This window comes from Tachypleus tridentatus, chromosome 8 (assembly GCF_004210375.1).
Source record: "Tachypleus tridentatus isolate NWPU-2018 chromosome 8, ASM421037v1, whole genome shotgun sequence".
Lineage (NCBI taxonomy): Eukaryota > Metazoa > Arthropoda > Merostomata > Xiphosura > Limulidae > Tachypleus > Tachypleus tridentatus.
The window spans coordinates 86242947-86315035 of NC_134832.1; the positions used below are offsets into that span (position 1 = coordinate 86242947).

Genomic DNA, 72089 nt, shown 5'->3' on the forward strand with positions numbered 1-72089 from the left:
CACACTTTTGTCTAGTATTTTTGGACACCTCCTTATTTGTTTATTTCCTATGGCTTATGGCTTTGCGCTTTTATCTAGCACAATATTATGTTTCAAACAATAAGAAAGTAAAAGATGATACTAAATGTACAGTTTAAACATTAGCGGTCAGGAAGTGCGTGGTTATACATTATGAAGCGTTCGTTCGACCGAAATTGAATGCTAATATAGCAATCCGCACAAACGATGATTATCAAAAATAAAAATAAGTTTACTATAATCACAACTGTTGAATTATTTTTCTTTATAATTAGTTTATTTTAGCATACGATTTTAATGATGATTGGGTTATGCACTGTTTCAGCCTTTTATAAGTTTCAGACACGTTGAAAATTGTTTTAATACATTTTAATCGTGTTCTAGTAACTTTATCTTTTATCCTGTGGGTGGCCCGGCATGGCCAAGTGGTTAAGGCACTCGTAATCCGAGGGGCGCGGGTTCGAATCCCCGGAACACCAAACATGCTTGCCCTTTCAGCCATGGGGGTGTTATAACGTTACGATTAATCCCACTATTCGTTGATAAAAGAGTAGCCCTAGAGTTGGCGGTGGTTGGTGATGACTAGCTGCCTTCTCTCTAGACTTACACTGCTGAATTAGGGACGGTTAGTGCAGGTAGCCCTCGAGTAGCTTTGCGCGAAATTCAAAACAAACCACACCAATCCTCTAGTGGGGTTCCCGCTAGTACAGCGGTAACTCTGCGGATTTACAACGCTAAAATCAGGGGTTCGTTTTCCCTTGGTGGAGTCAACAGGTATCCCAATGTGGCTTTGCTATAAGAAAACACACACACATTTCTCTGGTGGGTCAGCGGGAAACTTACGAACTTACAACTCCAAAGTTACTCTCGGTGGCCAGAGTTGCTTTGTAATAAGAAGAAAAAAGTAGAAAAATCGGAGGATTTTCAATAACAAGTACAATGAAAATTGAAATAATTACCTTCATATACATGATGGACGTGAAACGTGTCATCGTGGAAATGTCACTCACGTTGTTCTTTTTGTAAGATCTCTGCTAGTCTACTTTACTGCGTAAATGTTACCATAGTAACACTTCCTATCATGAGCTACAATTTTTTTTTCTGTTTCACAAGTACGGGAGGATAGATTTTCGTGAGGAGAAGAATATCTGCGCATCTCAATCTGTAAAGAGGATCAGAATAGTTGTGATTGGTTGTTGTGATCGCGTGGGTTAGTCACGAGCATAAACGAAAATTAAAAGCACATAAAACCGTGCACATAGCTCAGGTGATTCTTATAAGAGCACAGTATATTTCAGCGTAAAGACGGTAGTCATTTTTATTTCGTTTTTCTATGATAATTAATAATACGTTGTATGCAATTACTCGATTACTGATAAAAGGTTAAGTAACAGCTCTGTCGGGTGGAAAGTGGCTTGTTACTATTTGTAACTCGTTAGTGCAATATTGATTTACGTAAGTATAAATATCGTTTTAAATTTAATATAACCTTATGCTTAAAAATATCATAATTTGATGTATGCATCCTGCTGTATTAGTTACTTATTGGTGAGACTCTCAGAAGCTATTATTATTAATAATAACTGTTGCTATAAAAATAAGAATTGGAAATTGATATTTTCACTCTCAAATCACATGTAAAGAAAAAACAAAATCACTCTGTGTTATTATCTTCACTCATCGCTAAGAACTGATTCCACAGTAAGTTAACAAGCGTAATCAACAACCCTGTTATGATACAAGTGAATAGCAGATACCAATATTAAACAACCTACGTTAGAGGAACATAAAAATCGCCATCACCGAAAACAATAAAAGAAAGCAAGATTGTACGTCCATACCCATACACAAAATGAACAGGGTATACACACGAAAATGCCAACATAATACGGTACTTTTAAAATAAACAATTTAACAACATGACTACCATATAACGTCCAAAACAAATATAGTATTTGACTTTTTATTTAATGTACTAATATTGCATCATTTTCGTGGAATTGACTTGTTAAATGTTCGTGAAAACAGTATTTTACTTTGCTGATTCTTATGGTAATAACTATTAATATAGTCACTATTTATTTAATATAATATTTAGTCTTAAGTAAGTTTACTTTGAAACCACGACCACTTGAATGTATACTTCTTACCCTATGAAGAAAAGTGAAGCAAATCTAAAACTCATGACTCACTTTCTAATGTTAAATACATCATGAAAATGTTAGGTATACATGTGTAATGTTTCAGTTTGGTTTGAATTTCGCTCAAAACTACACGAGGGCTATCTGCGCTAGCCGTCCCTAATTTAGCAATGTATGACTAGAAGGATGGCAACTAATCATCACCACCCAACGCCAACTCTTGAATTACTCTTTTAATCAATGGATAGTTGGATTAATCTTCACATTATAGCGCCCCCACGGCTGAAAGAGCGAACATGTCTAGTGTGACGGGGACTCGAACCCGCAACACTCGGATAACAAGTCGAGTGCCTTAACCACCTAGCCATGCCGGGCCATACGTATAATGTACATGGGCGCCCTACATTTCACAAAATTTTCGAGTATTATGATATAAACTTAATATCGTAGTTAAACTAAATACTTATACTAATGTTTATTAAAACTGTTAATTTGTGTTTGCATTCAGCACACATTGTATATTCTTTTAGTCAGTTCACTTACAAAAGTAAAAATGTATTTTCTACATCATGTGTCCCCCAACAGAAAAATATTTCTGTGGGAGCCTATTTAGGTGCAATCATATAGATACTGAGAACATGACGATTAATTCATCAGACTATACACACAGAGAAACACTACAACAACTAATTCCCACCTTGCTTGTGTGAAGATAATAAGCCGCTATGTCTTCGTAATCTTTTTCCCTCATCTCTTGTTTGTTTGTTTGTTTGTTTGGGAATTTCGCACAAAGCTACTCGAGGGCTATCTGTGCTAGCCGTCCCTAATTTAGCAGTGTAAGACTAGAGGGAAGGCAGCTAGTCATCACCACCCACCGCCAACTCTTGGGCTACTCTTTACCAACGAATAGTGGGATTGACCGTAACATTATACACCCCCACGGCTGGGAGGGCGAGCATGTTTAGCGCGACGCGGGCGCGAACCCGCGACCCTCGGATTACGAGTCACACGCCTTACGCGCTAGGCCATGCCGGGCCCGCCCTCATCTCATAACTGAACCATGAATTACAGTCAAGATTAACAAAACAGCTCATTTCGCAGAAATGAATGTGCTGTTGGACTATAGCTCGATGACAAAAGGTGTAATAAGGTTTGAAGTGCAATATAGCAAGACAATAGACAGGCCAATGTTCAGAACAACAGAGTAGTAAAATTATGTGTAATTTGAATGTCAATTAAGAATATGATACAAAACCCAAAAGTCTATGATTCAGTGTTCATGGTCGTTAAAACCGAATCTAGCCTCGAATTTTTATGTTTTCCCCCCTCCTCTCGGAACTACAGGGGTACCATGTTTGAAACTGTGTTCTTTTCCTTCCTATCAGACTATCAGATCATCCTTTAAGTAATGTCCGATTTTAGATTCAGAAAAAGAGAAAGAATTTCAAACGCTTTTAATGTTATTTAATCAATAATGTATGTTCCATTATTATTAATTACTTCCTGTCAACGATTCACAAGCTTCTGTATGCCACTCCTATAAAATTCTTGGGGTTTGGAGGTAAAGAATGTAGAGAGGGTAGTTTTGGCATCTTCATGTGTTCCAAGCTATTTTCCATCAAGATAGTTCTGTAAACGTCGGAATAGATGATAATCAGATGGGGTAAGGTTTGGAGAATAAGGAGAATGTGGAAGTTTTTCCCAGTCTAGCTCTTCAATCTTTGCAGATGTGATCCTTCCTGTATGGGGCCGTGCATTATCCTGGTGTAACACAACACCTTTATGAATGATCAAAGCAGGCATCTTTTCTTTCACTGCAACATTCAAGCGTTCTAACGGTTTGCAATAAAGTCTGATGTAATTGTTACATTGAGTGGCAGCAACTCAGAGTGGATCAAACCATCAATATCCCACCAAGTGCTTAAGACTTTTTTAGGGTGGAGGTCCATTTTGGGCTATACTTTGGCCAGTTTACCTGCACTGAACCATTGTCTGCAGAGCTCAACATTTTTATAAAATATCTATTTTTCATCTCCAGTCACTAGCCTGTCGAAAAAAAAGGTGAGTTACGTCCACGAGAGTGGAGAGAAGTGCAAATGTCCACTCTTACTCTGAGGTTGGCTTCTGTCAAATCATGGGGGGCCCATTTTTCAAGTTTTGACACATTTTCAAGCCGTTGCAGATGACGATAAACTGTTGCATGGGTTGAATTAAGCTTCTATGCTAATTCTTCAACTGTTACAGCACAATCTTTACCAAGTGCAGCCAGCAACAAGTCATCATTAAACTCAACAGGACGACCTGAGCGTGGCGCATCACTTAACCTGTAGTCACTTGATCTGAAATTCTGAAACCATATTCGACATTTTCTTTCATTGAGAGACTCCGTATCATAAACTCTTTGAATGTTTTGTGTAGTTTCTGCTGCACTACTGCCTTTTTTTAACTCTTAAAGCATTATATGTCTTATGTGCTCCTCAGACACATCCATCTCCATAAGGGTTTATTTGATTAATGATCTGAAAAAGTGTAGTTGGATTAGTTTCTTTTATTTGTCTGAATATTTTTATACACGTCCTACTACATATTTTATTCATTAAAGCCTTCTACAAAGAAAGAAATTATGATGCATTTTCTGTTTTAAATTTTCGGACATTACTTATGGGATGACCTGATAGTATTAGTAGATCAAAACTCAAGATGTACGTGCTCGGATACCACAGGTGGATGATATAACGGTTTTTGTGGGGTACAGATCCCCTTTGTGGTAAACATAGAATCAATTAGAGATAATGAAGGAGCTTGATCAGTATACTACGACCTTTATGAATTATGAGGGTTGTCTCTGCAGAGGTGAGGTGATATTTTATGCTAGGCTCACTGACCATTTAGACTTCCGGTCACTGACCCCACTCTTTTTGTCTGCAGCTTCGACGCTTGCTTGACTCTCTCAAGTCCTTATTTTAATATAAAAAAATAATGTGAAACTTTAAGGTTAAATCATACACTTATAACAAAGTAGGTATTTAAAACATGTTAATGTTAAAAGTAAGGTGTTATGGAAAGTTAGTGAAATAATAACCAAGCTCCACGATTTCTTTAAAGGAGTGCGTTTCGAAGAAATCTCTTTCTTTTGTAACGGAATGAAGAAACGCTTCCGAGGAAAATTCCACGACTAATCTAAACGTCGAAACACTGGTATGATTTTACTGTAGGAATTTGAAAACTACAGAGACAAAATTGCACATCATTTCTGGTCATTAAAAATTGTCAAAAATAAATAAATACCAAGAAATTATTCTAAAGGAACAAGAAAATGTCGAAACTTCGTGACTTCTCAAATGGTGGAGGCGGCAAGGACTTCATAGAGTTGTTTTGTCAGTTGTGGAATACTTTTGATTATTTTGTTGTAAGTCAACTTTAACTGTATATCTTTCCAAGAGGTCATCAGTCCATTCAGTGACAACTAACGGAACTTTACATCTTGCTTCATGTAGCGCATCAGACAAGAATGTCTCATTATTATTATTATATTTTCTGCTAGCTGCGTACCACGTTTTTAGTAAAACATGTTCGTTGCATGAGCTTATGCCTCACCACAGAAACGTCGAGAAACGTCATATTTATAGTTAATAAGAAACAAATCACCTATATAAAAGAGTTTGTTCATTGACAAGCTAAGGCCTGAAATTAATATTAAATAAATTGCAAAAAATGCTTCTACTTAACTTGAATTCAGGGATACAAATACAAGAAAAAAATTCATAATAAGAGATAAGAGGTGGAGGAATATACACTAAAGATTTCTTAGAGGTCGTTCATGAAAATGAATAAATAACAGCCGATCATTAAGTAACTTAAAGTTGCATACAGTATTTATTTTGCATGTTCTCAAATATGAACTATGCTAATTTTTGCCAATGTTCCCTCATGCGACTGACCCTGAAAGAGGATATCTCCTTCCTAAAATGGAGTTGTATTTAACGAGAATGACCACTTTAACAGCCCACTGCCTAGCATATTTTTGCCTGTTTCTGATGTTACAAGATGTTGAGCAGTGGTAAGTTGTTTCATTCACTTCTTTGAGAGTTGCTTACTAGATAGGAAAGGCTGAAACAACACGCCAGAGGAAGACCAGATGTGTTCGGTTGGATTCATGTAAGAAGATCAAATAAATACTTCATGTGGATGTAGCCTTGATCTGAAGGAATTACTTTACCATTCAGTTGTTGTATACGCGGACAGTATAATTCCCAAGGATGGTACAACACTTCACCTTATCTATATAGCCGCGCTGATATCTAGGAGATTCGATGCCTGGTTGCTAACTGTTGCCGTGGTAATGATCATGTTACTGCTTATTAAGTCAACACAACGTCACTTTTTGATAGTTACAAGGCTCATTGGCGATTGCAATTTTGGTTCTGTTAACAGAATATGTTGCTGGTATTTACTTTATCGATAGTTTTCAGTCGAAGTTACTAATGTTGAGTTGGCTTCCAAAATTTAATTTTCTCAGCAAAGAACAGAGGTTTATTTTTTTCTCAAAAAGAAAGGTAAGTCAATAGCGTAAAACAATATTACAGTTTAAATAATTATGGTTATTATATATTTTACCATAAAGTTTCTCATCCCATTTACCAGATTTAGAAATACCAGAACATCAGAAATACTTGATTTTTTTTTCCGGGCACTTTTACTACCTAACTTAGCCTAATCTAAAATGTCCCTAGAACGGGAAATAAAAAAAAACTGTATATTTTCTAATCTGGTACATGTGTGTGTGTAGTTGTCCATAAATGTTATCCTTAAATAAAAATTGATAAATGAAATAATCAGAAATTTTAATTCATACATAAAATTTGAAATATTTATATTAATAAAAAATGAATTCTAAATACTTTTGTTGGAAAAAACTGTTTCGTTTGTAACTGGTGCAGAGCTACATGAGGGCTATCTGTGTTACTTATCTCTAGTGTAGCAATGAAAGACTAGACGAAAAGCAGTTAGCCATCACTACTCACTGCCGATATTTGGGCATCTCTTTTACCAATGAATTTTAACGACCCAACGGCTGAAAAGGCAAGTATATTTGGCGATGAGGATTCGAACCCACAACTCGCAAAATGAGAGGTGAGCCCTAACTACCAGGTTGTGTCAGGCTCATATTACTTCTCCATCCACTAAAAAAAAGTGTCAGTAGATTTATGGTTCCTATAAAACCGAGGTGCGTAATGTAAGTATACAAACATTAGAAGGATGGGACAGAGATTCAAATGCGCGACCCTCTGATTGTTAATCAAGTGCCATAACCATTTGGCAATACGGGGCGAAAAAACGTTATAAATATATATATATTTGTAGTAAAATGAATTATTTTCTGATTCATATGATTTTCATCTCAATGAAACAATGTAAAATGTAAATACATTTTAATCTGTTACCTGTCCTCATCTTTAGAATGAAGTTATGTCACAGAAATTCACACACGATCATGGAAACATATTTGAAAGAAGAGTCCTATCAGAGGGACTAGCGGATTTGTAAAACAATAACAACACCTCAGCAAAGAAAAAGATCAAAGCACAAAACATAGTACCATGATGAATTTGGGTTCACCTAGTACGATGATCCTACTACTCATTGACCTGAATGTCTGATTTACCGGAACAAGTTATCAAATGAAGCTATGGTTTCAAGCAAACTGAAACGACACTTCTCCAGAAAGCATCCTATTTACCTACAAAAGGACATCAGTTACTTTAAACAGTTGCAAGACATGCAAAACTCTTTCATGGACACATCAGTAAAGATATCGGATCGTGCACATGATGTCAGCTGAAATGTCGCCAGATTAATTGCCAAAGCCAAAAAAACTCAAAGAATTTCCGAAACTCTTAATTTTTCGGCATGCCAGGAAATTCTGCACTGAAATAGGCACAGAAGCGAAAAAGAAAACGATCTAATTTCAAATAACATGATCAGTGGGCACACAGAACACATGTCACAAAACATAGAAGTAACAATAATCCAGTAAACTCAAGGATAAAGAAACTTTTATTTGCATATTGATGATTCTACAGACATTGACAGTTGTGCACAGCTATTTGCAGTTGTTCGACTTGCTAAGAAAGACAGATTGAAAGAACGTTATTTATTCTGCAAAGAACTTCCACGGCGAACAACAAGGGAAAAAAATTTGGAGTGGTCAATGAATATTCCAAAATAAATGTAATTCCATGGCAGAACTGTCATATGCACCGATGGTGCAACTGTAATAATAAGGAATGTTAAAGACTTTGTGAAAACTCAAAGGTCTAAATTATTTGCTACTTTCTGCATGGGTCGGGTGGGATCTCATATCAAATAGCTTGCCAACTGAGTTGAAATCTGTACCAAACGAGACTGAAAATATTTAACCTTATCAAACCCAAACACTTTAGTCACGCCATTTTTCTATTTTATGTGAAGAAATGGTCTCCCAAACGTAAATTCCTTCTCCTCCTTTTTGAAATTTGCAGGCTCTCAAGAAGCAAAGTTCTGTCGAGATTTTATAACCTGAACGAAAAATCTAAACAATTTATGAAAATGAGTCCTAGCATGCTAATCTATTGCAAGATAGATACTGGTAAATCTGGCCAACTTGACTGATGTATTTGATTACTGGAATGAGCTGAATTGGAAGATGCAAGGATGAAATGAAAACATACTGACGTGCACAGACAAACTAAACTAGTTCAAATTAAAACATCAACTTTGGAGAGAAGAGGAAGAAATGGTTCACTCCATATTCGTAATGGCGAGAAACTCACTTGAAGTAAAAATGTATCTCAAGACGGCTGGTATAAGTATTAAAACGTTTATTAAAATTTAGTAGAAAACAACTTTGTTAACCTGAAGATGGCCTAAGAAAGTTGAAACATTATCCTCTACTTTAATTTAATAAAAGTTTTAATACCCATACCAGTAATCTTGAGATACACGTTCACTCCAAATGTTCAAGCGAGCTTGCAGCTCAAACCCAGACGATAGTATAATCTCATTTGTGGAACAACGTTTGAGCTTACTTCAGGACAAGCTCAGATGTTATTTCAGTTCGACTAAGACAAGAACAGTTCAAAATCCATTTGCAGCGCCTTCAGAAGAATCAACAATGAAAAAGAAGAATTTCTGGATGTCAGGAATGATTGCAACCTTGAGCTCGAATTCATAGAAATTCCATGGGATCAGTTTTGGCTAAAAGTGAGAAATGATTATCCATTAATCTCAAATAGAACAATAATTGTTCTGTTCTCATTTTCAACCAGCCGCTCTCGTGAACTTAGTTTCTTTTCCCCGTGACTTATCAAGAATCAGAAGGGATCATGCTTAAAAAGTGTAAATCAGGAGCTATATATATAGCTATATGTATAGCTCCTGCTAGCATTTAACTACACATTAAATATTTATTTTTCATTTAAACAAGCTCACATTTCACATCAAAAATCTAGTAAACAAAAGTGAATCACATATTTCTCATTAAAATTGTAGTGTATTTATGTTTCGGTTTGAAATAAATGTTATTTTTGCAATATTACTGCTGGTTATTTTAAAAAACATTTGATGTGCCACAAAAAGTTGGGACATTAAAACTGTGCCGCGAGCTGATAAAAAGAAAGTTGGAAATCACTGCATTAAGTTACGATTTAAGTTGAAACTGCAGCATAGCGGATCATAGAACAACTTCGAGTTTGTTCGTGTTTTTTTAAGTACAAATTTTAGCTCGTAGCTCTGTCATCTCTTGACCGATTCGAGGTTTAATTACAGTTTTACACTCTGTAGATTAAACCCTTTCGATTGATGTATTTGATCGCATCCAAAGTCGCATAGGATGACTTATTCTAATCCTGCCTAAAATAATTTCAATTTATAGACAGGGTTGTAGAAATCATGATTAGTAATAAAATCGAATAGGGTACACATGCACCCCACACTTGGTATAACTGGTGCACAAAAATACAGCTAATAAAAAGATGTTATAGATTAATTGTTCTCTAATCTGCATAAAATAATTTCAATTGTTGGTTGTTTTTAAATTAATTCCATTTTGACACATGCTTGAGAAATAGTGATGCAAAATGTGAGTGTTGGACCAATACGAATGCGAACCACCTGCTATAATGTCTCATTCTGTAAAAATTCTCATGTTGCAGCAGCTGTCTGTAATACTCATGAATGATAATAAATGATCAAAGACTAGTATCACAGTTCAAACGACTGTTAGTTTTATCATTCATACTAGTTTATAATACACCTAAGTAATATTTTCTAAAAGATCGTGTAAGTGTTCTGTACCTGTATAGTAATATTGTTTATTGTTAAGAGGGAGTTTAACGTCATGTGACAGGCGTGGCTTATTGACTAGAACCTTCTTAAAAGTTTACGATCCAATTTGAGAAGTGTTGCTAAAGGTGGGTTCGAGTATATTATGAGTTAGTGAATCTATTAGAATAAGGAATGCTTATCGAGTTAGTAAGCTTAATTTGATTAATTAGTATATCTGCTTCTGCCAGCTATTTATTTCAGTTTTATTAATTTTGAATTTGTGTTTCATACGAAGTTACAGAGATACAAAAACAGAGTTGCATATACTAGAGAAGTTAACAAGTAAGTGAAACTCTGTTATCACCCACCGTGATCTTGGATCTGTTAAAGAGCATTAGTTAAACCAAGGGAATAATTATCAAAAAACGTTTCAGATTTAAAAATTAAGGAGGGGCCAAATCGTTATTTCTCGCAGACCTAATGCACTAACCATGATTTACAATAGCTCTCATAAAATGTTTAATGTTCTGTGGATTTTCTTTTTCATAGAGCTCGAGCTTCTGTTGCAAAAAGTAACATCCTGGGAAACCGTGATGTTCAACTATCTCAAACTTTGGGTTAAGCTATCACCAACTGGGTTACCAGTAGCACCCACATATGTAATAGTAACCCATCTTCACTACCCATTTTTTTCTATTTTCTAAGCTTTGTGTTTTTTGGTTTCCGTTTGTTTGTTTGTTTTTGTATATTAATGTTTGAGATGTAGAAAAATCTTGCTTGTTATTCTGCCTGTGATACTTAACACTGCAGGAAAAAGCGCGAAAAATAGCCTTCACATCATGACGTCACCTTAAAGAAGGATAAAAACTGTTTCTTATAAAGTATTAATAACTAAATGTATGGTGTTAAAACGAACTATAAGTCTGTAAGTATAATACTTCTCAGATGTTTCGTATTGTGTGTTTCATGAGATATAGAAACAGAACACCTACAATAGTTTAAGTCCTATATACACAAGGTTAACAAGAGAACTGTTTGTATGATCTTACAGTTACAAACAAATATCGTTTCTACTTGTCATTAACCAGATTTTAATCAGCTATTTATCTAGTTATAGTGTAATTACTCTGATGATACTCATTTGTGGTTAAACTTTAACACCAGTTTAGACATATAAAGTAACTACTTACAAAGTAAAATAAAAATCTAGTGTTTCATCATTTGGTAGTCGTTACAGATTGTTTTTAGGCGATATAAAATATAAAATCATGTATCAACATTGATATCTTGCCATACGCTAAAGTCATGTGGCTGAGTTAAATAATGGTCGAATAATTAGAAGGTTACAAAAATGTATTAGTGACTTCTAAACTCTGCTTAATGAAACAAAGAAATAAACACGTTCACTTTTCTTTAAGTATTTTGTTATATTGCACTATCAAAGATACAGTATAAAACGTATCATTTACTTGTATGACTAGTCAGAGAATCAACCTTTTGAGAAATCTGAAGTTGTTGTTTTTGTATCAAATGTGTTGTATTTCTGATTGACTTTGTTGTTAATTTCATTGTGGTTTCTTTAAAATGCTATTATTACGTTTTAGGTACTTTGATACAGTTTTATAAGACGGATCGACTTTTGACACTGTGCCTTTCTGTAAAAGAAAATAATTTAAGATACGATCCAGTAAGCAGGACGAATATATCTCAAAGTGTGGGTTGTTGGATCGAAACCTGTGGCCAAAGATGCTCGATATTTCAGTTGTGGGAGCATTATCGTGTGGTTGATAGTTGATAAAATGAAATCCGTGATCTGACTGTAGCTGATGTTGAATAGTTGCCTTCCCTCTAATATACCGCTTAAAAATTAGTAAGAATTAGCGCAAATGGTCCAACATAGAAGCAATTTAAAACATTCAACACGCACTAATTTAATTACTGAATTGTACCGTAACTACATGACATTCTTTGGAACTATTCATCTGGCCAGGTGGTTAAGGCACTCGACTCGTAATACGAGAATGTCGGGTTCAAATCCCCGTAGGGGCGTTATAATATGACGGTCAGTCCCACTATTCGTTGGTAAACGAGTTGGCAGTGGGTGGTAATGACTAGTTGCCTTCCCTCTAGTCCTATACTGTTAAATTAGGGAAGGCTAGCGCACATAGCCCTCGTGTAGCTTTGCGCGAAATTTAAAACAAACCGAATCATGACTATTCATCAATTAAACAATTATGTTCTGATGAGGTTCATAAACTGGAAACGTAGATAAAATGCTCTTATCATTGGAGGCCTCCGTAGAAAAATAAACACTTAAAATGCATTGTGGTCTCCCAGTGGCATAGCGGTATGTCTGGGGGCTCACACCGCTAAAAACCGTGGGCAGAGTACAGATAGCCCATTGTGTAGCTTTGTGCTTAATTCTAAGCAAACAAATTAAATACATTTGTCTTTGTTCATTAACATTTTATTTTGTGTACTTGTTTATATATATAATAATTGTGAGATTATATCTTTAGTCTCTCTCTCACATACATACGTGTCATTTGCATTCATTAGTAAATACCTTATTAATGCAAATGACATTATTTATGTAATTTATCTGTTAAACTTTTTTATCCGGTTTTAATTTCAACGCAGTACCGAACATGCCCATCCTTTCAGCTGTATAGTCGTTATAACTGATGGTTAATCCCACTATTCCTTAGTAAAGAATATCTCAAGAATTGACGCTGAGTGTTTTTTATTAGCTGGCGTTCCTCTCGCTTGTCACTGCTAACTTAGAGAATGATAACATATATAGCCCTCTAGTAGTTTTCCAAAATTCAATACAAACAGGCAAAATACTTTAGTTTGGTTCCTTTGCTGCTGACAAAAATAATAAAGCTATCTGCTACCATTCCCAATTTTGAATTGCCAACCATAACAAAGGTAACCGGTCAGTAGCACCCATCCCAACTCTTGGGCTACTCTTTACCAACAAATATTGGAATTTACTATCGCATAATAACGCCGTCACAGTGTATAGAAAGGGTATGTTCAGCACCAGGTTTGATCCTTTGACCCGCAGATTGTGAGTCGAGGTCCCTAACCACAAAGCTTGATATGTAGTAAATATTAGCCACATGTTTTCGTATCTACCCTCATTACGTATTAATAACCTCAATAACGGGTTCAACATTCAGCGTCCTTGACTTCAAATAGATTATCTTTCTTAACTTTTAACCTTCTCATGTAATTATAACATTTTTTCTGTCTACATAAGTGCTCATGTATTTTGTTACATAAGCTATTATTAGTGGACTTTGTTGTTTTTAAACTTGATGCTGTTTGATTAAAAAATAAAATCTCAAGAATTTAGATGAGAAATGTGTCGAAATTAATGTAAAAAAGTAGATTAGAACTATATAATTCATCATTCTTTTTTACGGTTTAAGACTAGGATGACTTACTACGGCTTTCAAGTCTTACAAGGTTTTTGTCTATCCAGAGCTGTATCTATAATCTATCTTCATATCTATAACACTGGCAAGGATATATCTTTATAACTGAATGAGCACTGGCTCTAGCAACAGATTATTAAAGTCATGTGAAGAAATGGGCAGTATTCGGTGTAGCCCTCTCTGATGTTAATTGTTTGAAAATCAAATGAAACGTAAACATATTTTAAAGTACAATAAAGTGATTGTTTAAACACAACGAGCATTGTTTGTCTTTACTTCTCAGCTAGTTCATTTTGATACAGAAATCTGAGAAGTTTGTGTCAGTTCCGTCTGGGACGAATGTTTTTTTCTCATATTGAGTTATGCTATCAATGTGTGGGAAGATTGAAAGATATGAGCTTGGGGTTTCTGTCAGCACACGTATATCAAATACCCTATTTGTTCTCAAACCAATTAAAAGCCGTAAAAGTGGTCGGTAACATATTTGAAGAGGTTAACGCAACGCTTTAATAACTTAGTATAATAACCCTATCAGTTGAGATCTTTAGTAAGCAGTGCTTTATCATTCGTGAACCGAACTCTTGGTGAGCACTCACAATATTTTATTATGTATTTGAAACCACTGACTTTGGTGAGAAGATATGCCAGATATAAGTTTCCAAATAAGTAAATGTAGATAAATAACCATAATGGCAATGTCCTAATACTATGCCCCTGACTTTTGTTTATATTGAATAATTAGTTAATTAACCAAAGTGTACCCTAGGTATACTATACGTTTCTATGAATAATTTGATTGGTGGAGTTAAGCAAAAGTGTATATGGATTAATTACACTTTCAATCACTTAATTCACTTTTTTTTCTGTCAAAAATGTTCGTTTTACTATACGACTATCAATACAGAGAATTGAATATTTTATATTAAAACGAATTTGAAGCTAAGTTCATGATATTAGAAAATCCCGTAGGTTCAATGAACCAATTTAACACTCAAATGTTATATCCTATAATCAATAGGGTATCGTTTTTTATTGTTTTTTTTTGTGACACAAAACTTCAATACATTAGTACAGTCTACGTCACTACATTCAGGCATGATCTGAGTGTGTGTTGACAATAACGCTGAAGCGTAGTTTCCACTATAATAGGCTCTGTTATAAGGCTACCAGCTTCAAAGCAGATCATTCTTCCCTACCGATCAATCTATTTACGAACACGACAGTTTTCACGTGTCAATTTCAATAGTTCGATCGCAAAGACATCTGAAAGCGCTACGTCCTCTGACGTATACAAATAACATCATGGCTATTCGTTTCATTCTCCAGCTGGAAGCCTTATGATGTTGGCCTCGTTTCCAGACGAAGATCATTCCCTTGACTATGTTTGAATTGTTGCGTGGTGCACGTGGGCGAGGTTTGACATTAACCTTTCTATTCGTAGGTTCTCACCTGTCACAAACGTCGCACTTTGCTTAGACAGCCTGGGTACATCTTATTACAGGGTTTATTTTGTTTTTCTCTAGGTGTTTCTGGTTTCCAATGAAAATCTATATTCATTTGTTAATGCCATTTAAGAACAAAAAAAATCCGATAAAGGAAATTCTGAATCTCTGAATACGTCTTCATAATCTAAGTATATAAAAATTGTATGTCGTAAATAACTATTGCATATCCTTCTTAACAACGATTTTTTTTTTCAGTGGCATTTTATTGGCTACGTACTGTCAAACAATGTCATAATGTACGCTATCTTCGGCGTACAACTGGTCAACAACATCGATAAACATCTGTTGTGCTACTGTAATCGAATAATGGGATTTCACCAACACTCTTTGTAAACCAAACCGGATTTTGATGGCCCGGCATGGCTATAAGGTTAAAGCGCTCGATTCGTAATCGAATCCTATCGCACCAAATATGATTACCTTTTCAGCTGCGGGGGCGTTATAATATGACGGTGAATTCCATTATTCGTTGGTAAATGAGTAGCCCAAAAACTGGCGGTGGGTGATGATGACTAGCTATCTTCTCTCTTGTCTTCACTGCTAAATTAGGGACGACTGGCGCAGATATCCCTCGGGTAGTTTTGTGCAAAATTCAAAACACACGAAGTCCGGTTTGCGATTTCTGCAGCAGCGGCAAACAAACCATGGATCTTATGATTCTTTAACATCAAGGCCCTCCGAAAACAGATATTGAAGAAGTCAATGTTATATCAAACACACTGATCATTTAAATCCATTGATATAGCAATGTTACGCAAGTGGAACGATATATTATCGAGCATTTACGCTGACTGAAGTTTTCTTTATTTGTAAAGAAACAAAACAGATAAATTTTCATCAAGGTACAGTAATTGGACTTCGTCATTATTGGTGCCGTTTTAGTTGCTTTTAATCTGGATAAGAGACATCATTTAGTTCTCCGTATATCAAAGCTATTTTAATAGTTACGTTGTCACGCAGTTCGTTCACTATATGTAAAAATTATAAGTAACAGGTTATTTGTTGAGTGATGGTTATTTTACTTTACCAATAATAATAATCTTGGGAGATTCAATCCCATGACTATAAGAAAAAAAAAGTCACATGTTTACATAGATAAAATCAATGTTTCGTTTGGTGTGGAGAGGTTTACTTCTGATGAAAATATAACTACCATGGTTACTAATAATTACCATGTATATTTTATTTAATCACTTTACAACTAAAGTATATTTGACCAAAAACACCTGTTTCGTGAAAACTAACGAGTTACCTTATCCACCAGGATGAACTAATTCACAGTGAATAGCCCAAACTCTGGTCAAAATGTACAAACCTCTATGAGTTCATAAGTTTTTTTTGTTTTGTTTTTACTTCAAGCTCAGTTTTGAATACTTACGTCTCCTTTGCTGGACAAGTAAATTCGCGCTGTGCAAAATCGGAAACGTTATTTAAAGAAGTAAAGTAACCTGTTTTAATAAACGTCCCTAAGAATAACTTGCTTAACATTTCTGTCATCTTTTGTAGTTTACGTTTTCGTTTAACAGACATTGTTTTTCTATAATATTACAGATACGTACGCAGGGGTAGTGCGTCATATTAAAATGAGTTTCAATACGCAAATCAACAAGTCACATGGTAACGATCGCCGACATATTAACAAGTTTTTCTTGAGAAGAAATTTGCAACCAATTATTTCTATTGTATTATTTTATTTTCAGAGAAAGCCAGAATATGAATTAAGGTATATTTGTTTCTGTAATTAGTCGTTCCTTTATTTAAGGTAGTGGTTCTTTTTTTTAATTGATTTTTTATTATTCCTTAGTACACCAGTTTGTTTGTTTTTTTATATCGAGTAAAGCTACACTAGGGCTACCTGCGCCAGTCGTCCCTAAATTAGCAGTGTAAGACTAGAAAGAAGCCAGCTAGTAATCACCACCAACCGCCAAATCTTAGGCTACTTTTGTACCAACAAATAATGGGATTCACATTATGACGTCCCACGGCTGAAAGGGCAAGTATGTTTGGTGTGACGGGAATTCGAACCCACGGATTACATTACTGCTAAATTAGGGACGACTAGCGCAGATAGCCCTCGTGTAGCTTGGCGCGAAATTCCAAACAAACAATCTTTTACGACATGAAGTGGATTAAGTCAATGAAATATATTTTTTCATCAGCTTCTATTTATGTCATAACACAAGAGATCTGGGGTAAGTAGTTTTTAACACCGTGATATCAATTATAACACCTTGTATTTGTAGTTAGTAGCTTGCTGAATTAACATGATCATTATTCGAAATAACTGTTAAACCAGCATGTTAATCTGCAACACTTATTATAAGAAGGGAAAGTAAAGAAGGGTGTGCAACGTTACACTCGAGTAACATGTGCTATGTCCAGTGTCAACGATACCTTTCTCTTAATATTAAAACTCTTAGACTTGCTGTGATAATACAGACAGTAATTGTTGAGACACCTTTATATTATTAAATTATTGAACAACTTTAATGTTGTGAATTGGATTAATTTGATGAAAGTACACGACAAATTCCAATTCTTTCGATATTGCAATGATACCGAGAGAAAACTTATATGAGTAAAGGTTTATGTCAAAGCCCTTACCAAGGAAAGCTAATCGTGTAGCCAGATGATTAAATTATATATGGAAGAAAGGTATTTCAGAAACAGAAGCCTTCATCACGGAAGACTTTAAGATTGCAATAAAATCCAAAACCATACATCAACTACTCTGTAGCAACGTTTTATAACATCCGCAAAATTGTTATGGTTATGAGAGACAACTTTCTGATCCAAAATACCATTGTGATGAAGACTGAGATACCTTTCATACTGTTAGCCAGATAGTAGATGCAAAGGCCAAAAATACAAGGCCTTCCAAAAGCGCCTTGAAATAAACCGAAATCTTCATCATGATTAAATTTGGATAAGCTGAAATTTCAACAGTCATATATCATTACATACGTATTAAATCCAACAGAGCAGTTCCAATTGGCTTTTCGTAGTTTTAAACTAATTAATCGTAATTGTACAAGCCAGCGACCGCACGCAACACATATTATGTATAAGATATTTATCAAGATGTGTAGTCTATAATTAACCTTGCCGTTTTTGCAGAAAATGAACTGAATGCAATCGAAACTGCAGTGCCGAGTAACGATGCGTAGAACGAGCGTGGTTGATGATTTAAAGAAACATTGTTTATACAAAGTGTGATTAACCCTCAATAAGTTGAAACTAAAAATAATATCCAAGGCAAACAATATTTTAGATTCTTTGGATATTTCATAAAGCTGTAAAATGTATGTACACACATGCGCACACACAAATTAAACATTGATTTTTGTTTGTTCTTTTTTTTCCAAAACTGTTGTCTGTCAGTGATTGGTTATTTACGTATATACATAAAATAACTAAAAACTATCTGTTTTTCAGATTCCTTCGCACACTTTTTCATCATGGATCTAGAAAAGAGCAAGCAGAAAGCTTGTGAAAAGTAAAGCCCACAAAAAGTTAGTATATTGTTTATATTTTTCTGTTCCCCAGTAAACAAAAAAAAAATTTCCGGATCAATTCCCCGTAATGCAGAATACAGTAGAATATTGGGTTCTTTAAGACTAAAACAAATAAACAAATATATTTTAGTATGCAGTTTCTTATTAAACAAAAATACAACCTCATTGACTTTGTTTTTAAAAATAAACGCTGTTGTTGTTTTTTGAATTAAGCACAAAGCTACACGATAGGATATCTGTGCTCTGCCCACCACGGGTATCTAAACCCGGATTTTAGCATTGTAAGTCCGCAGACATACCGCTGAGCTACTGGGAGGCAAAAATAAACGCAAATCTTTTCTTCTTTTTTTTCCTCATTGAACCTTCACTAATGTATGACATGTAATTAGATAATTACACTTGTGGCATCGTCTGTTTTTAATATACATAACGTTCCGAGTTAGTATGATTGAATAACATGACTTTCCGTAGTGTGCCATGAAAGTTAATATTATTCATACTGTAACATTATTTTAAGTGAAAAGAAAAGAAAAACTTACATCATTACTTTAAGTGAAAAGAAAAAGTGCTTTAATAAATAAGACCCGCAAACAGCGAATGAAACTTAATGCTAAAAAAATAAATAAACAAATTAACGTTCTATAAATTGATATGCCTTTACAATACTTTTGATTATTAGCAGTGCTTCAACGTCCCAGATACCCAGGATTTTGTAGAAATCTTGCTGATAAAAGAATAAACAAACTCGCATGCACAGAGATGAAAACATAACTTTCGTCCACCTCCGGTGGCGAAAGTCAAAACGTGTAGTTATTTATCACACTTAACTGGGTTTTGCTGTTTTCCCATATCTCTGTGGCGTTACCATAAAAAGACGCAATTGTAAACTTCAATATCTATTTGAAGCTAATGTTATGGCTTTATCAAAATAACAGAAAGTATGTTCTATAAGAACAGGGCTATTATAAAACAGGCACAGCAGCATATTAAATATACTTTTTAGCCTAATACTGATAATTAAACTGTTGTCCAACGTCAGAGTGGATATATTAAATATTATAAATATAATATTCTTTTCCCTTCAAATATAATACTTCAGCTTTTTCACTTCGTACACCTTAATGGATTTTGGGGTGTATATATGGAACCTTCTTGCGCATATATATATATGTATATTAAATAAAGTTAATCAATTGAGACACCAACGCTTATTACTTGCAAAATTATTTATTTGTAAAGTTTAACAGTGCTAACACAAATCAGGCACCCAAGATTTTGCAGAAATAAACTTTTCAAGTTATACCAGATTGTTTGTTTATTGGCCAACCAATAACCAAAACCTGATTGGCCAAGTAGCCAGTGATAACTGAAACCGTTGTGAATACTTGATCCACAACGCTAGCCGTAAAACAGATATTGGTATACTACCGACATTCAGTAAGTGTACTGATCTTGTATGCCTAAAGCAACATCAATACATGAATAAAGAAACTAGCTTGTAAGTACAAAGTACGTATGTGCAGTACTTGTGAGAATGATCTCGATGTCAATGTGGATGCAACGGTCCAAACCAAGAGTTCAAAATGGTACGAGGAAAAGGTGAATCTTGAAACCCTCTAAAATACAGAACATGATGAGATGAATCAGGTGTTGCATTTACTATGATACCAAAGTACTTGCTGCAAATCGTTCTTCTAAAATAATGTGGCATCCATGTTGGATACAATGCTATGAATTTGTTCTGAACTCGCTTGACAAGTAGTGGTCTTGTAAACTGCTCGCTAAGATCCTATAACTCTCCGCACAGGCCCTTAGAAGTAGAGCGTAATGAGCGAGCAGCTCGATTATTCCTAAATAATTAGCATTACCAGGCAAACCAGCTCCTTCTGATGAAAGACTAAGCCTCTCTCCTCCAATAAAAAGACAATTTTTACAATACTCTTCAGCATGATCCCTATATAATAGCACAGGCGAGAATTAACATGTATATATAACTATTCAATCATAATGTTTGTTTATCGATCAAAATAATCGCGTGCATTCGTTGTTTGTAGTCGACTGAGTTAATCGCTCAGTTAGAATAAAAGTATGTTATCAAATTACCAAGAAACTTATTTCTCTCCACTTTTATTCGCTACGCACATATACACTTTGCTCACTTCTTATCCAAGAATTCACTGATTACTCAAATTTGTTCTGATGTACCCTTGCTCAGTTATTTGTTGAAGTTATTAGATTCTTGACTAGATCGTGATTTGTTTTTATGTATTCTAAAATTACGTTTGTAAACTTAGCCTTAACACCATGCGCCCTCTAGCTAACATTTAACTTAAAACATTTATAATATATCTTACAAAAATATATTACCATGTATTTTAGTGAAATGTTAATTAAAATATATTTATCTAAATTATAATTAAATTTCATTAAATTTGTACCCAAAAAAGATAGGTATTTAACCAGCTTAACAACTTGCTCACCCTCGCCAGTTTGGCCTGGCATGGGCAGGTGGGTAAAGGCATTCGACTCGTAATCTGAAGGGTCGTGGGTTCTCGAATCCTCGTCGCACCAAACATGCTCGTTTATTCAGCCGTGGGAACGTTAAAGTGTCACGGTCAAACCCATTATTCGTTTGTAAAGAGTAACTTAAGAGTTGACGGGGGGTGATAACTAGCTGCCTTCCCTCTAGTTTTACACTGCTAAATTATGGACTGCTAGCGCAGATAGCCCTCGTGTAGCTTTGCGCGAAATTTAACAAAAAACACCTTCATCAAACTATTACTAAAAACGTTGTTGTTCGCACTTTAGTTTAGATAAATTAAATAAATGTTTTTCTTGGTGTTTTCAGCTGATTGTTCTTTTTTATTTCAGACTTCCGCATTAGTACCATGCAGGTTAAATTAATCGAAATAATCAAAAGTATTTTATTCCTAAGAATGAAGTACATGTTTGCGGTGTCACAACAATATTCATGTTAAGTTTGGATAATTGTAAAAACTGTTTGTGCACAAATGAGCAAAAATCTTTTTGCACTGTGTGTTTTTATCAACATGAAAAAGGAAGCTTCTATGAATTGGGGATTTAAAGCACACAGGATCTTCAGGATATGTATCTGAAATGTTCAGGACGTAGCCTCAACCCGATTGTAATTCCGCAGCTGTGTTCTTGTACCACACAAAAGGTCAAGAAAGATTTGACTTTTAAGATGTATACGAGGGCTGTTCAAAAAATACGCGGACTGACGTCATAAAACAAAATGTACTTCATTTAGAAGTTACAGATCTGGGACCCCTTCAAAGTACTCTCCTCCCCAACGCACACACTTATCCCAACGGTGTTTCCACTTGTTGAAACAGTCCTGGTACGCTTCTTTTGTAATGTCCTCCAGCTCCTTCGTCGCATTTGCCTTAATCTCGGGAATCGTCTCAAATCTTCTTCCTTTTAAGGGTCTTTTGAGTTTGGGGAACAAGAAAAAATCGCAAGGAGCAAGGTCAGGTGAGTAGGGGGGTTGGGAAGAACAGTGATCGAGTGTTTGGCCAAAAACTCACAAGTTCTGAGGACTGAATTTCGCAGCAACGCAGTGCATCTTCAAATTTTCGGTCAAAATCTCGTAACAAGATCCAACTGATATCCCACACTCTTCAGCAGACGTCGATTTGCTGTTGATATTGTTGACTACTGACAGTCAGACGTCGATTTACCCCCCGCACGTGGTGAGGGACCTCCCAGGGTGTTGATTTTGTCGACGTGTTTGGGTCGTCAGTTGACGTGGAAGGACGTCCAGGACGCTCATCATCTTCAATGGACTGTCGACCATTCTTAAAACGTTCATGCCACTTGAAACATGCCGTACGCTTCATAGCAACATCACCGTAAGCCGTGTTAAGCATAGCAAAAGTTTCAGTCGCAGATTTTCTAAGTTTAACACAAAATTTTACAGCAAGTCGTTGCTCCTTCAGGTCATTCATTCTGAAATCCGGCAAACGAAAAAATCGCACTTCACTTAAAACCGCGTAGCTAATACACAAATAAAGATATCTGCAATCGGGAAATGGCGTCGTAATCAGCTGATCTGTGCGAACCTAGCGACACCAAGCGGATTCCCCTGGAACCAACTGGAGCCGCGCAATTCAAACAGTCCGCATATTTTTAAACAGTCCTCGTATAGTATTGTGATTAATGGTATTAAAAAGTAATCGAAAGTTCTCATAATTTAAGTTAGCTCATTTCTCGGTATTCTTATCATGTTTTTCATAAAATATAAGGATATAAAACACTAAAAGTTAGTTATGTAAAACATTTAATTTTCAAAATTTTTATTATTGTTATAAAAAAGTAAATCTAAAAAAGAAGTGTGTTATTTGCCGGGGTTTCACATTAAATTTAATAATAATATATTTACTGTTGACTTGGTTAAAACAAAACAAAAACTTTAACATATTTGACCTATTTGAAGATAATAAAATATCATCCACATATCTTTTATAATCAAATGTTTTTCATTACGAAGAAAACCAATTTGAATATTTCCATAAAGAGGTAAAAAATATTAGGGAATTTTAATTTAAAATATGCTTTTCCAACAAATGTCATAAATAAAGTTACCGAAGATAATGTAAACAATAGGGTTTTTCAAAAATCATCAACGTGTAAAATAGCGAAAGCAGAAAAAAAATATTGTTTTTTTACCATTTTCTGTGAAACGGGTGATACATATTAGAAATCAGTTAAGAAAAATAATACATCGAAAATATCCACAATTGAGATCTGTGTTTAATATTAAAATTTGTATTTAGGATAAATAAATTGGATATTTCTTTACAAACCATCGAACGCAGTAAGTGTCTTAAATGCATTTGTTATATAGATTCTCTCACCAGACGGTTAAAACACGCATACAAGTATGCAAATTTAAAGACGACGTCATATTTAAGCTTGGAGGGATATGCATTATATAAATGTAACAAACTCATAAGGAAATTCTAAAATCTTGGCTAGGATTAATAATAAACAAGAGTTAAAAATAAAAAAATTATGTCTAAACTAGTAAGATTCACTTATAAATGACTTGTACCTCAAAACTGTAAGTTTAAATACATATTTATTGCCATTTAGATTTTCATTGGAAAAACACCTAGGCCTACATCTATGTCAATCTTATGCATTAATGTTTGTCAACCTTTATATCGAGCTAGGTTAAAAAGATATGCATTTTTCTACAAAATATGAGCAGGTTAATATGACTGGCGAACATTGATGGATTTGGATAAACGTTATTTATCAGACAACGATACTACACAAAAAGAATTATTATGATTATAATATATCGTAGATATACATGCAGTGACGTCAGTTTCTTTGTGGGTAAATGTTTTGCTTGTTTGTAGCTAAGTACGAAGCTGTACGATGGATTGCCTGTGCTGCGTCCACTACGGGTATCGAAACCCCGTTTCTAATGTTGTATGAATTCAGACTTATCGAGGTGCCACTGTTTAAAAAAAAAACAATTGGCAGTCTTAAATGTAATTGATTTTGCAAATATAAATGCTGACCTTCAAAATGAACACAAGTGAAAGGTATTTCTTTGAAATTCATATTCTGTTCTTATTATCACAATATTGTGTTAATAACACACATATTGTTTACTCTTTCACATTACCACCGTTTTAAATTATCCACTGATTATATTGTGTAGGAAGAAACTGACACTAAAACCGAAGAAACAAACCGGATAGGAGACACTGAGGAAGAAACGAAGGCCCGGCATGGCCAAGCGTGTTAAGGCGTGCGACTCGTAATCTGAGGGTCGCGGGTTCGCATCCCCGTCGCGCCAAACATGCTCGCCCTTTCAGCCGTGGGGGTGTTATAATGTGACGGTCAATCCCCCTATTCGTTGGTAAAAGAGTAGCCCAAGAGTTGAATGGGTGATGATGATGACTAGCTGCCTTCCCTCTAGTCTTACACTGCTAAATTAGGGATGGCTAGTACAGATAGCCCTCGAGTAGCTTTGTGCGAAATTCAAAAAACAAACAAACGAAGAAACGAAAAAAATCAAGAAAAATAATGACAACAAAGAAAGACAGAAGAAATGTGTTGGAAACAAATCTAAAGAAGTGACACCTAGTGATAAAAAAACAGGAAGGAAAACAAATTTAAGGATAATCATAGAAGATAATAGAAACGCAGGAGCAAGTAGATGGTGATACAAACATTCCTGTGGACCTACAGAAACAGTACAAAGTTTGACGACCGAAAGTAGTGAAGAAAAATCATTAAAGCCGACAGGGGGGCTACGATGAGGACAGCAGTAATGCGCAAATGCTTTCGTTTTGTGAATGTGCAGCTAGAGAAGCACTGAAATCTCCTGTAACCGAAGAGAAATTTGCTGACGCCACCATCAAACCAAATGATAGTTATAACGGTGCGAAAACTACTAATATCGGCAGTTCAGAAAAAATTATAACAAACAGAATGAACACCCGGTAACAATCGAACGTTAATATGTTTTATGTTTATATATGTGTGTGGAAGGATATATATCACGAGATGAAAGTGATTGTAACATACTTTATTTTTATTTGTTCTGAATAACGCGATTTTTTTTTTTTAAAGAAGGGTAGAAAACAGTAGAATGTAAGTAAAGAAAACAAATATTATGTGTTATTTGGCTGTTTCAACTGTAGGACTTCAGCCAGCTATTGCTTATTCTTAAATGTAACAAAATCTCATAGTCCTTCATCGGAAAATGTTAAAAACTTGTTGGAATTGTTGTTTGTTTGTTTTAATTTTGCGCAAAGCTACACGAGGGTCGTCTGCTCTAGCCGTCCCTAATTTAGCACTGTAAGACTAGAGGGAAAGCAACTAGTCATCATCACCCACCGCCAATTCTTGGGATACTCTTTAATGAACGAATAATGGGATTGACCGTCACTTTATAACGTCATCACGGTTGATAGGGCAAGCATGTTTGGTGTGGCAAGGATTCGAATCTGCGAGAGATTACGAGTGGAGCGCCCTAACCTCCTGGCCATGCCAGACCGTGTTAGATTTGAATAAATAACATCAAAAGACTTCAATAAAATGAACAAGTACATTTTTTTTTACAAGAAAAGTGAAAATGCCAAAATTATCATAATTTAGTTACTTTGATTCATAAAAAAATGTGTTTTTCACACTGTTTTAAGCAACAGGAAGAGTTTCATTAGCTATCAATTCACACGATTAAAGACGACAAAATTTTATATAAAGTACGTTCATCAAAATTGGGTAATAAACATATTTAGTTTCAACGGGCAATGTAACCAAAAAAATTAGCAATTTTGTGTGATATTTTTTTTTAGATTCATCTCAAGGAAGACGTAGGATATTTAAAATAAATATTGAGGAGCATACTAACATAATGAAGAAACAAAATCTAATTTCAACAGGTGACTTCACTGTACTCGTACATTCCAAATGTGAACTGTATAAAGCCTGAATCACGGATCTGTGTATAATGAATGGATCGGGCTTTACCATGCGTCCGCCATATTGGTACACCTTCCTACAGACTGAGATAGTGTTGTTAAATGCTTTCTAATGATGTTTATTTCTTTGAAAGCAAAATTGTAGAATAAGAAAAAAAACTTTCATAACGTTCAGATAATATTACAGAACGTACTAGATGCTTACTGTAGATAATAAATATAACAATGATTTCAAGATAAAACAATAGTGAATTTGTGTTTACTTTTTTTTTTTACAGTTTTGGGAGATACGAGGACTGCTTTCAGTTTAAAATCTTTACTATTTAACAACTTAGTGGTATTTGTGGTCTGATAAGTATCTGTTCTAAAACCTATGATTCCTCAAGTTAAACAAAATAATTTCCGTTGTTACGATGCATAACCAAGCAGGAGCCCAATACAAATTTTCATCCACTAAATTACATTAGTACAACATCGCTACTACGTAAAAATTTAACAATGATAAATCCACATATATCTAACTACAATATATTTTGATTTGAGTACAGTGTATAAGTATGCTTCCGCAATTTCGGGAGAATCCGAGCCAAAATGGGGCCAAAGGGGCGTGATAAATTTGAGAACTGCCAACAAGAGGAATAAATATAGGGGCTCAATTACTTTTTATGCGGGGATCCCATCTTTTGTAGTTTCACCATTGCGTACAGATAACAATAAATAAGTTAAGATAAAGTAATTAAAAGTGGGCATGTTTAGTTATGTAGCTTACTTCCAAGAAGGCCTACAATTTTTTAAGTTCATGCTCTACTTCCAATTAAACTTTGAACAAAAGTTTTAGTTATGGGTTCTTTTAACTTAATTATAAACTGTGTTTTCAGATTTGACTATTTTCTTTGAATATTAATAAACATTTCTTGATAGATTAATATGTTACACGTTTAATTATGAACACAATAAAATATAAGTTTCTAAACATTTTTTTCATTTCAAAAATCATAAACTTAGAAGGTATCGGTGCTACACTAAATGCCCTACTAATCATCTTATACTATACATAACTGTTACGTTTCGTCGTCTTAGACAGGTTCATATCGCATGTACGAAACTATATTAAAATGTTTCGAATGTTGTTGTTTTTTTCAGAGTAAAAACTGAGTTTAAAGCTTCAGTTTTACTTACGCCAAACCTAAAGTGGCTTTATTATGGTTTTTGATTTTTGGTTTATACAATAAAAAAATTGATTTTATAATAGTTATTCAACCTCTTTAGTAGGAAAATAAACTACAGACCATAGTAATAAAGTTATTATTTTACAAAACGATTGCTTTTTATTTAACTTTCTTAAAATACAATAATGTTATTTCAAGTTAGTATCGTGTGGATTTTCATTTATACTAAGTATTAATCTATTTAAAACTTGTTAAACACCATTCAATATACTTTCACTCACCATAATTACAACTGGAATTAATCTTTAAATAAAAGTGTATTAAGGTTTTAAAGTGTGGCGTAACTCCCTTTATCAATTTCAATTGGTTGTAACCGTGAAGATTAACTGATGTGCAAGCTCCATATGTTTGTTGAGAATCTCAGTGTGTTACTTTTTCTTTAAATAGAGGTAGTTTCGTGTCGAATGGTTCTCAAAGTTATTGAAAATGTGTAAAATAAAACACGTTTTTAATTACCTGATTTAAAGATTGTGGAATGTTTTGCAAGTTCAACTCATTTCTCAACTCTTATTCCTATGATTGATTGATAATCTAACAAGGCAAAAGAAATTTGATAGATAAAACAATGTGAACCTAAAAAAACAATAAAGATATGAAATGATGTGAGATAACATATAAAGAAAAGAAAATTGAAGTCGTAATAACACACTTGTGAATAAGCATGGACATTTGTTAACTGATCTTGAATATTAATATTATATTAATCACGATATTCTAGAACTTTGTATTCTTTAAAGCGAAGTAGAATTTAAAAAAATTTGATTAATGATTTTATGAAGATTTCATGATAGTAGGAAGTGAATTAAAACTCACCTGTTTGTATGTCAAACATAAAAATAATGCTAAAGGTACTTTAGAGGAAAACTGAAGTAAATGCGAATGTATATAGTGGTCGAGATCACTGTTGCTTCAGGAAAATGTTTATGGAACATTAAAAGGAATTGAAGTTAGAATGAAAATTTTGTGAATGAAAGATGCTTGGAATATAATAAAAATGTTTTTGTGGATTTGAAGCATATGCTTAATTGCTGCACCGTATGTAATTCGTCACCACTGTTTTCTTCATTTGAAGGTTTTTCTTTATCGTTGTTGGTAATGTTTGCGGTTTTACCAGTGTTTTTGTTATCTGGACACATCTCCTGTTTTTAGTAATGATGAGAAACTCACTGGAAGTGAAAATGTATCTTAAGTTAACCTGAATATGACCTAAGGTTCAAACATTGTACTTTGCTTTATTAGAGAGTTTAATACCCATACCAGCCGTCCTAAGATACAACTCCTGTTTTCCATCATCTATTTCACTATTACTAATGTTTGTTATTTTTATGTTACCCACTTCTACTTTAAAATACTTTTTTACTGATACAATCAATAGCTTTGATTTTTGTTTTCTCTTTCTATAAACTGCATCTGACAATTTTTTCGTTTTGATGTCCTACATTTCTGAAATGTGAAAAATGTTAAATTCAAATATTACTCACAAAAATTATAATCTTTAAGACAATTATATTCGTAACGAAGAACGACAAGAATAAAAACAGCGAAAAGCTGTACTTATATTCTATATTTTAAAACGTAAGTTCAGTTATTTAATAAAATAGTGTTAATGGATTATGATTGAATAGATATTTCTTTTTGAAAACAGATTATTCTACTTAGACCTTATATGGAAATTTTTCTATATATATCAATAACTTGAATATTCAAATAATATAATATATTAAGTTGAGAGGTCAAGTTAAATAATCTAGTTTAAAAAAAAGGAAATTTTAATTTATTGATTAAATTTTTAAAAATTCTAGTTTGCCTGAAACTACAATTCTTCAATATACTAATTCAGTGTAAAAATTACGTTACCACTATCTTATCATTTCAGGGGATTTGTTTAAAAAAAACAAAAAACTACGAGCAGCAAATTTTAATGTGAAATATGTTTTTTTTTCTTAAAAGAAGTATATATTTTCAATATAATCATGAAATACAACTATAAAGAAATAAACATTTATCAGAAAATGAGTTTAAACAATTTTATTGACAACGAAAACCATTAAGTTAATCATACTTGACTGACATCTATAGGAAAGATAATGAACAAAATCATTCGTCTTAAGTAAAGTGCGACCTACTTCTGTAAGAAAATGTTTGTATTATTTGAAACTTTACGGATTCTAAAATCTGATCAACCAGTCTATGCTCATATGTCCGTAAAGTTGAGGAAAGAGAGTTCAAGTAAACTAAATATTTGTGTATTACATTTCAAAAGATCTAAATTGTTACAGTATATATTATCATTATTTTTATACCAGCCAAAGTACTCTTAACTCGTTTTAGCATGAAACTATAATCTATATACTTTTGTTCCTAAAGAACATAACATAAAAGCCATTGTTGGAACGCATTATTTACTTTTTTTATATATAAAAGAAGTTGTTATACCAGAAACCACTTCTCTTCTATATGGTTTCCCTAGCTTGCATCATTAAAAAGATGTTCGCACGTGTGCGTCTGTCTGTGATTTATATTTGTAATATAAATAATCATTTCTATGTAGTTAGTAGTAAGAAAGGGAGTATCGCGAGAAAATGATGTTACCTCACACTTATTGGCTGTCATAGTGAATGGGGGAAAGGGGTAGTGTAGTGTCATCAAAGATGACGAGGTCATAGTTATAAAAGTTGTCACTAGAAGACTTGTCGCTGGGATCGCGTTGATATGCCGCCATAATAGGTGGCCATGATGGATGATTACATCACAAAGTAGGGAATCTATTTTTAGGCTGCCATGAGAAACAGTCGTGACTCATACAATACACGTTCATTATACCGATAAGTAATTAATCATCATAAAAAGGATGCTTAAAACTATATCATTAAATCATTTATAATCAAATTATCCTGAAAAGGACAGTGAAAACTAATTCATTAGTCAATTAATAATTAAATCATCTTTCCATAAAGTAGAGAACGTGTTTCTAGGCAGCCACAACTCATACAATACATGTCTTAATTAAATTGTCATAAAAATCAATATCATATAACAATTAAAACTTTTACTGCTTTGACTTTATACAACAACTCACATCGTCAATGAAACGGTTTATTACAAAATAATTAAAACTTTCGCTAGTCTCTGACAAAATAACTTCCACATGTTACTTTATCTCATGTTTCACAAAGGCTGAGTTCAAAAAAAGGACGTTGAATTTCCTTATCATTTATAATTAAAACTTACTCAGTCAAGTGATTAAATGTTTTCAATAATAAATTAGTTATTTCCTGTCCTAAAAGAATTATATCTTACTCAATCTGAGAATACAGAACATGAATATATGTTTAAGTCGCCATACAAATGGCGTTATCGTGCAATAATTAAAATTATACTTTATACAACAATTTACATTATCAATAAAACGTTTATTATGCAACGACACTTTTACTAATTTGTGACAAAATAATTGGTCCGGCATGGCCACGTGGGTTAAGGCGTGCGACTCGTAATCTGAGTGTTCCACTGAGGAGGGGGGGGGCAGCTCAAGCTTAGAAATTAAGCTAAAAACAAACCATAGACATATTCAGAGGGCGATATTATACTTTGGTCTCAGATATTTTTTTGAACCTTCGGGGAGCTGGTGACAATTCATTGGCGAGTGACGATGATGAACGTGAGGGATATGATTCATCTGAAGAAGTACCGGTTGCTTCTATAAGCAAGGAAAGGATCCACAGATCTCTTCACAATTTAAATATGCACTTCCAAAACATGAACTGGCTACTTATTCAAAAATGGTGTGGACTGGACTGTAGTTTATCAAATCGTTCTTTTATATACATATATATAATATCTTTGTTAAAGATTGTTTAACGCTAATTTGTAATCCTCACAAAAGTGAGGTGTAACAGATTTACCGTTATACTTTTGTTTCAATATCTTTGTTTGCTTCAATTTAATGCATTTAACGTATATTGTTGAATGTGTATTGCGCAAGTCTCACCTGTTCTCTAAATTTCTAGAAGATTCTCGAGAATAAGAATCAACAATATGTTTCACGAATACACTAGCAAATCTTCGAATATTGTTGAGCTTTCGTGAATGTCGCCTTAAAGTTTATAAATCATCATGCCGAGAAATAGTTTTATAATATTGTTGATCACTTAATCAGTATACTATAATCCTTGGAAGCTATAAAGGCCCGGCGTGGGCAGGTGGTTAAGGCACTCGACTCGTAATCCGAGGGTCGCGGGTTGGAATCTTCGTCACACTGAACATGCTCGCCTTTTCAGCCATGAGGGCATTATAATGTTAAGCTAATCCCACTATTCGTTGGTAGTAGAGTACTCTAAGAGTTAGCAGTGGGTAGTGATGACTAGTTACCTTCTTTCTGGTGTTACGCTGCTAAATTAAGGATGGCTAGCGTAGATAGCCCTCGTGTAGCTTTGCGCGAAGTTAAAAAACAAACAACTCTACAAGGAAAGGGTAAGATAGGTCAAAAGTGAACCCTAGCCTTTAAAAGGTTGCGACCTAAAATACCGGCACTGTATGATTATAAGTAACCTAAACAACATACAGTATGAACCAAAATTTTGTAGAGTTTAAATTGTCTCTTCAATCTGACCCCCTAAAAATGTGCCCCACCAAACAGACAAATCCAACTACAAAAAAGCAAAGTAACAAGAATATTAAACTGTATTAGACAAATTGTTACAAAACATTATAAATCAAACTGCCTCGAACCAATCTAAAATAAATAAGTATTGTCAAACAATCACAATGTACCTTACAAAAGTCGCGAGACAAACAATACCGTTACACAAACACACAATAAAATATACTTGGTGACAAATACAAAACTACTAAATCTCACCAAAGGCAAAATATAACTACAAAAACAATACATGGAAAATGGAAACAAAACAACAAAGACACAAATAAACACACTAAGAAATAAAATACAAACAGAAGTCAAACTTCTAAAACAAGCTATACTTCTCAAAAAATGCTCTCAGAGATTAGATGAACGTCTACAGACGATATTTAACTTATCCCTAAACTCAGGATATACAGTTACGACAGAAAGTGTTTGTACCTCTGCGTTCCGAGTAGTTTTTTGCTCATAACTTAAAAAGTATCACGATCAGGCTCATAAAAGTATAATTTAATACAAATATTATACTAACACACATCTACATAAATTTTTATATAAATTAAACGACAAATAAACTGTTTATAAACAAACAACCAAAAATAGGAGGAGCAGAAAGTGTTCGTACAGTTCAGAACGTGTGAAAAAACTGATATTCCCGTAAAAGCTTTGTTTAGTTTGACGAATAAACTACATTATACCATTCCAGAACTAGACACTGGGTTTATAGTTATTGGAATTTAGCCAGCAAAAAATGTACTTCCGGCAAATTAGCGCTGTCTCCGTCATTATCTGTTTGGTCATCATAGCGAACAGGAAACAACTGTCCAATCATTAAAACAAACCGAATTATTGTAAAATATTGTGTCTCTTTCTGGTATTGCTACACAACTTAATGTGCCAAAATCTACTGTTTAAAGCATAATTGCCAAGTTTAAGCTTACAGGATCAACTGCTAACCTCCCTCGTTCCGAACGCCCCACCAAAATTCCATAGAAAACCAAGAAGAAGATTCTCAGAGAAGTTAGTAGCAACCCTCGTTTAACACATAATGACATACAGAAACTGGGGTTGAAGTAAGCACCTCTACAGTTACGAACATGTTACGCTCTTCTGGGTTCAAAGCATGCCGTCCTCGCAGAACTCCATATTTAAAGCCTGAGCACGACTGAGGTATGCAAGAAAGCATGTAGATAAACCCTTTACCTATTAGAAGAGTATTTGTTGTTCAGACGAGACTAAAATCGAGCTTTTCAGCCACAATGATGTTCGCTATATTTTCCGTAAGAAGAGGGAACGAAGTCTTCCAAAGAACACCATCCCTACAATTAAACACGGAGGTGGCTCGATCATGCTATGGAGTTCCTTCAGCTCTTCTGTCGTAGGCAGCCTTCACCGCGTCATCGGAATCATGAAAAAGAAGAGTACGTTGATACATTAGGCATTTATATCAAGAATGATGCTCGGAACTTGCGGCTTGGGTGTCGTTGGATCTTCCAGCACGACAATAACCCTAAGCACACATCGAAATATATGCAATCCTGGTTGCAGAGGAACCATATAAGCGTTCTGGAGTGGCCATCGCAGTCACCCGATCTCAACTCAATTGAAAACGTTTGGCATCAGCGTCATCCAAAAAACATGCAAGAGTTGGAGGCCTTCTGTAAAGAAAATGGAAGAAAATACCAGTCGAGTACTGTCAAATGATTATGGAGGGCTATGAGGAGAGATTGCGCCAAGTAATTCACCTGAAAGGTTACACAACTGACCATTAAAGTAGACGCACGAACATTTTCTGCCCCTCCTATGTTTGGTTATTTATTTATAAACACTTTATTTGTCGTTCAATTTATATAAAAATTTACGTAGATGTGTGTTAGTATAACATTTATAATTACTATACTTTCATTATCTTAATCGTGATACTCTTTACGTTATGAGGAAAAAACTACTCACGACGCAGGGGTACGAACACTTTGTGTCGTAACTGTATTGTGGTGTCTTGGAAACATGCAAATGTGTTAATGTTCCATATAAGAGGAAAGCCAGCCAATAAACGAATAGTTACAGTCCAGTCAGCCTGACCAGCTGTGTAGGCAAAATTATAGAACAAATCAGTAAAAGGCTCTCCACATTCCTGAAGATAACATCCAGATTACCTCAAATGAAAAATGGATTAAGAAAATCCAGACAAACAACAAATAATTTAGCTAGATGAATTGGATAAATAGTAGATAGTTTTAACAAAAAAGAATGTATTGTCACGTGTTTTATCGATATCGAGAAAGCCTTCGATTTTGTTTGGCACATTGGTCTCACGTAATATTCGTTGGCTATCAAACGTTTTGGAAAACAGAAAATACAGAATTAATGTTGAGGGAACCTTGTCTGAGCTATTTACTCCAAAGACAGGTGTCCCTCAGGGAAGGGTAGTTAGTCCTATACTCTTCGTCATGTATGTTAACATGTCCTTGATGGGTCCAAATCACAGATGCTCCTCACAATTTCCAACGATGTAACAGTCTGGAAAAGTACTCTTACTCCATCTAAAGCTGCTACACACCTACAGTCGCAAGTAAACAGAATAACTGAATATTGTCAGAAATACTAAATTAAAATGAACGTACCAATTTACCAAATTAACAAAGCACAAAAAAGACTCAAGAAAACTCTATACGAACGAAACATTTCTCCAGGTTGTTACATTTGTAAAATTCCTAGGTCTTACATATAATTAAAAATTAACGTGGATCCACTGTTAAAATATATCAAGACGAACTATGTTATGAGTCTAACGGGTAAAAGCAGTGGAACATCAACTGTAACATATTAATCATATATAAATCATATATATAATCTGTAATAGAATATGCAGCTCCAGGATGTATCACCCAAACAAATACAAAATTACAGAACACATTAGTCACAACAGCATACAAAGTATCTACTACTTTCTACTTCGTGTACAAATATGTAAATATAAAAATATTATCCGAAGACTCCTACACAATACGCTAAATTATTTCGCGAAGATTGAAAAAAAAGGACTTGCGTGAACTTGATAGATATTGCATACATTATGATATTAGCCCTAAGCATCTCTCCCTTGTGAATATATATAAGAAATGAAAATAATAACAAGCCACGAAATTACCACACTACCTTAATTTAACGTTGTTTTACTATGATAACATTAAAAGGATATGTATGTAAGTGATCTCATTTTAACTTAGAATCTAATGTGAAATGCTGGAATACACCTTGAACTGTTTGTGAAGCATAAAACATTACACAATCTTATGAAGCGATAGTGAATTTTTGCATCAATATTACCATAATTACCTACATGGACATGGTCTTGAAAGGGGTCAGAGCAATTGCGCGAAATTAGCTCTGATCCTCTTGTAAGTAGCTTGTAGCAACATTACTGAGGAACTCGTGATGACGAGAAAACCCACTTGTAGAGAAAAATATATATCTAAAAACGGCTGGTATGGGTTGAGAAAATTTTTATGTAGAAGAGCGAACAATGTTTCGACCTTCTTCGGTCATCGTCAGGTTCACAAAGAAAGAAAGAGGTAACTGACCGATGGCTTACCACATGTTTGAAGGAAGTTGTGTAATGGAATGTAGGAATGTAGAGGGCGTGCTTAAATGTTTGATTATATTTATTAATATAGGTATAAAGGTGTTTCTTTGAATTGGTTTATTTTGGGCTTGAGTTGTTGTATAAGTAAGGCCTCTTTAATTTTGCGTTTATTTTTTAAGGCTATCTTGCAGGCTTCAGCGGTTGGAACTTCTGTAAAGAGGGATATAACATCGAAACTGGCCATTAAGTCTTTATGATTAAGTTGATTAAGATTAGACTTGACATTAAAAGAGTGTTTTAATTCCTACACTCAATTACACAACCCCTTCAAACATGTGGGCAGCTATCGGTCAGTTACCTTTTTCTTTCTTTGTGAACCTGACGATGACCGAAGAAGGTCGACACGTTGTTCGCTCCTCTACATAAAAATGTTCACAACCAATACCAGCTGTTTTGAAATATATATTACTGAGGAACTCATAATATAGGTTGGAGGAAGGAAGAGGTCAAATGCACTTGACTCTCCCTGGTCTTAAATGACCAATCCCGATGGCGAGAAACAGAGAGCATGAAGAAGACCCCTGCTATGTGAAAATAAATGGCGAGTAGTGAGACAACACTTTATATGCACATCTTGGTTCTTTCAGGACAGAAATGCAACACATCTTCCTTGAAGTGATAACTGCAGAATTATCTTTAAACGCAGGTTGAATTCAAATCTTAGCTGTTGTGATATTTGTAGAGTCATGAAAGCTGGATACAACAAATAAGATCCATGAAGCAACACTTACACATTTAAAACCACTGTGACTTCCTTCTTCTCTTCTACCTTTCTGAGTGATGTTTACTTGGTTTGTTCTGTCAACTCTGGCAAAACTTGAGAAATCAGCTGCAATACGATGTATGCGAGTATTTATGGCACAAGTTGATTGTAAGTTGCAAGCAGTGAAGTGCATATAAAAGTTAGTAGAAAGTGCTCATGCGTGATTTTAATCATAAAGTTGGACAAATGGTGTAAAAGAAACAAAGTGATGTAATTTTATAACAGTGATATTGTACCACTGGTGTTATTCACAGTAGTGATACTGATGTAATAGTTTTGTCCATGGATGAAGGAGTTATTGATGTATAAAAATGACTCATCCCTATATTATACACCATTAGTATGCTCAGTCCTGGCCTGTGACACCAACATATTTACAAGGATTCTATTAAAGGTGTACTTTCTGCCAGAATATGACACTGTGAGCTTTATATTTCATAACGCAAAAGCATGGACCCTAAAACCTTAAAAGTCTGAAACGATTTTGTTCTTATAAAGAAGCTTTCCTTACTAAAATTGGAGAAGCTAGCGAAAAAGTCCATTACTTTTCAAGTGCTTGTATAAGAGACGAAAATATTCAAGAAACCTGGAGCTGTTGCTTGTTCATCTGCTTGCAAAACAACACAATGATCTCAGGTTCCTATGTCCCACAGAAGATGCCTTTAGACGACTTATCCTGTGGACGTTGACACAAGTTTTGGCAAGCAATTCCAGTGATCAATTCAACCCAAAGTATTCAGACCCAATCCATTTTTGCAGATATATGGTCAATAATAGATTAGTATCAATTCTGGCAGCTCAGAAAGTAACCTAACGCTAATGCAAACCCGTATGATGTACTCGTGAGTATAGCTGTGTCAAAAGAAATGGTTTGAAGACAAACCAACACAGTATGAGATAAGTCCAAATACAGAGGTAACGCTGGACAGAAGGACCCTCCCATTCCTAAAGGTTCCTACATAGAAATACTGCTTATGTTGTTCTTTACTGTGTAATCAAATAAACGTTACTTAATATGGTATTTGAATTAATGTGAATCAAATACCCTTACGATATTATGTAATACTGTCAAATTATCTATAAATTTACCAAAGTGATGCCATCTTTACTACATGATTGTGGTTGGTGTTTATGTGATTTTGACATCATAATAATATCAAATTTTGTTAACAAATCCAAAACTTCAGCAATCGAGTATATCAATGGTGCAAAATGTGGGAACTAGAACTCTATTTTATATTAATTTAAAAAATAATAATAAAACCTACATAATTGATCACAATTCTTTACAATTATTTCTTTTATAACTTTGACCGAAATTAAGAGAAAAACATGTTTAGGCTCTTTTCAAGTAACTTTTGTGCAGCCCCCTGTTTTCAAAGTATTGTAAATTCACATGTGAAATACTGCCCCCTCTCTCGCTAATAATTTATAAGTTAACTTCTCAAAAATAAGTTTCATAAGAATATAGACTAAGTAAACACCATTCAGAAGAATTAAACCATCTTAAAGCACGCAAAACAAAAATATGTAAGTCGTTGGAAACGTTTACCTTATTTTTCACGCTGAATCCCAGACTATACGAATTTATCACGATATTTCAGGGTACAAAGAAGCTGCTACACCACTATGTACAAATTCAGCTCCAGTCTAGTTTCTAATAAATTAAACTAACTGTATCAGTGGCATCAATAGATTGTCATTAGTTCGTTTGCTGCACACACCTGTAAGTCGACCAGACAGAAATTTTTGTTTTTTTCTTTTTTACAATAGCATTTGGACAATTGTTTTTCCAATTTTCAACCAGACCAAACCTAACTAAGAAAGCCAGGTTATTTGGAGAATATACATTTCTAAAAAATTAATAATCATATTTGTACCTTTAAGAAAACTAAAAAGTCCACAAGAAACAATATATTCAAAAACATTTTAAAGCACAAAACAGAAACATCACTCGACAATTTTCTACTTATACGTTATTACTTTTGTAAATGGACAGATCTTTAATTTTATTTGTTTGTGCAAACAATTATTTGTAATATCAGATAAATGTAAACAAATGACAAGAATTGTGTGTGGATAAATTTCTCAGAAAATTCATCAATATAACTGATTTTCTATTTTTAAGAACCATTACAATATAACTGTACAATATAAAGATGTAGTGTTGGTAACTAAAGCTTATCTCAGTTATAACAATAAGAACTAAAGATATACTGTTGGTAAATAAAGCTTATCTCAGTTATAACAATGAGAATTAAGGATACACTGTTGATAACAAAAGCTTATCTCAGTTATAACGATGAGTTTTAAGGATACACTGTTGGTAACTAAAGCTTATCTTAGTTATAACAATGAGAATTAAAGATGCACTGTTGGTAACTAAAGCTTATCCCAATTATAACGATAAGTATTAAGGATACACTGTTGGTAAATAAAGCTTATCTCAGTTATAACAATGAGAATTAAGGATACACTGTTGATAACAAAAGCTTATCTCAGTTATAACGATGAGTTTTAAGGATACACTGTTGGTAACTAAAGCTTATCTTAGTTATAACAATGAGAATTAAAGATGCACTGTTGGTAACTAAAGCTTATCCCAATTATAACGATAAGTATTAAGGATACACTGTTGGTAAATAAAGCTTATTTCAGTTATAACGATGAGAATTAAAGATGCACTGTTGGTGACTAAAGCTTATCTCAGTTATAACGATGAGTATTAAGGATACACTGTTGGCAACTAAAGCTTACATCAGTTATAACGATGAGAAGTAAAGATTCACTGTTGTTAACTAAAGCTTATCTCAATAATAACATTTTTTATACGATGAGTATTAAAGATGCACTGTTGGTAACTAAAGCTTATCTCAGTTATAACAATGAGAATTAAGGATACACTGTTGATAACAAAAGCTTATCTCAGTTATAACGATGAGTTTTAAGGATACACTGTTGGTAACTAAAGCTTATCTTAGTTATAACAATGAGAATTAAAGATGCACTGTTGGTAACTAAAGCTTATCCCAATTATAACGATAAGTATTAAGGATACACTGTTGGTAACTAAAGCTTATCTTAGTTATAACAATGAGAATTAAAGATGCACTGTTGGTAACTAAAGCTTATCCCAATTATAACGATAAGTATTAAGGATACACTGTTGGTAAATAAAGCTTATTTCAGTTATAACGATGAGAATTAAAGATGCACTGTTGGTGACTAAAGCTTATCTCAGTTATAACGATGAGTATTAAGGATACACTGTTGGCAACTAAAGCTTACATCAGTTATAACGATGAGAAGTAAAGATTCACTGTTGGTGACTAAAGCTTATCTCAGTTATAACGATGAGTATTAAGGATACACTGTTGGTAACTAAAGCTTATCTCAGTTATAACAATGAGAATTAAGGATACACTGTTGGTGACTAAAGCTTATCTCAGTTATAACGATGAGTATTAAGGATACACTGTTGGCAACTAAAGCTTACATCAGTTATAACGATGAGAAGTAAAGATTCACTGTTGTTAACTAAAGCTTACATCAGTTATAACGATGAGAAGTAAATATTCACTGTTGTTAACTAAAGCTTATCTCAATAATAACGATGAGTATTAAAGATGCACTGTTGGTAACTAAAGCTTATCTCAGTTATAACAATGAGAATTAAGGATACACTGTTGATAACAAAAGCTTATCTCAGTTATAACGATAAGTATTAAGGATACACTGTTGGTAAAAAGCAGTTATAACTCACTGTTGGTGACTAAAGCGATGAGTATTAATACACTGTTGGTAACTAAAGCTTATTTCAGTTATAACGATGAGAATAAAGATTCACTGTTGGTAACTAAAGCTTATCTCAGTTATAATAATTTATTATTAAATGCCAGACAGAATTCTGGCATGCAGGAACAGAATGGGATGAATTTTGTCATTGTTATTTAATAAAAACTTTCTTTTGCACGTAGTGACATCGTTAGTTTCTTCTGGTAGTATTATAATTGAAAGAAAATAAATATTATGATATTTCTTGCCTTTCTATACATTTACAAATTTCTTTATTTTATATTGTTATATATTTTTGCATGCATTGCTTATCAATAATTTTTACTTTTTTATATCATACATCTTATTTTGATAAATCAGTTTAACTACATGATTATTATATAGTTCACCAGTAAGACAGTATTAGGTTTAAGTATTTGCAATGGTAAAGTCAGCGGTTTGAATTCACATAGTACACACAGCAGATAACCTGATGTGGGTTAATAAGAAAAACACGTATGCATATTTTAATACATAACTTGTTTTTTCTAACTAACAGAGCCAATGTTTTGGTATATAAAGGATTAGTTTTATTTTTATTAATATAATTATTTTAATTTCAATTAATGGAAAAACAATAATACTCAGACCTTTTGGAAAATAAATTAATTCGCAAATTCATGTCTGTTAATAAGTTATCATATGCTAATTAGCTGCTTAAATTTTAATATCACTAAAGTTTATTCTAAAGTAACGATTATTAACCGTATTTAAGTCAATTAAGAAATTATCAGTAATTTTTTGTTTGTTAAGCGCAAAGCTACACAATAGTCTATGTGTGCTGCGCCCACTACGTCTATCGAAACCTAGTGATTAGGGTCACAAGCCTTCAGATTTACCGCTAATCTACTGGGAGACATAATAAGTAATAAAAAAAATATATTAATGAACGATAATAACCTCCTCCTTCTTCTTCACTTCTTGTCTTTCAAATTTCCGTTTCACAAAATTTCTCGCCCCAGTCAATTTCCTTATGGCCTGCAGACGGTAGTAGGCCCTGCTCTTTAGACCTCCATTAAGGATTTCTTCGTGGACCATCAACTCCAAATCTTCCATCGGTCAGTCAAGATTTTTGTGACGAAGTTCTCTAAGAATATCAATATACTCCTTTCGATGTTCTTCAAATTCTCGAAGATTGTCGTTCCCCTCTTCATCAACCATCTTAATATCATCATCAGCTGTGTGGTTAATTTTGACACCCCCGTCTCAAGGTCTTCTCCTTCATTCTCCACCATTATCCCGTGTTTATCGACCCTTAAGACACATGTAAACAAGCAGACGTCGGTCAGCGATATAAGCTGTTAGAACAGTAGCAGGGAAGAACAAAAAACGTTACCACACCTTCCCACACCTCGATGATTTCATAGGACGACCAAGTCAAGATGAAATAGAGCCAGATGTATGCAAAAACACTCCATGTTATTGTAACAATAAACACTCTCAAATGTTTGATTTTTCTACATTCGCCTTCGGGAATAGAAAAGACACAAATAGTGATGATTAGAAACATATTAAAGGCTGCACTGCCAACTATGGTTCCAGGGCCAAGTTCCCCTGCTTCAAAGTTCTGACCGTAAACTTCAATGATAGAAAGAAACATTTCTGATGCGGAAGAACCCAAAGCCATGAGAGTTAGGTTGGAAATGGTTTTGTTCCAAATTCTAGCACTAATGGTTTGCTTATAACCATTCGTTTTCTTAATAACAACCTTCTTTTCTTTGGAGACAATTCTTCAATTGACGTTATAAAACTGCTAGTTATTATCGATACACCCATAAACATATAAGCTAGGCCTAAAAGATACACACTTTCTGTTGCTACTACATCCCCAGTGCTTACATTTTCGCTGGGTAGCCACAGAGGTAATATTAAACCTTTTTTTACATTCAGTTGAATTATCTACTGACGCCATCGTTGGATGAACCAAAGAGTACCATAATGAAAGTATAGTAAACCAAGTTGATAAACTTTGAGTGAAAACACCTTTATTCATTTTGATCGTTGTTAACCTAACGAATGAAACTTCATTTTAGAAAGAACGTTTTTCCTGAAGAAGTAATGGATGGTATGTCTGAAAATTTTCACCTCGTGACACATAAATACAAATCTTCTGAGTTTATATTTCATACACGTTTCTTCCTTAGGACATCATGTGTGTATGTTGTTCTAAAAACAGAAAAACAAATTTTTTAATTAAACTACTGAATATATTAAAACAGTTCGTATTCAAGAAGAGAGACGTTTTTATAGCAAATAATGACACATGTATGTCTATTACTCTCGTGATACAGAACAACTGTATATCTCTGTGTATTCCTGTGATAAAATACACCTGTGATTCAGCACATGAAACAAAACAAAAACTCAACACATTAAGAAACCAAATAAACACAGTCACAAAACTATGCTCACCCGATAAAATTCACGATGAAATAAACAAAATAAAACAGCACTTCATCAACATCAACAAATTTCCTTCGAAAATCGTTAAAAAAATTACACACACACGCACTAAATCAACAACACAACCAACAATAAACAAATCGTAATAAATCCCAAGTTACAACAAACTACAAAACCTTACACTGCCGCATATCGCATATTCCCGACATCAGCGAAAACATAACCAAGAGTTGGAAAAAAAACTTCTAACAAAACACAACATTCCAATAAATGCCAAATTTATTCAAAAACCAGATATAAAACTAAAGTCAATACAATGTAAAAACTACATTGAAAAACATAATGTAACAACTGCCATTATTTCCATATTGGAGAAACAAGCAGAAAAATGGAAACCAGATTCAAAGAACAAAAAAAAAAAAAAACATTTCTAAACACTGCAAATCAAATAAACACAGCATAACCATATAAAACTTCCAGATACTAAGTAGGGAAACAAATATAAACAAACGCAAACTCAAAGAGGCCCTACTTATACAAGAACTAAAAGCAAAATTTAACCAATATAAAGGAACACCTTTATACCTATATTAATAAATAATAATAATATCTGACTGCAACGCCCCCTAGAATCCCGTACCAGTTTACACCCTCATCCCTAAGACATGTGCCCGGCAACGGTCAGTTGCAAGCTCTCTTTGTCAACCTGAAGATGACCAAAAAAGGTCGAAACGTTGTTCTGTACTTTATTTTAATTAGTTTTAATATTCATACCAGCCATCTTGAGAATACAGTATTTAAATTAGCAATCAGTCTCTCTTATAAGATTGTAGGGTTTTGATTTCATTTCTATCAAGACTTCTTAAACCTACGTGTTTTTTCTAACATCATAAGACCCAGCACGGCCAGGTGGTGAAGGCACTCGACTTGTAATCCGAGGGTCGCGGGTTCGAATCTCCGTCACACTAAACATGCTTGCCCTTACAGCCGTGGGGGCGTTTTAACGTGACGGTCAGTCGCACTATTCGTTGGTAAAAGAGCTGGCGGTGGGTGGTGATGACTAACTACCTTTCCTCTAGTCTTACACTGCTAAATTAGGGACGGCTAGCGCAGATAGCCCTTGAGTAGCTTTGCGCGAACTTCAAGAAATGACAAATAATAACACACCTTACCACTTATCGTCTATAATTCTATTTTTGTTCTTCCCAATATAAAATGCAACAGGACGAAAGCGAACTGTTTTATCGACTTGACCAACCTATCTGAAGAAAGACTGCACGCGTCATTGAAATTGTTGTAGGTCTATGTTATTATTTGAGAGACCTGAATAGTTAAGTTTCAGTCACGGAAAACGCATGCGCGTTATGGCCAGAGAGATGGGATTTGGACTGTATGATATTTAACAGTAATGAGTAGCAGTACTTTAAACAGAATATACCGTTAGGAACAAAATAAGCAAACAAAAACCGACAAAGACTGAACAGATTATAAGAAAGAGTGTGTATGTGTGTGTGTTCTTCTGGGACAGCGGTTAATCTATGAAATTACACCGCTAAAATCAAGGGTTCGATTCCCCTCGAGAAACTCAGCAGATAGTCCGATGTGGCTTTGCTATAAGAAAACACACACACACCAGCGGGGAATTATAATAAAGATATTTCCCCATATGTAAATTTCATCATCATTCTAAAAGATGGTTATATAGAACATTGTATACAGAAACTTTGTACTCAATTTATAGTAACAATTATAAATTCTAAGTTACTGTTTTTCATCAAATAATAGTGTTTATTTCAATAATTTTTTAAAAGTTTTTACAATACAAAATATAATTTTGTGTAATAGTTACAAAAATAACAATAGGTGTATAGTTACACCAGTTCTTGTGAAACAGGCCGTTAGATGACGCTACACATGTGTCGGTCTCAAGTGAAAAAGGAATTTTGTTTTCAAAGACGATAACAGCATAGTTCTAAAATTTATCATCAGAAGGCTCGTTCCTAGGGCGCCATGACAAGTGTCAACGACACCATAGTTCCACAAAGTTGGTCCACCAAAAATTTTATCAGCATAAACATAATTAATACACTCAGTTTAACTCACTAATTTATTAGTTAGTTACATTTTCTGATCATTTAAATCGTCCTAAAAAAGCATGATATCATACAATAATTAAAACTTACTGCTTGACTCTAATTATACATCAAGTGATTAATAATTTTCTGTACCATGGTTATAATAAAAAAAAATCTGGACACTTTTCTTTTTTAACAATTCATTGCTTTTCTCACAATAAAGATTTTGTTATTTGATCTACACAAAATGACACGTCTATTAACAAAACGTTTAGGAACAACAGGTAACCTAAAATAAATTAAAATATTTAAAGCTGGCTCTTATCATTCATATACTAATGAAGCTTTTTTAAAACTCACTTAAATTTACTCCTCTACAACATTCAAAGGCCAACCAAGCTCTTGGAAAATTGAAATTGTCTTACCTTAAGATGGCTCCTACCCTGCCAAAATTTATATTTATGTCCCTGGTCCTGCTATTTTCCTTGTTAAATATGAAAAAGAATGATGCATCAACACTATATCAACTTCCTCTACAATCTTATGTGTGGCCAATCTGTTCCCCCCTAGCTCTTCCTTTATCAAGAGAAAACAATTTGAAAGATATCAGCCTCATATGGCAACTCCTCCTTCCCAGGTACCGTTCTGGTAACCCTTCTCTGAACCCTTTCCAACAATTCAATGCCTTCCCTAAGGTAATTACCACAAGACTGAATACAATATTCCAAATCTGACCCAACCAGTGACATGTTCAATGAAGTTATGGCCTCTTTAGACTTGAATTCAATATTCCTGTAGATACAACCTAAAATACTATCTGCCCTACCACTTGTAACAGTACACTTAGAAATTGATCAATCATTACATCAAAACTATTTTCTTTTATAACACTGATAAGGTTATTCCCACTCAAGTCATAATTCAAATTATTATAACCCACATGCAACATTTTGCATTTATCATAATTAAAACCTATCTGCCATTTATTTGATCAACTAACTAAATGATCTAAATCCATTTGTGTAGCAGCAACATCCTCTCCACAGCCAGCAACACCCAAGAACGTGATATCATCAGCAAATTTAAGTAATTTATTGACCATTCCTTCATACATGTCAGTGATCCAGTTTGACTGAAGTCCATTTGTAACAAACCTCTTCTCTCTTCCATCTAGTCACTTTTCTATCCAATTAGTTAACTCACTCCCCATGCTTATAGAGATAAGTTTCTTCAAAAGCCTTTTATGTGGCATTTTGTCAAATGCTTTCTGAAAAATCCAGATACACCTTACCCTCATCTATACAACCAGTAATATTTTCAAAGAATGCCAAAAGACTTACAAAAGGAAAATTTCCTTAGTGAAACCATGGTCACTATCCAATAGATGTTTCGATTAGAACCAAAGATTCAAAAACATAAAAGATTACTTTTAGTTAATTTAAATGAGTTGTGTGCTGAGTTTAGGAAAGAAACACAGATAAAGTTGGCTTTTCAAAATTTTGCGAGTTGAGGCCAAAATGGGTTGTCCCAGTAGGGTCCAAAGGGACTCATTCTGTGTGTGTGTGCCAATACCACCAGAACAGTAAACTCCTTTTAGCTGCCTTTCCCTTTGATGTTACTTGTCATGATGCTTTAACAAAGATTGTATGCAATATAGAAAACAGTAAATGCATGTTGCATGCTTGCAATGGATGTCCAGGTAAAAAAGTGTCTGTATGATTACCTGGCTGAGCAGTTGAATGCAAATGAATGCAGTCTGAATGATCCTATTTCTTATAAGCAATGGGTCCATACAGATAGGACAACTCTTGTGTCCCTTGAAGCAACTGCTGAAGATTTTTTGAACATTGTATATGAATCCTGTAACAATCTCACTCAACATCACTTCATTGCTAAGTGTCAATCCAAAGCTTTAGATTCAATGAAAAATGGCCTCAGTCCTAACACAGCTATAATGTTATTAGACTATGCTGAAAACTATAGCTTTATAGTTCAGGATGCTGTTCAGGGGCACCACTGGGATAATTCTCAGGCAACACTACACCCTTTTGTAATGTACTTCATAGAATCAAATTCAGAAGATATCAATGTTGTTAGCATGTGTGTTCTGTGAGATTGTCTGAAACATGACACAGTAGCTGTTCATGCTTTCATTACCACAGTACTAAGCCATGTTAAACAGAAATATCAAAACACAGAAAAGACCATATATTTCAGTGATGGTGCAGCTTCGCAATACAAGAAGTTTAAAAATCTTGCAAATCTATGCTACCATTTTGAATACTATCAGTTGTCCGCTGAATGGCATTTTTTTGCCACCAGTCATGGAAAAAGTCCATGCAATGGAGTTGGGGGTACAGTAAAAAGGCTGGTGGCTCATATAAGCCTTCAATTGCCTATAAATAATCATATTTTAAGTGTCTCTGATATGTACCATTGGGCAAAAGACCACATTCAGGGCATTCAGTTCTTTCTTGTCAAGCAGGAACCAGTCCTGTAGAATTGTGTAAAGTTTGATCTATTTGAGCGCTTTGAAAAAATGCAAGTTTTTTGCACACGTCGACCACGATAATGATTATAATATATACAGTATTGTGCACACTCTGAATATTAAGGCCCTTACAATACATCTTAGTTGTAAATACACATTCAACTGTTCCTTTTGGCGAATTTTTTTATTTTTGTATTATGTGGAGATAATCCTAATGGATCCTTTTTTATTACAGTCAAAGTAAACATAGAACCAATGATTACTACGTTTATGATGGATCCAGGTTGACAGTGAATAACTTTTTTTCTGCATGGTCAGATTAATCACTGGTAAGTATACCTCCAAACGTTTTTTTCTTGTGCATAAATTTCAATGAGTACATAGCATTTTAGATGCCAGGTGAAATATTTCTAGGCTCATCGATTTCTAAAATTGACTGAAATCCTTCAAACGCTGGAATATTTATGGTATTGGGTAAAGCACAATGAAACCGTATTTCTTTTCGTAAATTTCCAGGTGAAAGTGAGAATCTCCAACACACAGATAGAGCATAAGATTAAAGGCAATGAGTGTATATCCTCACAAGTATTTGTCATATCTTATATCAATTCCTTGATATCAAAATTGTTTTCCTGTTCCACTATTTATTTTATACAATTCTTGTCACTGGACATTCTCTCCATAAAAAGACATCTCGTATATTAAGGCGGGTTTGTTTTTTGTTTGTTTTTTTTCCTAATTTAATGCAAAGCTACTCCATGGCTATCTGCGCTAATTTAGCAGTGTAAGACTAGAGGGAAGGCAGCTAGTCTTCTACTCTTGGGCTACTCTTTTACCAACGAATAATGGGATTGTCCATCACATTATAACGCCCCCACGGGTGAAAAAGACAACATATTTGGTGCGATGAGGATTCGAACCTGCCACCCTCAGAGGAAGAGCCGAACGCCTTAACCCACTTGGCTATGCCGGTCATGAAACTACTGTGTGGTCCATAAAGAAATTCATTTAATTTGGATAATTAGATTTCACTTGCTAAAACATATACTCTCATATTGTTATTACCTTGTATACTAGAGTTTTGAGTTGTTTCTGTTTTTCAAAAGTACAATTTCTAATAAACCACATGGGTCTATTTAGAACTACATTCTTTGTGTCATTGTCATGACATTTATTACAGCCACGGTATATCATGTTTTGTTCCATGCAGAAACCATCTACTCTATAATTCTGGTTTTGTTTCTCACCATCTTTAACGACATGTTGGATTTTTACTTCCTCCAATATTTGTACATAATTTAACCTTTGAATATTTAGTTGGCTAAACTCGTAGATGGTAAAGCATCCGTGATTAGGCATGGGTAATTGAAATGTTTGATGATATGATTTTTTTTCGCTTTAAGCAGTTATAGAGCAATTTATCAGTTACTGTTTGACCAAATTTTTCAATGAAATTTTTGTAGCTAAAAATAAAAGAGCCTATAGGTTTATTATATTTAAAACTAACTATAGGCTAAACTGATTTATCAGGGAAGATGTTTTCTTTAACACTTTTGTGAATTAAGAAAGACAGAGCTAAGTCATCATATATATCTTATGTTTAAAATGTGTATCTATTTCTTTTTCCTTTATTAAATCATTACAGAAACATACACCAGAAAGCCTAACTCATATGATGCATCCTCCAATCACATTCTAGTTTTTAAAAATATCCATAACTCTCTATGATATCTTGTAAAGCATTGTTTATAACTAACATTACCTCTCGACCAAGGGATATATTTTAATGCACTTATAGCTTAGTTAGAAAGCCATTTAAATTATATTAATTTTAGGATATTATATTATTGTTCATGTTATTGTTTTATGTTATAAATTTAATTCAGTAATGTCAGTAAAGAACTGACAACAGTGTGTATATTTATCAAGACGAATTATAATAAAGTACAAGATTCACAAGTAAGTACAAAATGATTTGTTTTTCTATGTGTATTCCTTATTTATTGTTATAAAATTGAGTACAATGTAAAACTCGAAATATTGTTAGGTTAGACAAGAAAACACATATGAAACAATTTTTCAGAAAAGTATAAATGTAAACTGCATGTGTTACATAATTCAGTATTTTGTTTTATTCTAGCTTTAGTTATTTGTTTATCAGGTGTTTATAGCTTTGTTATGCATCCTTCCATAATTCAAATAGTATTATCATCAAAACAATAAGTCTGAATACAAGTCTATGGCTGTTTAGAATAAATAACTTATTTTCTGTTTCAATCTGCAGTTAATCTAGAAAGAAAAATTGTAGCTTATATTTATCTTGTACTTCATTTGTTTGTTACAAGGTTAGTAAAATGGGTCAAACCTGTACAGAGTTAGGTTATAGTAAATAACTGATAAAATATTGAGTTTTATTTTTTAAAATCTTTGTTACACTCATTTAGGAAATTTTAAAGGTTATGCAAATGAAATCTGAAAACTGTAACATGAAGAAAATAGTAGTTTTTAACCTTAACATGAAACCATCTTGTAATCAAACTAGTCAAAGGTAGAGTCAGGTTGTTACTCCAAAAATTCAAAGATAAATCTTTAAAAAAAATACTTAGTTAAACAAATATTTTTTGTACAAAAGAGTTAACTTTTACTACAAGCTTGGCAAATTTTATGAAGATATACTTCCTACATTTAAAGTTATTGTAGGTATAGTTTTATGGTAGCATTTTGATTAAAAAAGTTAATGAACAAAATAACCATCAGTTTCATATAAGTTCCTAATAGTCAACAAAATAAGCATAACAATATTTAATATTTTTCACTACTAAAGACCTTTCTGTTAGCCAGCCAATAAATTACGATGATAATGGAGGTTTTTACTGATAAGAAATTGACAATTAACCTTATAGCACTTCTATATATAAGCAAATCTACTCTTACTGTTATAAAAAAATCCTAATCAGTAGTAAAGTAACAATTGCCCATATTGAAAATCTAAAAATTAAGTTACATAGCCAATAAACTTGACATCAGTCCTCAACAAACAATCTGGTAATAAGATGGGTAGCTGAAGCTATCTGCAAGTACTCCACACTTATTTAAAGTCAAAGAAGGATTTGTACATTTTTTTATAATTCTCTAAAACATTACAAATCATATGTCTATGGAAACATGCTATTACTAAAAATAACAAACAAACTTGTAATGTACACACCTGATTTATCCATTCTTCCTTCCTTGATGAAGCTGCTGCAATGACAGAAAAGAAGGGATTTACATAAGACACTGAAATGAAGAAAAACAAACCATTACCTTTATTATTTTCTATTTATGATGTATTAATAATGTTCATTTGTTAAAGTTCTTTAGTTTTCAGCATGACATATACTGGAAGTGGAATCAGATTAACTCATTGAGAGTTGGCACAATAAATAAGATCCAGGGTTTCAAGGCATAGGTATTGGACTGAGTACCCCCATTGGCAGATGATATAGGAAAAAACATAGAGTTCTTCATATGGAATGTAACAGAAATGATCCATGAGGAGGAGTAAGAACAATGAGCATGCCCAACCAAAAGTTGGAATTCATTCATATGATGAGTGGACTCACCATGGGAAGCATTAATGAACAGGTATGAACTCAATTTGGGTAAAGATATTTGAACACTGATGGTGATACTTGATTGGCCAGCTACCAGTATAATTCCTGGAGTGAAAGAGAACACAAATGAATTATTTTAGTCAAAATTACAGTGAGTTATTCTTCTGAACATGCAAGGGCCAGTGAAAAAGGTGCATGTGTGTGATCCAAAGAGATAAGTGGTTTTAGTGATTCCATAATCCCCTCATCAAAATATCTCTCATGCACTAGAATTAGGATAGATATGGATCCAAGTGACTAGTGGCTCACAGGCAGATGACAAGGCTAAGTACAACTGAGAAAGAAGTTGAGAAACACTCAAAGGTGGATATTGAGTGTGAATGAGGCAATATTTGGATGTTTTAATGAACACCATGTCTTTGAGACACTGTACATAGATGAGATTGGATGGAGGAGGAAACAGGATTAGTAGAGGAAGAGAAAGAGCTGGAAAAATAGTATGTGGGTAAAAAAACAAGAGTAACCCCTCTGTGGACAGAAAAGTGTGACCACAGGTGTTCAAAGCTTGACGGACAGTTACTCACAAGACCCAACTCAATTTAGTAATAAGCAAAATGCTCAATGAATCAAATGCCAGGTAGAAAATGAAAGCTGGGAACTAGAAATTAAAAAACAGGAAACTGGAGATTAAGACAAGGTATAGTGATAGAGGTTTTAGTTTGGAACAGTGTAGAAACTAAGTACAAAAGGGAGGATTGATGATGGGTAGCCTCAGCTTCTGATTAAATCAAATCAGGATTATCACAAAAACTTGTAGGAAAACAATTAAAGGGAATGATAATCACCTGCAAAAATTATCTGGGGCATAGAGAGGAGAGGTAAAGAAGTATTGTAATAAAGATCCAGCAATGACAAGAATACTGTGAGCTGGAAAGTGAAACCAAAACTAAATAGTCTGACCTCATTCTCCCATAAGCAAAAATGGCAAAAGAAATTCCACTTTCAGGAATTGAGAAAGGAAATTCAGAATGACTAAAATTGAGGATATAAGAATCAGACAAATGGGGATGAAACATGAAGATACAATAACATAGTTGTTCAAGGAAAAGTAAAACAAACATTAGTTATGGTTAGGATTAGGAATAGTAAACAAGAATTACATAACACAAGAGAGAGCAAGAATTATACATAACCATAAAATTAAATCCTGATGAAGCAAGAAAGTTTGAAGGTTTCTTCAACAGTGAAGTTGTTTCCAAACAGTATTCAGGAAAAGGAGACACCCCAATATCAAATTCACATCCGAACTCGAAGAAAATGATTCTTCACCGTTCCTATACATCAAGATTACCAAAGAAAGTAAATATTTTTTCTATCTCAGCGTTTCATAAAAGGTCTTTTACCGGCCCCTACACCAATTTCAATAGTTTTATCCCCAACTTCTTCAAACGTAATCTAATTATTTCATTGTTAAACATAATTTTTAATATTTGTTGTATTTTATTTTACACGAAATTGCTCTTCTGCATGAATACATGTTAAATAATGGTTATCCGACTGATTTTCTAACGAAAATTACACGCAATTTCTTAAACTACAAATTTCAATCACCAGTCAATGTACACGTCGTCTCCAATTTTCCCATCATTATCTCTCTTCCTTTTATGGGCTTGCAATTCCTACCAATTAACTCTCTTCCGTAATTATAATCTTCTACTCTTAAATTCAGCTTACAATAACATACAGAACTAGCCTACTCATAAACACCTATATCAGTACGAAGACCAAGTACGTTCATGCCTCGTGTTAAAATATGCGTATAGTAACGGTAAGGTCATGTAAATTGGCAAAACGAAACGTCAATTAAAACCTAGAGTCTGTGAATATTTAGGAATATCTAACAGAACCAATCTTCCTCTACTTAAGCCCAACCAATAATCCATTCGTACACATTCTGAAACCCCAGGTCACTGTATCTCATTTTACGACTTTTCTATCATCACATGACTTTCAGACCTTGAAGAACTCTACGTTAAAAAAGTATTCTTATAGCGAAAGACCGCCCGACCCTTAATGACTTACAAGCCTCTTTAGACCTAAAATTATTTTAAAAATTCACTGTGAAATATATATATATAAACATTGTTTTGTTTATTTGTTTGTTTGTTTTAATTTCGCGCAAAGCTATGAGGGCTATTTGCGTTACCGGTTCCTAATTTAGCAGTGTAAGACTACAGGAAAGACAGCTAGTCATCATCACCCACTGCCAGCTCTTGGGCTACTCTTTTTCAACGAATAGTGGGATTGATCATTACAGTATAAATCCCCACGGCTGAAAGGATGAGCATATTTGGTGTGGTGGGGATTTCGAAACCGTGACCTTCGTATTACGTGTCGAGCGCTCTAATCACCTGGCTACGCCGGGTCCAACATGTTATCCATCCACTTCTGCTTTCCCTCATAACTAAATAAACTAATGATTGTCTTATATTACAACTGGAGTAATAATCATCTATGTAACAGTTTTTGTCAAATTTCGCGAATGATGGAGTAAGTTATTCCGAAATGTTCAAATTTGTAAATAAAATTTATGATTTGTCAACCGTCTTCATTTTCGTTAAACTTCAATGAAGTCTGCTATAACATATCCTACAGAGAACAAACAAAGAAACCAGAAAATTTGTAATTTTAGTGACAAGTTGCTGAAAGAATTACATTTTGATATTGTTAGAAATCAGTACGTTTGTTTGTTGTTTGTTTGTTTTTTTAATTTCGCACAAAGCAACTCGAGGGCTATCTGTGCTAGCCGTCCCTAATTTAGCAGTGTAAGACTAGAGGGAAGAAAACTAGTCATCATAATCCATCGCCAACTCTTGGGCTACTCTTTTACCAACGAATAGTAGGATTGACCGTAACATTATAACGCCCCCACGGCTGAAAAGGCGAACCCGCGACCCTCAGATTACGAGTCGCATGCCTTAACACGCTTGGCCATGCCGGGCCAAATCGGTACGAAACATATAATTATCTCACAAATTATTAGTGTGTGCGAAACTGCAGACATATAATATAAAAGTAAGTTATAATGTAATAAAGGACTGTAATCTGTGTATCTATTACTGTGTAGACTATACGTAACTGCCCCTTTAGCTTGTGTTATAGTTTCTAAAACATCGTCATCTCGCTTGTCATATAGGAGAAATTATATTCTGTGTTCATTTTGTTATCAACTTCGTAATTTATTCCGACAAATTATTTGTTGTAGTTTTTATAATGTTTTAAAGCATGTCAGGTATAGCATTATTGTTACAAATAGTTTTCCAATTTTGTTTGAAGGTGTTTTATATTTGATAGTAATATATCAGACAGCGTAATATTTAATATTCAAGTACAAGTGTTTCAGATCTTGTTCATCGAGAAACAACCGCATTCGGTGCGTAACCTTATATTTGGTCATGAATGTGTGTTGTTGAATTTATTTTACTACTTGCTGAAATATTGAAGGATATTTACTTTGCAATGAGCCATCACACAAATTTGAATTGAATGGGTTATGTGTAGGACTTGGAGTGTTATACTTATGAACCCTACTAACATGAGCACTTACAGTTATAGTAATTTTTATTGTCTTTCAAAATTTGTTGTGCACACCCTGAGGAATTTATGTATGTTGATAAAACGATTAGAATTTGAAGGTCGTTCTCCTCTTACCTTTTTAATGTTGTTGTTTTAAATCATAAGTACTGGAACAAGTAACGAGCTTGTAGCATAAAATGATAAAAGCTAAATATGGAGTACAGAAGTATACTACTCCACTGGATTTAATTTTAATGAGTTATACCATGTTGTACACCTTCAATTACATTTCATTCTAATATTCGATAAATGTTGCTTTATGTTCCCTAACTTTATTCATGTAATATTTTGTTCAGAATGAAACATATTTCGCAAAAAAAAAAATATTTTGTGTTACATAAACTATTAAGTTTATTATTCCTAAGAGTAAGGCTAAAGTAGTATACTCAGTATACTAAGTAATATTTACCATTATACAAACACATAACTTGTAAGGCAAACAGATAACGTTTTCATGATAAATGTAATTTAACTTTTGATTGTTTATGAGGACAAACTCACAACCTCTTTATTTTAATTAGATATAGTTGCATATGCAGAAGAAATGCATGAAATAAAAATTAGCGTGTTGTCATTAGTTAATAATTATCACACTAAGACTAGTACTAACCTAGTAATATTTATTAGTACTAATATTTAATTGTTATTGTAAAAATACCTTACTTTCTATTGTATTTTTCTTAGGTCACTGTTTCTTCATTTCTTCTTATCCAACACCTTTATAAACTGATGTAGCTTTAACTTACAAAATTAGAAACTGACAAAACTTGAGAAATTTTGTGTATTTTTATACTCCAGCAAACCTAATAAAGTTATATTTGCTTTTGCACACACTTTTTATTTTAACACTTGAAATAAATGAGGAAATATCTCTAGTTGTAAATTTTATGTATACATTTGGAGCTTATTAAAATATAACTTCTCTTAACTAATATATATTAAATTTAAAGAGTACTTGGCAGTTGTGTTTTTCAAGTGCATTAGACAGCCACCGTAAAACTGTAAATTGTGTTTTTATATGTAAAACTTTATAAGTTTAGTTTGGCATATGTTCTTGGTTGTAATTTCTTGCATGTTGCTATTTTGAAGTACTTCTAGTATGTTATAACATGTTGAGGCTCTCATCAATGTGCTTGGTGCAGCCTCCTCCCCTTGTAGCTCAGCAGCAAGTCTGGGAGCTTATAACACTAAAAATCAAAACCTAATTTTAGTGATCGGTTTAGTTTTGAGCTTCACAACAAACTAATAATTAAAATGAATGGTGAATACTCTATGCTATACAGAAATACACATTCTCTAAGCTATATAAACAAAAAAAAAAGAGAACATTGAAAATATACTTGTAATGTGTAATAACTTTATCATTTAGCTTAACTGTAGGAAGGTTCAGAACATTTAACATAATACTTAAGGATAACGAGGGACCTGTTGGTTCATCTATGCTATTCCGTCCACTAAGCTATTTATATATTTACAAAAAGCAAAGTCAACCTCATGAAACTATTTATCAGGCCTTCCTTCAAATGCTCTGAGATATACTGCTTTCACCACATCTGAAGACAAAACACTCCGAATGACAACCACTCCGATATAAAAATAAAATTTTCTTAGCTAAATATGACTCTTACTCTTCCAAAATTAAAAATATTTTGAATATCTTAACTTGTCCTCATATAAAGACTTTTCCATCTCAGACTTCATTGAGTTCTAGTAGCAGTTTTCTGAGCCCTTTCCAACAAATAAGTGTCCTCCTTAAGGACTGAACACAGTACTCAACATGGAGCTGAACATTTGAATTTTAACCTCTTCACTTTCTTATTAATTTTTCTGGAAATGCAGGATAACATCCTGTTGCTCTTCCATTAGTAACAACACTGCTTGAATGGCTTGAGAATAATCAAGCAGTACATGAAGGTCCTTTCCTTCCACAACACTAAGGTTTTTCCTATTGAAATTATTGTTACAATTCAAGTACTGATAACCTACATGTATTATCTTGAACTTATTATAAATAAAATCAATCTGCTATTTATTTACATAACTCATTTTATGGTCTGAATTCTTTAGGGTATTCATTAACAAAAGTCAAAAAGAGTCAAATATCCTGCCACTGAATGCTGAGGTACCATATTTGTAGCATTAATCTAGTTTGATTGAACTCCAACTCTTATAACCCCATACATTCTTCCATAGGACAGTTTTTCCATCAAATGAAGTAACTTATCTCCCACACTTTTCTCTTTGACAAGCCTTTTATGTGGTACATTGTCAAATGCTTTCTAAAAATTCAGATACACCAAATCCATGCTCTTGTTTTCACATGCATAAACAATAACCTTTTCATAGTGTGAAAAGATCAGTGAGGCATAACTTACCCCAGTGAAACTATTATGACTATCCAACAAAATTTTAAATGACTTTGCAAAACATCTTTTATCAGACTTTCAATAATACTTCCCATCAATGATGTAAGATTAATAGTCCTATGATTACTAGAAGAGTTTTATCACTTTACTTGAAAAGTAAATCCTCTGAACTTGCCCATCATTTAAAAAATTAGAAAAAAAAAAGATGTTACATATCCAATCTTTAATATTCCTCAGAACTCTAGAGAAGATTTCTTCTGATCCAGAGCCTTTTCATTGCTTAAGTTTAGAGTAAAAGAGTATTTTGTACCAAAGTAAATTTCTCTTTGTTAAAAGAAATTGTTTACTTTCTTGGTGAAAGGTTAGTTTTATCAAATAAATGACAGTTATGGGGCCAGGGAAGAGTGCAAGACCATGGCATTGTTAATGTTGTATCCATTATACAAATCTTAATATTTTGTAGGGTTCTTGGCTCTTTATTGAAATATTAAAATTTCATAAGATTCTGTAAAGAAAATTAAAAATGTAAAGTGCAGTAATGTTTTTGGGTGATGCAGAGTCATGCTGAATCTCAAGATTGTAATTTTATTCATAACACACTAGTGACATTTTAAGTACCATGTCTGATGCAGTATTTCAGTTTTAAGGAATAGGTTGTTTTATATCTTTGAAAGATTAAGTTGTATTTTGTGTCTTCATTTACAAACCAGTAGTAACATAATTAATACATTTAGTTTTGTACATGCTGATGAATATTATTGACCTTTCAGTTAGCGTGAAGTATATTTCTCATCCTTGTTTGTATTCATGTCACAATGTGTAAATGGCAAGGGTAAAAAGGAAAAAAAAATGATATTGAAATAGACAGAGAAGACAGTCATATTAATATCACCCCATGTAATCAAATGACTAAGGTACAGTTGTATACAGTATTTACTTTTCTTACAGGCTGCTTTTGAGGATTTAAAATTATGTGAAACAAAGGCTGATTTATATTTAAGTTAGTAAGTAGTTTGCAATTTCTTCATTAATCAGGCTGTCCAGGTAAAAAAATGAAACAAATTAAAATACATTAAATAAATAAATGATGATGTATTATTTATCCTTTACCTAATACTGTTTAGTAAATGACTTAAATAAACTTAAAAAACATTTCAGTTAACTTATTTAATCTTATTCACTTTATGGAATCAGTTATAAAGTTGATAATATGAATAACACCTAGACAACTACTTGTATCTTAGCTAGCTGGTATTGGGTGAAAGATCATGTTATGTCATTGATATAACATATTCTTCTTTGATTTCTTATATTATTCAAATTAATTTTTAACATTATTTTTCTTTACAAATTAAACAAGATAATTTTAATGCAGGTGGTCAACACTGCATAAAACTGATACCTGGATGATGTTTCATTCTTGAGTGTGAGCATTTTAGTCAGCAGGGTACCACTTGATGGCTGTATGGTTTATAGTTCATAATAAAGAAAGGCTTTATCTGAGCCCATAGGTTTCTGACTTGTTTTAATGTATGTGCTGCATGTGGTGCTATACAGCTTGAGATATTTGACACTCACCCTATTACAACTGGTGTGTACATTTCAAGAGTTAAGTGTAAAAGAGATTTTTTGTTGTTATTGATTTATAAAAATTTTGGGAGGATTCTGACTCCCATGGACCCTTCCCTATCTCCACACTTGTTTATTTAACCTTAGAGAGTATAGATACCCAGTTACAAATTAGAAGCATGACACAGTGTAAAATAAACAGCATATTTACCCTTTTAATCAACAAATGGCCAGGTGAGTGCTGAAAGCTGTCTGATTGCTCTGACCTGATCTTGCAGTGTCTGTGCTTCATACAGTGCTATGCAGCTTAAAAAACCACATACTTTTACAACTGGTGTATATTTTTCAGCAGTTAAGTGTAAAAATGTTTGGCTATATTTTCTTTTTTATTTATTAATTTCTGAAAAAAACTGTGGGTAACTGATCTGCAACTCTCCTCTAGATCCATATATGCTTATTTAACATTAAGACATATATATATATATAGCACGAAAACCTGTCTGTCTGCCCATTATATAACTATTCCTAGGTCACTGGATCAATTTCAACCAAACTTTATGAAATTATAAATTCGAACAATGGGTATGCAAATAGGGGTTTCAAAACTCATTCCACCACCATTGAGCATTTATTATCTTTGACATAAGTTAACATTAATTACATTCATAGATTGTGCCACATCCTTACACCAAAAAGAAAAAGTACTGTTTTCTGTTAAATAACATATACACAGTGCACACAAATGTATTGTATATCTCAAAGCTTGCTAGCACTTTCTGTGGAGGAATGAAATCTAAACAAATGGCTGGCACTATTTTAATACTACATAAACTCAGCTGAAGTTTCTATTCCAACAGCCACCTTAAGGCCAACATGAAAAGCCATTTCTTAAGTTATACTCACTTCCTTCATTGATCCATAACCCTTCTGTATTGGTCCATAAGGCACTTCTGTGACCAATGAATATCGATTAATCAATCATGTGATCCACTGTAGAAAGGCATTAAGAGCTGTGTGTTAAAAGTAGGTAAAAGAAAGCACCCTTAGTGTCACCACTTTAGCTGCTACCTCTTTCTACAAAATCACCCTGACCATTGCACAGTGTGTACCATGTTTTAAGTGTGTGTATATATGTATATATATATATACAGTGAGTTCTTAAAAAAACTTATACAGAACTTTTGGTGAGATAATAATGAACACAAGTAATATGTTATAAATAAATTGTGTTAAAGTTAGGATTTTTGCATCATTTATCACAACATCCACTCACATATTTTTTAAGTTCCTTACATCGACAAAGAAGCTTGTGTAACACAATGTAAAAAAACAGTAAGTGACAGGCAAATAGTCTTAGTGCAATTTTGCCCCAATAAGAAAAATGTCAGCAAGCTTGCCAACAATGAAAACTGAAGACAATATTCTAGAATCATGACTCACCACTACTTTCAGGCCCAAAACTTAACAAATGTAAAGTAAAAACAAAAAAAACTTATAACACTAATATTAAGTTTCACTGTACTTGTTGAGCAGAGCACAGATAGCCCACTATGTAACTTTGTGCCTAACAACAAAGCATAATGGCAATATTTTGATTATTTGGATGGTTGAAGTAATCAATGAAAGTAATGCTCAGAAACTCTAATTTTCATTATTGTTGTGACAAAAAATGTAATTTATGTGACATCATGAATGTAATCCCTGCTCATAAGTAATTATGTTGCTTAATAGATTAAATCATGCTGTATTGGTAGCAACATATACTATAACAACATGGTTTCAATACAGTGTGCTCAACCACTGTATTTTCTTTGGTAAAATAGTGTGAAGCTCTAATACGGGTGGAAGGCTTGAAATATAAGTTTAGATGGTAATGCCAAAGAGTTTTACTGATTTCTTGCATATGAAGAATATTGTTGCTTATTTTAAGTTTTTTTAATTAAATATTAACTGGTGTTTCAAAGAGACTGATTATTTAATATACTTAGATATAAGCCATCCTAGAAGTTGTTTTTCAGAAGTACACAAATATTAAGTAAACTAGTTATACAGTTTATTTTCAACTGAGTATGTTTTACAGTTGTACCTCATTGTTTAAAAGCCTTCATTACTTTTATGGGATATTTAGTTGCATAAAGGATAGTCTTTAGAATTAATGATTTAAACCATAGAAATACAGTTTGATTCTGAAAGAATACCAAAATAATTGATACAGAAATCCAGATTTATTTCTTTTCTGATTTTAGATACCAAGACATTTATTATGTACGTGAAAAGCAGCACAACATGATGTAAGTCATAGAAGATTCTAAAGAAATTCCAGGATGGGAACATAACAATTAGTTATTTTGCAGAGAAGTTTAACTGTAGTGAAGATAACCTGTACAGAAATGGTAATTGGGATAAAACAGTTGAACATAATACAAATTTACACAGTCAGCAACTCACCCACTCAGAAGATAATCAAAACTGTTCAGATATTTGTGACACAAAGTATGTAAAAAACCATCATAGTATCCATGCTGGAGAGAGGCCATACAGTTGTAATGTGTATGATAAAAAATTTAAAAGTAGAAGTGATTTAAGACAGCATAAGAGTATAAAGAGAAAGTACAGTTGCAAAAAACAGCAAACAGTAAGTACTCTTAAATTACACCAGAGGATGCACACTGAAGGGAAACCACACACTTGTGATTGGTGTGGCAAATGGTTTTCAAAACAAGATACCCTAACTAAACATACAACAATGCACACAGGAGAAAAGCCATATAGATGTGACGTTTGTGGCAAAGAATACACATTACTAGATAGCTTTAGAAAACATCAGAGTACACACGATATAGAGGGAAAGTACAGTTGTGATGTGTGTAATAAAACATTGAAAAGTAGACGCAATTTAAAGCTGCATAAGAGGAGACATAATACAGAGGAAATGCACAGTTGTGATGTGTGTGGCAAAAAACTCCAAACAATAAGTAACCTTAAATTACATCAGAGGATACACACTGGAGAAAAACCATACACTTGTGACTGGTGTGGTGAACAGTTTTCAAGAAGAGATAGACTATATGAACATGAAATTATTCACACAGGAGAAAAGAAATTATACAGTTGTTATGCTTGTGACAAAAAATTTACAAGATTGGATAGTTTTAGTAGACATCGGAGAGCACATGATATAAAGGGAATGCACACTTGTGATGTGTGTGGCAAAATATGCAAAAGAAAAAGTAACCTTAAGTTACATAAGAGGGTCCACACTGGAGAGAAACCATTTATTTGTGATCAGTGTGGCAAAAAGTTTCCAAGAAAATATACCCTAAATGTACATTATAAAATGATCCATACAACAGAAAAACCATACAATTGTGATATTTGTAACAAAAAATTCAAAATATTATATAGTTGCAGAAAACACCAGTTTGCACATAGTGTAGAGGGAAAATATAGTTGTGATGAATGTGGTGAAAAATTCAAAAAAAAAAATGACTTAAAAAGCCATCATAGTATTCATACTCGGGAGGAACTATATAGTTGTGTACATTGTGGTGAAAAGTTTTCAAGACAAGATACTTTAAATATACATGAAATGATCCATACAGGAGAAATACCATACAAATGTGATGTTTGTGACAGAATATTCATAAGTGTAAATAATTTGAGATTACATCATTTGTCACATAATATAGAAGGAAAATACAGTTGTGATGTCTGTGGTAGAAAATATACAAGAGTAGATAGCTTAAGAATGCATCAGGGTACACACAGTATAGAGGATGAATACAGTTATAATGAATTTAGTGGGAAATTCAGAAGTGGAAGTAATTTGAGAAAATATCAAAACTTTCACACTAGTAATGACTTGTACATTTGTGAAGTCTGTGGGAAAGTATGTTATTTTGAAAACACTTTGAGGCAACATAAGTTACTTCACACAGACAAAAAACCCTGTATTGTTCATTTGTAATCTGTATATGAGACATTTTTAAGGGACATAGTGTTCATACTATAAAATATTTACATTCAAGTGCTTGAAACTGAAAATTTCACAATAGTATCTTGATAGCGATATGAAAAAAATCATTCTTGTGTTCTTTTATAAAATAAACTTCAACACTTAAAGATAATCACAAAGGATTAATTCTGTTTGAAACAGCTTGTGTATTGGCTAATTTATGCCAGGTGTTTAATAAATATGAAGTTCATTCATATTAGAAAACTGTAAATATACCATATTAGTTCTGCATTGTAAAAAAATGACAATAGCATTTGGTACATGGAATTTTAAATGGAACAGTGAAAATCAGCTGTGTAATAAGAAAAATGAACGTATAAGTATTGTAACGTATAATGAGTAAAATACAATTCTGTACATGTGCAGGAAGTGGAAGATATGCCACTTTAAAGAGGAAGTAATAATGGGTGATTTGTAGAGATTCTGATAAGTCAAGCAGAAGGTAGGAGTGAAAGAATCAGGCAGAGACTTAGTTAACTTAATGATATTAGAAAATGGAAATGTTGATGCAATAAGTGAATAGAGAACAAGGAGCACTGATTATCAGAATTAGGGAGGATACCATGATTCTGAAATGAAGAGCTGCATTTTTCTATGCTGATACGTTCACATTGTCTTGTTTGTGTTGAGTAGTTTTCAAATTACCCTTGTTTTCATATGATAGATATCCTCTATTTTTCACACTTTTAATCTCTATTTTTCACACTTTTAAGATAGTTTAGATTCTAGACATTTCTTACTCTGAATGAATTCGTAATACTAAGTACAAACCACCGTGCAGTCAATAGTATGTTTATTTTTAAAATATGCAGTAGTTCCAGACTTTTATGAATCAAATAAATTAAAAACTGAATAATAAAAAATGTTTTAATCTTACTAATGAGGGTAATATGTTTACTTAAAACATATTTGAATGCAAATAGAAATAATTAAGTAACCAATAAACCAGTGTATTTGAATATGATAAATATAAAAATTATATTCAATGAAGAATATTTTGCAGTTGACTACCATCCCCACATGATTTGATGACTAATTTATTTGGTTAACAAAATAAAATCATTTTTACAAACTTTACAACTCAATATATATATATATATAATAATTGAAAGTCCAGTCCATAAAACAATAACAAATTTGTTTATTTCTTCATTAACATTTCCACAACTTGTAAGTTATAGTTAACACATGACAATGATATGTATATTCACACTGATGGGAAAATAAAGGAACTTATACAGTTTCACAGCTGATTGATCAAGTACTTGAATATTTATGGTGACTATTACTGATCCAAATACTTATTCACTAGAAACAAAACTGTTTAACTCTACAAACTGGGGGAGAAAAAAATGCCTAGTACTTAACTGATTCTCATATTTGTATATGATTTTTCACTACTAGATATGCTTTGAAGTGTTTGGAAATTTGTAGGCTAACTACCACAGACTTTACTGATTCTATTATCATATGACCTCTAGTTATCATACAACAGTATATTCTGGTAAGTAACCAAAATATTAAAATGCGTATATTGAAAGAATTAGAAATTCACCAGGCTTATAGAAGACATACAAGGGATAGGAGTATCAGAAAAATAGAAAAATTCTTACCCCTACGTGTGTCAACTGACAGTCAGTACAAAGCAAAGAGAGAAGTGATGTAACAATAAGGCAAGGGAGAAAAATCTTGGAAAACACTCACCCGGGAACCAACAGAAAAAAAATCGTTGCATACATTAATTATCAAAGGATAAGGTGGATTTTAACTATATAGGCTGGTTGTGTGAAAAATTTATAAAAGTCAACCAAAGACAAGGCAGACAAAGTGGAAGTTACCAAAACAGGAGATTAAGCCCTTGGTGAGGATGAAGAACGTAGGATTTGCATGATTTAAAGTGATGCTTAGAGCAGGGCAATTTAATCAATTAATTTTACGAAAACAATCAACTGATCGAAGTTTAGTGTTTCTAATTTAAACACTAATCGATTATTCACACCAGTTGTGTTCTCTCCTGAGACAGCAGTAAGTCTATGGATTTATAACGCTAAAATCATGGGTTCAATTCCCCTCGGTGGACACGGCAAATAACCTGTTGTGGCTTTGCTGTAACAAAATAACACAACCAAACAACTGGTTAATCAAAATTAGGTCTTCCATTATTTCGAAGATTCAAGTAATTAAAGTATTTTTATTGTTTTTTGTTAAGCGTTAAACTACGTAATGTGAGACTAGAAGTATGCTTCATAATTTGACTATATTAGGTTTAAGTTCTACTGGCACTGAGTTTACTCGTCTTTGTTATTGCAAAGCTACTAGGACTGTCCACCGATCACATAAATTTTGAACTGTGACTAGAAAGAAGACAATTAGCTGGTAGCATCCACAGGTACCTTTTTGGCTACTTAAGTATAAATATTGTGTCAGTTGCCTGTTTTTTACTGCACTATTTTATGTTTCTAATTTATTATTATATAATTGTGTTCTTTAATTATTGTTTGTAAGAAAAAGCTTGTTCAATGTATAAGTAGGCAAAGATCTAAGAGCTCCAAACATTTTTTTTTCAAAAATTAATATCAAAAGGAAATATTAGATGTTAGTGTTTATATTTAATTATGTCTCTAACGCCTTTTCTTTCTGTTTTTCTTAAGTCAATGCAGGCGGAGTCGACAACAATCTGAATAACGACCTCAGCCAATAACTGATTAAGTAGATGCTTTGGACATCGAGCTTAAGGTTTAAAATCCAATAAAATAATTTAAAATAACTAGGCAAGGTATTTGACTTAAAATGTCATGCAATCCGATGTTTTGAACGAAACAAATAAAGAGAAAGTGTATTTTAGATATTAAATATTTCTTTAATTACCTGCTTGTATATGTACTTGGTTCACGTGGCACAATATATGATCATCTAATAATAAGTAGATCTACAAACCAACAAGACCTTAAACCTCGTCAAGAAACAAACAGAATTAATCTACATTTAGGCTTCGCACTCTTAATAAAAGAGTCTCGATGGTTGGTTGTTTTTAATTTCGCGCAAAGCTACACGAGGGCTATTTGCGTTAGTCGTCCCTAATATAGCAATGTAAGACTAGAAGGAAGGCAACTAGTCTGCACCTCCCACCGCCAACTCTTGGGCTACTCTTTTATCAACAAATAGTTGGATTGACCGTAACATTATAACGCTCCAACGACTGAAAAGGCGAGTATGTTTGGTGTGATGGGATTTGAATCAGCAATCCTCGGATTACAAGTCGAATGCCTTAACCACCTGGCCATATCTCGTTGATATTTTGTTCTTTGTTAGTAATCATCAGATTTTGTATTATGTTAACCAAATAAAATGTCAAATCGGATAATTTTACTGTTTAGTGAATATGGTACGCGTTTACAAAATATTGTGATGATTCACATCTTTACTGGATATTATTTTCAAGTTTATCTTATTCAAACAAGATACATAAATAATTACCCTGTACTTAATTATTTGTAATCGTAATCGTGAAATGTTTGAGATAAAAGCATTATTACCGTTTTCGTGAGAGCAGTATATGTTTTCGTAATCTAAATATTTTATATATTTTGTAGACGTCAGTGTGGTGCTAATATTTCAAAAGTAAACAATGGTTTTCCCCTATGTGGAGATATTTAATCAATATTAAAGATAAAATTTGAGGGAAAGGGTGTTTTCACAAAAAATATGTGTTTATTTCAATCATGCAAAAGGAGATCTATTATACACTACTTTACATGTATGTTGTGTAGCTACGAACTATTACAAAAATGTGGCTGGACTCACGTTATGCGCTATTAATTGTAAATTTATTGACTATTCATACCTAGAAATTACATGCTTTTTTTAACTAAAGAAAACTTCTTTTAAACCATTCGAATCCCCGTCACACCAAACATTCGCGCCCTTTAAGCCGTGGGTCGTTAAAAATGTCACAGTCAATGCCACTATTCGTTGGTAAAAGAGTTGGCAGTGGGTGGTGGTGACTACTTTGCTTTCCTCTATTCTTACGCTGCTAAATTAGGAACGGCTTGCGTAGATAGCCCTTGTGTCGCTTTGTGCGAAATTTAAAACAAACTTTTAAACTAGTCTTACTTTAATTCCATATGCAATCAGTTACTATAAGCACTATCACTGTTAAGTTAGGATGATTTTATTCTTCATTTTCTGTATTGAAAAAAGTGTGGAAAATGATATTACAGAATCAATATAGATATGTACAAAAATTATTTTACTTTTCATATTTCCGAGGAATCATTTGATCTTATTATTTTCTAAGTTGTTGTTATAAATGAATGCAAATATTTTTGCAGATGGGTTTAGAGAATTCGATCATCATAGTACAGTAATTTATTATATTGCTTTTCTGTACGTGGGTAATTAAAACACCTGTTTACAGTCAAAGTTCAGACTCTACAGGCTTTATTAATAGGTAATACATGTAATGAAATTATGCTTATTACTGATGGATTAATGTAATAATTCAAAAGGGGAATATATTGCAATGAAAAACTAAAATTGTTTTTGTTTATTCCACAATATAAGGACGAGAAACTAACTAAATCTAGTACTTTGAATATTGTTATCAGTTTACCAGGAACATTTCTGATTAAAAAAAAATACTTTTTAAATATACGCACCAGATAAAAATAACATAACATTATGTTCAGGGACAACAAGGGACCAGTTGATCCAACTTGGCTGTCCCATCCTCCAAAACAAACTAAAATTATTAAATAAAAACAAATTTAAAGGCAAGTCATTCACATGTTCTCCGCTGGTCCAATGTGAAGTCTACGAATTTACAACGCTAAAGTAAGGGGTTAGATTCCCCTCGGTGGACTCAGCAGATACCCCGATGTGGCTTTGCTGTAAGAAAACACACACACACATCATTGTTCATATATCTATCAAGCTTTCTTTTAAACTCATTCTATAGATCAACCATCCTATTTCAAAAATAAAATCTTAGCTGAAGCCGGCTTCTCCCTTATTGACTATATATTTGTGTTCCCTAGTTTTATAATTCTCGCTGTTAAGTATGAAAAATATTGATCCATCAACATTATGAGTTCGTTTTACAATCTTAAATTTTTCAACCAAATCCCCTTTAACGCTTCCTTTTACAAGAGGAAACAATCTTAAGGATTTTTTCTCTTCTCATATGACAACCCTTCCATACCAAGTATCATTTTAGTAACTTTCCTCTGAAACCATTCCAATAACTTAATGTCTTTCTTATGGTAAGGAGCCCAAGACTGAACACAATACTCCAAATGTGGTCTAACCGGTAACTTATACATAGAAATTATAACCTCTTTATACTTGTATTCAATATTTCTGTAGATTCAAACTAAAATCCTATTTGTCTTACCACTAACAACAACAAACTTCTTGGATGACTTAAAAGACTGATCAACCATTATTCCTGGATCCTATTCTTTCGTGATACTCTTAAGGTTATTCCACTCCAAATTAGGTAATACTTATAACTCCAATTATGACAACCCACATACAATATCTTGCATTTATCATAATTAAAACGAGTCTATCAGTTATTCGCCCAACTCACTAACTGATTTAATTTCTTTTCTAAAGCAGCAGCATCTTCTTTACAGCCAGCATCACTCAAGATTTTGATAAAATCAGCAAATGTAATTTATTTATCATTTCCTCATCTACTTTATTAATATTAGATTAAAGATGATATAGGGTCGTAAAGATGTGTTTAATTTCCATAGCTTTAAAGTTTCATCCACTATTTGGGACACAAATTATGAGTCAATATCAGATACAAGAGAAGACTTTTTAGTTCCATATCTATGCAAATATTCATTAATTAGTTTTCTGACAGTCATCTTTACACTTATTTGTCTAAGGAGATATAATTCAACCCATTTACTGAAATAATCTGTCCCCAACAACAAATAACTATCTACTTTACTAGACTTTGAATAAGGTTCCATAATATTTACTCCTATTATCTCACCAGTTCCCATTAGTTTAGTGCTTTGCATAAATCCAGCTGGCTGCTTCTCACCAAACTTAGTGGTTTCGTAAACACACTAAACAACATATAATTTTAATGTATTTTCTCATATCAGACCGAAAACCACGTCTGGATACGTGGTCTGTTGTTTTTCAGACACAGATTAACAGGCATACAATGATCATGCATTTTGATTAGCCTCACCAATTTCCATGTATTGGGAACAACTTGTTTGAATTCACCTCTGCTAGCAAATCTTTTTGGGTAATAAAGATTATCAATCATTTTAAACATAATGTTTGGATTTACTAGCAATATATGGAATTATAATAAAATCATGTAATAGCGTAGATTTCAAATAAGAGTATATACGTCTATATTTATTTTCTGTTGTCTGTTCAGTAGCCAATTTTTCTCTAGTGTTAATATTGACAATGGATACTTACTCAGTCTAGTTATGGAGCGTCTTTTGGGAATCAGAAAGATTATATCAGGTAACTGATTTTTTTTTCTTTTCCGTGCAGTATTTCAAATGTAAATTTTGTAATTTCTATTTCTATTGGCATATGCTGTGATTCCATTTCGACACAGAACTGCTCCTAATCCAACATTTGAGGCATCAGTATGCAAAAAACTGTATTCATTATTTCTTTGAATTTGCAAGACAGGGGATTCATATAAAGTCTACTTTATTTTCTGGATTACTCTGTTTCGTATGTTTTGAATTTTGCGCAAAGCTACACGAGTGCTTTCTGCGCTATCCACACCAAATTTAACAATGAGAGACTAGAGAGAAGACAGCTAGTCATCATCACTCACTGCCGACGCTTGGGCTACTCTTTAATAAACCATTAAAGTTATTTGTCATTTAATACTAGATAAAATGGCTATAAGAAAGTATGTAGAGTGGAATGGAAAAGAAAAAAATACTTTCTTGTCTATGTTGATGTTAGTGCAGATACAAAAGAAGATACTGTTCCTACTACCTCTAATGCATTGGTGTTTATGGTTGTTTCTTTAATCAATAATTGAAAGATATCTGTTGGTTATTTCTTTGTTAATGGTACAGCATGAGAAGGATGAGAACACTTGGTGAAAATATGTCTATATAAGCTGTCAGATGTTACGATTGCAAGAGCAGTACTTTTTGTAATAGTCTCTAAGTTGCTATTTTACCATGTTTAAAAACTGGGTACCAATACGTCGACAGAAAACACATGTTTCTTCCTCTTAATCAATTAAATATGCAAAAGTATGCCATACTTGAAATATGCCATGTACTAATACTCATTCAAAACATTGTAACACATCAGAAAAAATTTTGAAATAGAGATGGCAAAGATATTAAATATCATTTTACAAACGGTAAAGAAGAAAAAGGCTTACAACAAGGAAATATGGATTCAATGGTAGAATAAAAAATGAACTTTTCAGCATAAACTTTAAGTTCAAGTGTGGCAGATGCCTTAAAATTTTGTAACAAAGACTTTAACTTCTCTAACTTCAAAGGAAGTGAGCTTACAGTTTGGTTCATAAGAATATTTCACAGACTCTTTGATTGACTAAACATTACAAGAATTTACTGAGAATTTCCAAGAAGTCGCTTTGAAAATCCTTTTTGGTAGAAACAGAAAATTGTATTTTTCAGTTATGAACAAATATTATCGGACAGAAAATGTATACAAACACACAAAAGTATCATATTGGGTTTCTAAGTCCATTCATTTCTATGAAGCAATTACATGAAACATCTGTATCATCATCCTAACTCTCATTGAAGTATCTTTTCATACATAAATTAAGCCAGGATCACTTGAAACTTTTCCCCTTTTTTTGCTGCTGATACAATTTTCAAAGTATCAGCTTTACTTTGTTTTCTGGTCTTATAAGATGTAGCATATCTATTAATATCATTTACATTTACATGTATCAAGCCATAATAAACGTGATTTTGTTGTTTCAAGTATTTTCAATAAACAAAATCCGTGCAATCTAAATTTGATAGATATTTTACATATATATCATATACAAAAAAGGCAACACAATAAAATTCTTTATTTACTTAAAAATAAAGTTAATTGCATGTATTTGAAATTATACTGATTGATCAAATATTTTTAATTCATCTAAAATAAAACATAAATTAAAACAAACAACAGCTTACAATCTAAAGATATCACATGATTCTGTTGTAGTGTGAACTTCTATTTATTTTCTAAATGTTCATCATAAATATCAAATTGAAAAATATTTCTACATAGAGTTATATTTGTTCTGTAATAGCATCATTTTCTCAATATTTTTTACAGAAGATAAAAAACTAGTTTATTTTAAAGAAAAAGAAGAACATGCCCAGCAATAACAGTAGTAGTACTTACAGTAATTGATTGTATGTGTATGGAATAAAAATGAAATTGTAAGTCAGATTAGTCTTTTTTGCCATCAGAATTCTCTGGTGTGTGATTTATAAGTAGACAGAATTATTACATGCCACAAGTAAGAGTGCCTTGAATAATTCTAATCACGTTATTAATGGTTCAGACCAGCTCATATCCCAGTCGCACAACATACATCTTAAGTAGTTGTACCATGAGCTGTTCTAAGCCACAGCAGTGTTTAGAGAAAATTTACTTTGAGAGTCCACTAGAATAAATAATATTATATAACATGTTCAGAATTTTGTACTTGTTAATACTCTTAAGGTTCAATAGTTAACTAGAATAATTTACATTTTTTCTCAAGAGAAGTTGGTAGTGGGACAAAGTTGATAATGCTGTAATTTGCTTATCTTGGTTGCAGAAGCAACAGGCAAGTATTCCAATAAATAAAAAACAAAATCAGAATTATTTTGATATTTCATTTATAAAAAAACTTTGAGAAAGCTGAGTCAGGGTTTTTGTCTTAAATTTACAATCAATTTTGTATTCTAGACTCATTTTCAATTCAAGTACAAGTTGTCAGTGAATAAAAGAAAATAATTTTGAAGTTCTTGTTGACCAGTCTTTTAAACTATCTAAGCAGTGCTGTTGCTAGTGGGATGGCAAATATAATTTTAGATGGCATCTACAGAAATAATTGAATATAAGTCTAAACAGTTCATTGTACAGATCACTTGTTATATTTTATTTGGAGTATTTTGTATAGTCTTGGGCTCCTTACCTTAGAAATGATACTGAATTGTTGAAAGGGGTTCAGTGGGGGCTACTTATATGATACCGAAGATGAAAAGATTGTAGCATGAAAACAGTTTATGATCTCTGAAATAGTTTGTTTGTTTTTTTTAAAAACAAGAGTTAATGGAAAGTTTGACTGAAGTATTTGAAATTAAGGCAATAATGCTGATGCATCATCTTTGTTCAATGATGAGAATAATATGACTAGGAGGCAAAAATATACATATTTGAATAAAAAATGTAATTTTATTT

General features: G+C 33.3%; 3 long non-coding RNA genes across 5 annotated transcripts; 2 read left to right on the top strand and 1 right to left on the bottom strand.

Moving 5' to 3' along the window:
- Nucleotides 1–1292: 1292 nt before the first annotated feature.
- LOC143222846 (uncharacterized) lies at nt 1293–22542 on the top strand. The gene is made up of 3 exons (XR_013012535.1): nt 1293–1473; nt 18847–18923; nt 21798–22542. It is a non-coding gene; the product is annotated as an uncharacterized LOC143222846 (long non-coding RNA).
- An 18469-nt stretch (nt 22543–41011) lies between these two features.
- LOC143222848 (uncharacterized) lies at nt 41012–53088 on the bottom strand. Of its 2 annotated transcripts, none has more exons than XR_013012538.1 (3): nt 52683–53088; nt 50684–50718; nt 41012–42672 (listed from the first exon to the last, which is right to left on the bottom strand). It is a non-coding gene; the product is annotated as an uncharacterized LOC143222848 (long non-coding RNA). The 2 variants fall into 2 exon arrangements; XR_013012539.1 differs by having other exon boundaries at nt 50684–50754.
- A 1156-nt stretch (nt 53089–54244) lies between these two features.
- LOC143222847 (uncharacterized) lies at nt 54245–65524 on the top strand. Of its 2 annotated transcripts, XR_013012537.1 has the most exons (3): nt 54245–54504; nt 60889–61035; nt 65309–65524. It is a non-coding gene; the product is annotated as an uncharacterized LOC143222847 (long non-coding RNA). The 2 variants fall into 2 exon arrangements; XR_013012536.1 differs by lacking the exon at nt 65309–65524 and having other exon boundaries at nt 60889–63647.
- Nucleotides 65525–72089: the final 6565 nt, after the last annotated feature.